This window comes from Pollicipes pollicipes, unplaced genomic scaffold (assembly GCF_011947565.3).
Source record: "Pollicipes pollicipes isolate AB1234 unplaced genomic scaffold, Ppol_2.1 Scaffold_3087;HRSCAF=3621_pilon_pilon_pilon, whole genome shotgun sequence".
Lineage (NCBI taxonomy): Eukaryota > Metazoa > Arthropoda > Thecostraca > Pollicipedomorpha > Pollicipedidae > Pollicipes > Pollicipes pollicipes.
In genome coordinates, this window is record NW_023596225.1 from 37,737,362 (window position 1) to 37,801,750 (window position 64,389).

Genomic DNA, 64,389 nt, shown 5'->3' on the forward strand with positions numbered 1-64,389 from the left:
TGGCGGATGACTGTCGGAGCGAATGACGGACTGCCGTGGGGGAGGGGAGCATGGGGGGTGGGGGGTTAACAGGCCGGATCACCGGACTCAGAGGTCACAGTGGCCGGGAAGACAGGCCACATTCGTCGATCTGAGGAGTGGAAGATCGCACCGGCCCGGCTCAGGGCTGGCATGAATCGTTCTCGGCTGGCACAGCGGCCCGCCCCCTAGGTCACATTAGCCCGAATGGACGTCGGATAGATGAGCCAGCCGCGGGGGCGGCCCGGTCTGCTTCCGGCGGCTGGCGTCACACGAGTCGCACTGTCGCAAGCCGCATCAGCCCGCCGCGGACGTCCGCTTCAGCGGAAAGTCCTTGTTCGTGGGCCGACGTCCGGAGGCCATCCGTCGGCGGGCAGCGCCTTCCGGGCGCGGCCGTTCTGGCGCGCCGGCAGCCTTGTGGCCGGCCGTCGGTCCGGCCGCACCGCGTCAAGGTCGCCGGGCGCGCCACACGGCAGCGGCGGCGGCTGGGCGCGCGCCGCCACAATGGGCGGCCAGCACGTGACGGACAGGGAAGGCCGACGGGTCCGGGTCAACCCGCCCCTGATGACAGAGACACTCCTGCGAGGCGGCGCCGGGAAGAGGCGAGTTATGATGGCCTTCCGGGGACGGACGAGCGTAGGGAATGCGCCGGCGACCGTGCTGACGACAGCCAATACGAGTGCGGTGCTTTTTGCTGATCCAGCAGTCACACGTCATCTTCCCGGTAAAGGTTACGTGGGGGTCGCGCGAAATCGTCACCGATGTGCCAAACACGGCCATCAATTCTGACGACCCTCCACACCGGCTGCACGGCTGATACAAGCCCGTGCAGGCAGCTGCAGACGAGGTGGGCGCGGCCGGCCAGCTGCGTGGTGCCGACTCCTGGACTGAATCGAAGGCCCCACAATCCAGACCGGCCGCCGCCCACACTGCACATGGCGGGGGAGGGCGACGCGGCACCGCGGCCGGGCGCGAGCCAGTGCGGCGGGGCGGCGACGGCCGGACGCGACGCTCGGCGCCGGCTCCTCGCCGCATCCGGACTAACCAGCAGCGACGACGGCGGCTTCCACTGAAGTCCGCGGCGACACACGCGCGGCTCGGCTCTCGCGCTGGCAGGGCCTGCCGAGACGCCCGCGGGCGAACCGACTGTTCTTCACCGAGGTATCACCGGCCGAAAGCACTCTGCACACGCGCTCTCCAGACGCCAGCCGTCCCGGCCCGGCTCCGGCGGCACACCTGCTCGGACTGGCCGTCGCGTCACGCGGCCCTGGACGCGACGGTGAGTCAGTCGGCTGCGGACGGCACGTGCCCGAGCGCGGCGCCGGCCGCCTGGCGACTGGCGCGTGCAGCCGGCCGGCGGGCCGCGAGCCGGCGGACGGGCGGCGGGCGACGGCTGAAGCGGCGTCCCGCAGCTCCGCGGACAGCACGCAACTACACAGCACGAACCGGACGAGGGGAACAGCGAGAGACCCACCGATCGTCGAGGTCCTATCCTATCCCAGAGGGGAAATGATCCACCTTCATCCAATTACAGATCCACTTCTTCACGAGAGAGGCCGCGTCAGTTTTCCACATAGTGTAATCACATCGCGTCAATCTTTGTATCTGGCGTGAGACTTATACCTATCGCACTTTCATAGGCGTCGTCTACCCGGCAGGCGGCAGCCCGCCGACAATGACAGCCTCTGATTTCATCTGTGGGATGGTAAAGGGGCATAACGACGCACTCAGCAGCTATGATTGGATTTTGGCACATGCTCGTCGACTACGCGCCCAGACCAGTGACACACATCGCAGACATCGGACAGACCATGCGCTTTCACCATCAGCTCCTCAACAGTCCTGAGACAATGGAACAACGAGGTTTTGCGCTCATCCGGCGCAGTATTGACAGCCCGCCGGCCAATGAGACGGTCCCATGCTCGCGCACACGCTGCCGCCCGTGTTTGAACACAAATATACATTACGCATACCCACGCACGGACGGGACGAAGACCGCTGGTGTGCGGCTGAAGTCTAAACAACGGGCACGCACGCCCCGACAGACCGCCGACGCGCAGGCCCCAGTCTAAACAGAGACATGTGCAGCGCTGTCCGGCGCTGTTCGGCACTATTTGGCGCTGTTCGGCGCTGTCCGGCGCTGTTCGGCGCTGTGCGGGGCTGTTCGGCGCTGTTCGGCGCTGTCCGGCGCTGTTCGGCGCGGCTCCACGGCCGCACGACCAAACATGCACGTGCTGACCAGGACTCGGCCGCGGTCGCGGTGAGTCAGCCCCTGACTGCGCCCTCGGAGAAAGGAATGCCAAGAGCGCTGAAGGGTGAAGGCCCGACTGGACGTGCCTGGGATGGTCGGTCGTGTACGGATGTGCCCGGGATGGTCAGTCGTGCACGGACGTGCCCGGGATGGTACGGCCGCGCACGGATGTGCTCGGGATGGTACGGCCGTGCACGGATGTGCCTGGGATGGTCGGTCGTGTACGGATGTGCCCGGGATGGTCAGTCGTGCACGGACGTGCCCGGGATGGTACGGCCGTGCACGGGACCAGTCCCAGGTCCCAGAGCGTGTCCCCGGCCCCGCTGTCCCACGCCTTCCAGCGTAGACAGACGTCGAAATGGTGCGATGTACGGCAGAGTGCTGACAATGTCCAACAAGCACACCTTATTTGCTATTGTTATATCGGTTTGAGCTCCAACCACATGCCGAAGCAGCCAGGACAACAAACACACATCAAAGTGCATCGTTCAATTTCCTTTGTTGATGACCTGCAAGCATCATGGTACCCGTGGCTCTCGAAGAGCAAGAGCTAGACGCAGACGTTGCGGCTATGGAGTGTCTTCCGTGCTTCGGCAGGGTCTGGTCCGGCCGCTCCCGGGGTAGTATGCCGGCGCCAACGGACCTGGCTCAAACACTGGAAAGGCTCACGGCCGAAAGGCCCTAACCCTGGGCTCTTCCCATTGTCACCCCAATACGGCCCGCGTGCTATCCCGCCCACCAAAGACCCACAGGGACGCCGTTGCAGCACCAAGACAGCGGGCTCTCCGAGATTTCGACCCGTCGCTTGGTATTTAACGCAACGGTAAATGGACCAAGCACCCACAATAAAAAAACGGTTTTTACTACGGCCGTGGAAATGCCCCTGCCCTGGTAAACTTGGTCATGTCAGCCGGTCAGGCAGCCGGCCAGTGAATCTCCGCCTATGTTGGAGGTTTGCACAACACGCCTGCGTGCCAGTCGTCGACGGGTTGTACATGGTGACCTTGGTCGACAAGCGCACCGACACGTGCTCCAGCGAAGGCTCATGCGATTGTCAAAACACAGAGAGAATGTAAGCCGCAGTTAAGGGCTTCTAATTAACTTTCAAGAGTACCCTAAGGATTAACGCTGACGCTCCGAGGAATATACGAATCCACTGATGCACGATTAATTCGGTCTCAACACCCAAGACTACGCTTCAAATCGGTGCAAATAGCCGCCTGTCAATCAGCCGGGTACGCAATATTTTGACCGTTCGCTTCTTGGCTTGCCCACAGCCTTCGAAGCAGCTGAATGTACTTGAATGTCGACACCGCGCTAGCGCCCAATCGACTGTGATCACAAGAGCCACCACTTGCTCGAAACCAAGGCCCCAACTCGACAACGGTAAGTCACTTTCGCTTGCTGTCTGTGGTCTCCACCGATCTGTCCCACCGGTCAGCTGCTCGTTCAACCCGAACTCGACATCGCCGCCGCAGCGTCGGCCGCGGTCCGAGGACTTGTCCGGCGCAGCGCTGGCGCTCATCGCTACAAAACAAAGAGCGCCGACGCCCAGCAAGCGAGGAGACCTACGCCGTCATGGATCTGCAGGAGTGCCTCCAATCTCCCACAGTCGCCGGCACCGGTGCACGGCTGACCACAGAGCCTCGTGCGCCCGACAAAAACCTGTGAAGGTCGCTGCCGGAGCGCCGGGGCCACCACAGGCAACCGCCGCCCCAAATGCCACACCTCACGGCGGCCGGCCGGCGGGCCGGGCTGGGCCGGACCGGGCCGGGCCGGGCCGGCCGGGGGCGGCCGCCCCTACAGACCGCCGCCCCGACACCAGCAGACGGCGACGCAGCGCTCCCACAGCCCGCCTCGCCCGATCGGAACTGGAGCGTCACACTTCCCAGGGGGTCCGCCGCGTCGTGAGAGGCTGTTCAGCCTGTCGTCGCGCCGACACAAGGCGCCCTGCGAAACGGTGCCAAGTCCGGCCCGATCGCGGCGGGGGTCGGTCGCGGAGAGCGGCGCAGCCCGCGCGGAGCGAGGTCTGCAGTTGTCGTCAGCCCGGCGGGTCATTCGGCTCACATGCATCGCTGCTATGTGAGATCCAGGCTTCAGTTTTCATCGCTGAGCCGGAGATTACCCTGAGCGCGCCCAGTGTCCAGATTATTCGGGCAGTTATCCGGAAGTACTCGCATTCCCACCACCGGCGATTTTCGGCGCGGCTATTCGCGCAGGCAGACATCTGACAGCTGACGGGGCGAAAGGCGCACGGAGTCCACTCTTCCGGATCACGACCACTGGTGATGAGATGGCCAGGAGCATAGCCTGCCTCAGACCACCCGCGAGGTGCATCCGGTCATGCCCCTCACAGCTGAGAGAGCCTATACGACACGAGGGGTGGGATTTTCGCTGCGCTGACCGGCCGCCGGTCCCGCTCTCTCCAGGGGCAAGTCTCGCCGGCGATGGACGCGGCAGCGACTCTCCCGTGTCCACCGCCGGCGGACGGTGCCTCCCGTCGGCGATACGCGAGCCGCCGGTCCATGGACAGGGGTCGACCGGGTCGCCGGCGAGCCCGACGAGCCAGACCGCCCCAGAACGGCCGCGCCGCCAAACACAGGGCTGCCGGTCCGACAGGCTTGGCGACAAGAGGCGGACAAAGACGAATGGGCTGCGACGCCGGGCTTGGAAATGACCGGCATGAAAACGCGAGCGTGGGATCGCATTCAAGTATGAGACGGAGACACGTGACATTTGGACGGTGTCGTAAGTCCAGGAACACTTGATCGTGTGGGCTGAGATCATTATAGGAGGAAACGCCGCAGATGACTGCTGTTATGGCCCGTATCGGCGCAACTCGTTAGCACAAGCTCCGTGACGAAGTTGTGTGAAAGAAAGAGAAAATTTCCTTTCGTAGATTTGTTTCGCAAGTTGTAAGTCAACAGTGTTTTTTTAATATACAGGCACGGCACATAATAAATATAAAGGAATAGTAATAATGGAATAGTAAGTAATCGCGTTTCACTCACGACGAAGCACAAACTGTGATCGTCATTTTGAATCTGGCAAAAAGTGTCAGCATTTCGCGATATACATTTGGCACATTGGATGAAAACGGAGTAACTTCGGCAGAAAAAAAAATGTATTTGGGTTCCTATTATTACCTACGTTCAATCAGATAAAACCCTTTTTATCGGAAGAACATTTTTTTTCTCGACCAAGTGGCAAACAACCAGAATTGCCACCGTTGCCTCAGCATCCCACATTGAAACCCCCTGACACCGGCAGGCAGAAGACCATATACACCGTGTTGACAGCAGAATTCCAGAAGAGTCTCGACATGAGTCTCGCTTGCCATCGACGCAACCACTGAGCAAAGATGCTACTGAATTGAGATGAATGATGAATGTTGGTAATGATATGAATTTACAAAGTTCCTTTAGATCTTTGCGTAATATGCGTAACTTCACACAAGCTAATGCAACTCTGATCTTGCGTTTTTTGTTGTCCCCATTCCTTACACCCGTCATCTCCGTTTATCCCTAGAGAGATGCGCGGAGACGCAAAGCCCAAGCGCAGCGCTCCCTAAAGAAGCCGTTTTATATGGCGGTGAGTTATCCGCCCGCTTGTTTCTGCAACCGCATCTCCCAGGGTGGTCAGCGCTCCATCTAGCTCCTAGCTCTGTCTCTGCATTCGCGCTCCTCCAGCGCGACCAGCGCTCCACCTAACCCCGTCTCTGCCCACCCCCCCCCCCCCCCCCCACCTCGCATGACGACCAGCGCTTTTTTCTAACCCCTTGCTCTTTTACGTGGTTGCCGGCCGGGCCAGCGGCGCTGGGGTTGGCAGCTGGCCGGGCTCAATTACGGCCCCGCCGGCTGCAGGCCGACTGACCAGCGGAAGGCAGGCGTCAGCTGAGCCTGCACCGGAACACTGACGCGGGCCGTGGCGCGTGGGCGCCGCCTCAGCGGCCGGCAGCCGGCACCGCTCACTGCGCCGCGATGTGCCGTGGAGCCGCGCCGAGCGACCGCAAGGCTGGCCAGGGCCGAAGGCGTGAGGAAACTGGCCTGGCGATTCTTATCTGGCAGTGCCCAACGCAGTTACGCCGCGATGTGACGCGGAGATCCCGTCACACATCGGGCATTTGCCTCCTCGGTCTCGGACGCCTTACCGAAAGCAGCGCCCGAAACCGTCAATCATCTAAAGGTTTAACACCTGTGCTTCGAACCACTGCTTAAGCCAAGCTCCAAACCCCCTCGTTACGTAAAGCAAACTTCTCCCCACGCTTTCAAGCGAAGTCGCGCTTTACCGCTGCAGAGCGTAGGTGATCACGCGAGTCGCGACTGGAAAGGAAAACAAGAGCGCCGGCCGCAAACTGAGCGTGCCCGGCCGGCACGCGCGCGCACGACCACGCGGGCGGTGCCGCGCCAAGTCACGCCGGTCCGGCGTCGGTCGGGCGGCCGTGCAGCACGCGGGGGCGGGGCGCTGCACACAGCGGCAGGCGGCGCAGGGCCGAGTAAGGGCAGGGTGGGCGGGACGGAGCAGGACGGCTGGAGCCTGGAGGTCTCAACGCCACCGCTTGTGGCGACTGGGTGGAGGCAGAAGGGCTGAGGAGGCGGTGCATGTATCACGACACCGCCAGCGCCGCCACACACGCCGCGTCCGGCCACCGGCACGACAGACGGCGCATGTTCCTGCCATTCTGTCGTCGACTTAACGAGGTGCGTTAGCGACAGCAGGGGGCCGGGTGTAGCCAAGCGGTCCAGGGGCCGGCCGAGACCGAGCAGGACCCACCTCGATGTCGTCGTCGGGCGAGGCGTCGTCGGGGTGCTCGATGATGCGGGGCGGCGCGTCCCAGGCGGCACCGAGCAGCGACCTCAGCACGCGCCGCCAGCCGCTGTCGCCACCGCCCGGGCCGCCGCCGCCGCGGCCGCCACCGCCCGAGTAGCGCGCGTACAGCCGGCAGCAGACGAGCGTGCCGACGCCGAGCAGGAGCAGCACGCCCGACGTCCGCACTGCAAGCGGGCGGGAGTGGGCGGGTCAGTGACCGACGCACACCTGGACGGCGGGCGTAACCCGCAGCCGCACACGCACACACGCACACACACCCACACCTACAACCGCTCGTACCAGGACACCCCCACATCCCCACACGCTGTGTGCACACCCACCCACACTCAATCATGGCCACACCCACACCCACAACCGCCCACACTCACTCATGCCCAAACCCCACACCCACACCCATACGTCCACTGGTCGGTGCTAATGGACAACGGTAGAAAAGGCAGAGAGAAAACACAAGGAAAGGAGCGGAGAAACGTTGACGGACAGTGAAAAGCACCAATGAACAATCAGTGGTGGAACAATAGTTTCGAGCACTAGACATAGATCGATGTTTGGGAAAGTTGCAACACGCAATGGACAACAACGAACCACCCACGGCGCTGCAACCATCGCGTTGATTTCCCCGGCTCTGAATGGGAGTGTTTGCTTGGCTATAGCCGGTGCACCGGAGCGTGTATAAGCATTTGTGCCGTTCTAATCGGTTTTGTTATTAGCTGACATCATCTGCAGCCGCCAGCTGACGTCTCCCGGCATCTGCATCGTGGCGCGGGGCTGCCGCGGCACGCCCAAGTCGCGACGGACAGCGGCGATCCCAGGGCGCCACCTCGGGACGGACCCTCCGACACATCAGCGGCTCGGGTGATTTGTGCAGGGTGGGCCGCAGACCGCGCTGCTCGCGTGCGAAGGCCGTGTTCGCCGCAACGTGAGAGCGGACAACGCGGCGGCAGCCCAGCAGCTGATGGCGGTGAACAGCTGGTGGGGAATGAGCCCGACGCCGGAAACAGCATGCGAGGCTCAGGGCGAGTGCGGTCGGGACGCCGTGGCTCTGCACGTCCGCCGCGGACGAGTTCGTGCCACGCGCGGTCGGGGCAGACGACTCACGCGGCTCTCACCGGCCGGGCAGTCCTTCAGCTGTCGTTCTCACAAGCTTTCGCGGCCGATGATTACCGGACCGGTGGCTTTCCTCGCAAACGCTTCATGAGAACGTGTCTGTTTTGACACAAACCGCCTCCTGATTTCTCCGCACGGGTCACACGCCTCCATCATACTCGGCCGGCGCGTGGCAGCCATTCTCGGCGAGCAGCCGGTCCCAGCTCGGTCCGTGACCTGGGGACGCTGGTGACCCGGCCTCGCCGCCGGGTCCGGCGGCGGCCGGCCGGCGACGGCTGCGGACGGCGACGCCGCCACCCACCGTCCGGACCGGTTTCATAATCAGCAGGCGGGCACCAGCGGCCCGCCCCCGTCAGCCGAACGAGCGAGCGGTTCGACACGGATCGGGCCGTGCGGCTGGGCGCGGCACCGGCTGACGCCAGGTACGTCGCTGTCAGTTCTGCGCATACCGTGGTGCGGCCGGAGGGGAGGCACGACGCGCGATTAGAAATGCTGTGAGTAACTTCTCGGAGCCCCAGGCCCGCTGGCTATACTCAGAACAGTCCCAGACGAACGCCTGGATCGACTCCAGCTTACCATAGATTGCAGGCTAATGGCTTAGGCTGGACTGCGTCAGAGGCGCGGAGCGCCGGGCATGGACTGGTTAGGCGCAGACGTGCACGGAACGGTCGCCAGGCATGGACTGGTTAGGCGCAGACGTGCACGGAACAGTCGCCAGGCATGGACTGGTTAGGCGCAGACGTGCACAGAACGGTCGCCGGGCATGGACTGGTTAGGCACAGACGTGTACGGAACGGTCGCCGGTTATGGGCTGGTTAGGCGTAGACGTGCACGGAACGGTCGCCGGGTATGGACTGGTTAGGCGCAGACGTGCACGGAACGGTCGCCAGGCATGGACTGGTTAGGCACAGACGTGCACGGAACGGTCGCCGGGTATGGACTGGTTAGGCACAGACGTGCACGGAACGGTCGCCGGGTATGGGCTAGTTAGGCGCAGACGAGCACGGAACAGACGCCAGGCATGGACTGGTTAGGCGCAGACGTGCACGGAACGGTCACCAGGCATGGGCTGGTTGCATGGGCCTCTCTGTGCGCAGACGCGCACAGAACGGTCACCAGGCATGAACTAGTTAGGCGCAGACGTGCACGGCGCGGTCGTCAGGCACAACATCCATGGGTTTCTGTGCGGGAGTCCAGTTGATTTAGCGCCCTGTCTTCGGTATGTGTTGAAGTCGGCACGCAGTGAACCGCAGTGAAACAAGCCCACGCTCCAACGCCGATGCTACTGCCATCTGGATTTCAGCAGAAGACCTTCATGCTTGGAAGTCATCCGTGAACAGCTCTGCGCATGAATGCTGTTTGGCATGCTTTGAAATATCGAATGCTAATGGAATATTCATGCAGCTGTCTCCATGTATGCCGAGAAAGGCTCGGCGCCGGAGCCGTTCCATCATCAACCATTTTCCTCGCTCGTCCGGTGGCGAGAGCTCTCGAATTGGGAATAGAAGAAGGCATAGCTTGCGTTCGTTTGTCAGCCTGGACTGTCAGGAAGTTATGGGCTTCCCCAATACCTCATACCGTCACGGGACAGCCAGCTCATGAACATCTGCAACGCTAAAAACTGTCCAACGCCTCTCCTATGACCTCATGTCCGCATTCTATGGGTGCCACCGCATCCAAGCGTCCGCTGGTCAAATCAGCTACGACACAGTCGTGTATTCTCATACAAAACCCTAATATTTGCCTAATATCGCCGTTTAACCAGTACCTCCTGGTACATCAAATGTCGGAGATCTTTAATGCCAGAACTGAACTTGGCGAAAACCCAACGGCCCAGGGTCTTCCTCGCTCATACCGAGTGTTCGCGAGCAAACGGGCCGTCGCTGCCGGCGCGGCGGCGGCGGCGTCTCCGCGATGGTGTGAGCGGCCCCTCTGCCGATTGGTCCCCACCATCTGGAGCCCATAAACACACGTGGGTTTATGGGGACACGCGGGCGGGGACGCACGGTCCCTGCCTAGCAGTCCACGTTCAGGCTCCGACGGCGCGGCTCGACTCGAGCCGCACCGGCGTTTACGACGACGACGACGACGACTTCGGAGTGTGCGACGGCGCCCTTCCATCCCCTCTCTCACTTTTGCCTTGAAACTCTTTGGCTAATAGAGACTCTTCCCTTTCAACGTCTGTTTTCGAATCAAGTCGATGGTCCTCCGGAAAACTAACGAACTCTTTCGCACGAACACCGAGGGTAATTATAAGGCCAGACTCGCGGGAGGTGATCTCCACATTCGGCGGGGCAGCTCCTGAACGCGCCACCACAGGGTCCACCAGATGGCAGCAGTCCGCAGCGAACCCCACGCAGCGCGCACCGGAGCGGAGGTCTGAGCGCCAGTCGAGACAACAGATGGCAGCACCGGCGTAACGTAGGCCAGATAAGTGGCGTACCGCACGCAGACGAACAGCGATCATACGGCATCAGACAACAGCAAAAGCAATCAGGTTGACCGCATCCCGCATAGGACAACCAGCCAGTGTGACAACTGCGTAAATGACGTTGCAGCCAGTAGCGCACAGTCACGCGCCGGACAAAAGCGGTGCAAAACACAACAGCAGCGCACGTGTGCCTGGGACATGCACCACCTGTTCAGGGCGGGTGCAAGGTGCCCCGTGAGCTGCCGAAAATCAACAGTCGGTGCAGAGATTAGACGAGCATGGACCAAAGAAAAGGACAACTACGATACACTTTAACGCAGAGACGTGAAAATCTATCCCACAAGGCGTTGCATGACTGTCCTTTAATCACATGCTTCTGTCAGTTAACTCGCAGCTAACTCCGTCAATCCAATTCTCGGCCACCAAAACAGACACCAGTAAACCAACACATCAACGTAAGCGCAGCACTTGCAGCTACTTCCGTGCCGAAGCATATCACAAACCCCACGATAAATGACACTAGCCCGGCCGTCCTGTCTCCGTCCCCGACCCGAGCTCTCTGCGGCCTGATCCCCCCGCTGTCGGTCCACCGGGCTGTGCGGTGCCGGCGCGTGCGCGGCAGAGACCAACGCCTCTCCTCGGCAGCCCCGAGCTGCACGGTCCGGCGGACACAGTCGACGCAAGGTCGCGCCACGACCAACAATGGCTTGATGGCCGAGCCCAGCTGACTGGGCTGAGTGACGTCACGCGGAGCCATTGTCGCGGCCGTACTGACCGGGCTCGAGGGTCGTCCAGAGGGAGGCCGTGGAAACAGCAGGGCTCATGGAGAGCGACACTGAGTGCGGGTGAACAGGCTCGAGAGTCGCCGAGAGGGAGGCCGTGGAAACAGCAGGGCTCGTGGAGAGCGAGACTGAGTGCGGGTGACCGGGCTCGAGGGTCGTCCAGAGGGAGGCCGTGGAAACAGCAGGGCTCATGGAGAGCGACACTGAGTGCGGGTGAACAGGCTCGAGAGTCGCCGAGAGGGAGGCCGTGGAAACAGCAGGGCTCGTGGAGAGCGACACTGAGTGCGGGTGACCGGGCTCGAGAGTCGCCGAGAGGGAGGCCGTGGAAACAGCAGGGCTCGTGGAGAGCGACACTGAGTGCGGGTGACCGGGCTCGAGGGTCGCCGAGAGGGAGGCCGTGGAAACAGCAGGGCTCATGGAGAGCAAGGAAAGCAAGACTAGAGTGCGGGTGACCGGGCTCGAGGGTCGCCGAGAGGGAGGCCGTGGAAACAGCAGGGCTCATGGAGAGCGAGACTGAGTGCGGGTGAACGGGCTCGAGAGTCGCCGAGAGGGAGGCCGTGGAAACAGCAGGGCTCGTGGAGAGCGACACTGAGTGCGGGTGACCGGGCTCGAGGGTCGCCGAGAGGGAGGCCGTGGAAACAGCAGGGCTCATGGAGAGCAAGGAAAGCAAGACTAGAGTGCGGGTGACCGGGCTCGAGGGTCGCCGAGAGGGAGGCCGTGGAAACAGCAGGGCTCATGGAGAGCGAGACTGAGTGCGGGTGACCGGGCTCCAGGGTCGCCCAGAGGGAGGCCGTGGAAACAGCAGGGCTCATGGAGAGCAAGGAAAGCAAGACTAGAGTGCGGGTGACCGGGCTGGAGGGTTGCCGGGCAAGACGCTGGGACAAAAGCGAGTGACCGGCTTAGAGGTCTCCGAGAGAGGCTGGGGGAAGAGCAGGGCTCATGGAGAGCGACACTGGAGTATGGGTGACAGGCCCAGAAAGTTTGACGGGAGAAAAGCTAGGAGAAGAGCAGGGCTCATGGAGAGCGAGACTAAAGTGAGGATGACCGGGCTGCCGGGCAGCAAGGCGACAAAGGGAGAACACGAGGACGGAGGACGAACGAAGCTCGTCAAGGCGCTGAGGGATGAACAATCGGGGGAGAGACGGCTGGCTAAACATCAGACGAATGCTGGAGAGCGGAACAATACGATCGACAATCCAGGACGAGACAGAGCTGCGATGGGCACCGGTCGAAAGTCCACTGACCAAACAATGCCCGCTGCGGGCGCGCCGTGCCAAGCGGGAGCTATCGGCAGAATGAACGAAGCTGCAGCGGTTCAGCCAGACCAACTGCACGGCAACCACTCTGTTGAACGACGGCCGGTCGGTAAACAAGCCCCAGCGCTGTGCCCATCCGAGTCTCGTCACTGGCCGGCCGGGCCAATGCCAGCCAACCGCAGGTCGAGGGCGGAGCGGAAGCGGTGTGTGAATCCTGAAAACATGGCCCCAGCCCAGGGAAGCCGACTGAACAGAACCAGTGTCACGCACCACACGGCTGAGGCTAGAACCGTCCGCACTCGCGCTCAAGTCAGGTCAGATCTTGTCGTAATATCCGATCTGGCAAGGTCTCCAGGTCGTCGGATTCTTAACTGTGTGTGCCATTGGGGCTTTACGACGCACTCAACTGCTGAGGCTATATGGCGTCGCCTGCCTCTTACCCTGCCAGGAACGGCGGGCAACGCGGGGAATCGAACGCCGGATCTGTGGTTTCCCAGACGCGTAGCGGTTGACGCAGGCGCGTTAACCACTACACTTCCCGCAACCCCTCAGATTCTTAACTAACGCCAGGCCAGGTCAGGTATCAGGGTCGGGCCGAACATAGCGGGATCCCCAGGCCGCTGGCGAGAAACACCTCAGACAAGTCAGGTCGGGTCTCGTGCTCGGGTCAGGCCTGATCGGGATCGGCGCTCGCTGGCGGATATTCGCGATTCAGTTGATCCCCGCCTCGAACCGCAGCACCACCGCGGGAGTCGATCAGCTGACCGCAGCCGCACGACCGGCGACCGCAGCGGTAACTCGCACGGCAGCACGACCACGTCACCCCGCCGCAGATCAGCCCGTCCGGCCACGCCCATCCAGTGGTGTATGCGCGCCAGAATGGCGTGGAATCGCAAGCAACAATGCACACGCTCACACCTCCACAGCCCTCCCCCACACGCACGCACGCACGCACGCACGCACAGGGGCAGAGGAAAACAAACTGCCCTCCCCGGGCAGCTGACAGCAGCTGCACCCCGAGAGAATGCAGAGAGAATGCAAACAAACAGCCGCAAACGCCACAGCCGCCAAGCTCAGTGTGCGCGTCCTGGGCGGCGGTGTGGGACGGTGCTCGTTGCGGCACGCTGCCGACGCGGGGATCGGTCTCACCTGGCTCGGGCGGCGGCTGGCGCCAAAGGCGGCCGGCGGCCAGCACGGCGCGGCGCACCGAGCTCATGGTCCAGTCGGCCCAGCCGCGCTCCATCGCCGCCGGCCGACTGCACGCCCGCCCGCCTGGCACATGCCGAGTCGAGCCGAGCCCGGCGGCCACAGGTGCGCGCGGGCCCGGCCACCGCCGCCAGGCCGCGGCGGCGGCGACAGGTGAGGTGACAAAAACAGGTCCGGCGGCCCCGACCCACTGACGGGGTCAGCGCGGCTCGCCCGACCCCGCCGGCACAGCCCCCCACCGCGCCGCGGGACGGTTGCCGTCGAGCCGCGCCGGTCGGCTCTGCTGAAGGCACACAGCGGCCGCCGAGAGTTCTCGGCACGCCCGCGGCCCGGGCAGCGCGCGCCGCGGCACTGCACTGCGGGACGCGGCGCACAGCTGAGCCGGCCAGCTGTGGGCGCCGCAGCTGCGCCGCCGTCGGCGTCCGTTCAACTCGCGCGCGGGTCCCACGGCCGCGTCGCGCGCCGGCCGGCGGCCCCGCCGCTTCCGCCCGCTAATCGGCGCACAAACCGCTGTGACGCGCCGGCCGGCCGGCGTCTGAGCACGCCGCGCCGCGACGGAACGGCGCGCGCCGTCGGCCGGCTGGTGCTGGGAGCGGCTGTCGGCCCGTCCGCCCGCCGTCAGCGGACGGGCCGGCAACACCATCGCGACAGCGTCCTCCGGTCTGGAGAGTGGATCAGTTGAGGCATCCTAATGCACTGCAGCTCAGCAGTGCGTCCGAGATTAAAGACAGACGACATTACTACACATAGTTGTTTTTTTACCAACTGAGGTTTCGAGGACTAATTGAGGGAGTGAGCAGAACTTGCTTTCTTCCTCGTTTATGTAGGATTATGAGCAGCCCGGCAGCAATCAGTTAAGCTAGGCCGAGGACACGACATAAATAACAAACAAACCCACGAGCTATGACCGTGGAGCGCTTCCGGCCAGGAGCAGTCATCCGCAGACGCCGGCGCCGCGCCGGAAGGTGGCCATCCATCGCCATCCGGACATGTTGACGGCCCAAACGGCCTCATAGGTGCGCAAGATCAGGATTTATTCATCCTGCGCTGTCCACAGCAAAAAAAGTCATCCCATCTCAAGCCCGTTCACTTTCTCGTACAGTCGAAGAGGCTACGATCACCGCCGACTATTTCTCTGACCACCACGTCATCACTCGAGTCGTTGGCCGCAACGCGAGGCCCGTCAAGACTGCGGACACTCCATCGATCTGCGGGGCCTCACATCTGCAGATGGAGCGGCTAATGGGATGACAGTGGCACAAACTTCGAATCAAGACTGCCAGCTGGATCCAGCAGGCGTTCGGAGACGGCCCGGGCTCAAGGCAATTGACAGTGAACGGGTTTCACTTCAGGACCACCCGATACCGTCAGGCTGCGAGTACCAGGGGCGCGGAAACTATGCTCAACTTGGAGGGACTCCAAAACGTCAAAATGGCCCCTTTAGATTGCATAGGGTGCCCCCCTACAAGCCGAAATGGGCCCTTTACGGAAAAATAGGGCCTCCACAGGTCAGAATGGCCGCGCAGGGGATAGGCTTACGTACGTTTCAAAAAGGGTGGGGGGGGGGGGGCAGGCTCAGTGAATCTTTTTTGGGGAACTTTTATTGGAAAGCAAGTCCGCTGGCCAAAAGAGGGGGGGGGGGGGAGGGGGGAGATGGAGAACGTCGTCCGTCTTAATTTACATAACACGTTTTGGAATAATTTAATGCCACGGCTGCTATGCTAGATGTACATTTACAGCTGTTTCGCAATGGCGCGCGATCTTGCCTATTTGGCTCATCTTTGTCATTTGGCAAAAAAACCTTCCAGCTTTCTAAGATGATTTGTCCATTTGAACATTATTTTCCACGGAGAGGTGAAACTCTATGAGCGGGTAGGCATTTAAGGTCACTGAGGAGGCATCTGCCTCCACAGGGTAGATTCCAAAGTACGACCTGGATACAGGCTTGTGAGAATGTTGAATGTGAATCAATGGCTCATAGTGCGCCAGACTTTGTATGCGCCCAGGTTTCGCCGGCTGCTTTTCAAAAGATAAGATTCGTTGCAGCATTTGGGCGGACACAAATTTGGATGTTTCAAATATCAACTATCAATATTGTCCTGGCTTCTCTCGCACGTGAAGTGGGGGATTGAGTTACCCTCAAATGCAGCAATGAGACGGGCAGATGATCCAACGCCCTTACGTCAACCATGTTATCGACACGCCACATACCTACAGTATGTGGTATGTCCAGTATGGTATGCACAGTATGTGGTATAGTATGGTATGTACAGTATGTGGTATAGTGTGGTATGTACAGTATGTTGTATAGTACAATCGCCCCCACCTCATATCTACAGCATGAGGTGGGGGCGATCGCATGGTTACTGAGTACCAGTGACCCCAAGCACTGAGCGCCTAGGACCTCACCACAAGTTTGCACAGCTCATGCTGAAAACGCAGCGCGCGGAAACGCGGCGCCTCCAGCGCGCGGCACACGGCGCCCAGTCGGCAGCCGGTGGGGACCACGCCCTATCTCGCGCTGGACAGACGATGACGCCAGCCAGGTGGGGCCGCGACACTTGGTGCCGGGCCGTGACGTGCAGGGGCGTGCACGGGTCAGTCGGGGCCGGGGCTGCAGCGGCCGGGGCCGTGCGGCGGGGGGCAGCCGGTGACTCACGACACAGCCGGTCGTGGAGGGGGAGCACGCGGCGGTGACTGGCAGGGGCGCGACAATCGATACACAGCTGTCTCGAGGACATAGCGTGCCGCTTAGTGCGTCATTGTACGCACGGCGCGATATTAGGAGATTGGGAAGGAAAGGCTCAGATTCCCCACACTCTTGGTCTAGTTGTCGCGCTATTGCGACTCAACGGGCTCTCGACGGTCTCACTGGCTTGTCCCAGATTTTGATCTCAATGTCGCTGGCACGGTGCTACGGACGACTTAAGTTAGAAGGTCACAAACATGGATTATTTCAAACTTCTCACATTAAAATAAGACGACATTCTTAATCCTTCTTGAAGTTAGTATCGGTAACTTGATCAGAATATCCATGCTGCTGAATTTTTCACACCGACGCATTCGCGTTCGTCAGGCCCCCGGCGACTGTCGGAGGCCCACAATGCTTAACAGGGTCATGTGCCAGCTAACAGCTAGTCGGTCACGGGTTTTGTTTGAGGAGGTCCGAAGAGGGGGCGAAGGGTTCCTCAGGACCAAAGACCAGGGGCCCGATTTGACTCGGGACCGACCCCCACCCGTAGTGCCGTGACTTGAAATATCAGTCAGAGAGCTCCTCTCAGGGCCCTCTTATAAGGGTTCTCTATCCCTTTTGTATGAAGTCTCCACACGGAGTAAAACAGCTGGATCCAAGTCCGTCTGAGCCCTTGAAGCCTAATTCCGAAGCAGGAACTACGCAGGTACCACGCTTGGCTTCGCTCGGAGTCCCTGCCGCGATGAGAGGCCCTTATGTCGGTCCGAGGTTACAGTGGCTAACAGGGGTCCCGTGGCGACAAGTAACCCCTGGTCGACCAGGTGACGCATTTGAAGGGGCCCGAAGAGGGTCAATGGGCCCCTCGAGACAAAGATTAAGGGACCGTTTGGAAGACTCATGGGCCTAAAGGGCTCTCTGTTTGTCATATTGAGGACCCCCGCCCATAGGGCCGTGATCTCAAATGTCAGTTGGAGGGCCTCTTGCACTGATTAGGGACCCTGAGACAGGGCGTCCCGCTAGTTTGGCCAGGTCACCACAATCGAACAGTTGGCCCTGTGTCGGTCTGACCTTTAGGAGCCATTTCCCAAGCAGGGACATGGCCGGACCCACAATTTACATCGGTCGGGACCCATGCAGCAATGCGGGGCTTCTGTATCGTCCAGGGACCTAGTGTCCAACGGGGTATAGAACCCCTGTGTCAACAGGGTGCCGAGAGTCGGTCAGGCTAGGATTGACTCAACAGAGGGGGACGGGATCTTCAATAACTTACGACAGAGTAACGAAGTGTCTATTGCGTTGATCGGGCCCCTTTGACAATGAAAGGAAACATGAAAAGTTATGCTGAGTGTTCACACTGAGACAATGGAAGGGTCCTGTGACATTAAGGGCCCAGAGCACCGAATGGTGGGCCCTCCAACCCGATTTCAGCATGGGCCCGTTAAGTCGAGCTGGAATCCACATGCCAATTATGGACCACCTGGGGCGATCAGGGATTTTGTTACGTCAATATGGGTTCTTCCGTTGGGGCTTCTGAGGGTTTCTGGGATTGACTGCGCGGGTCAGAAGGCCTCCCGGGCCAGCGGGGGTCAACGTAAAGGTCCTAACCGGCCAGGAGATCTCGCCCCGTATCGTCGCAATGGCAGCCAGAAGACACCCCGCCGAAGACACCCCGAAGACACGCAGCCGAAGACACCGTGGGACGGAATGGCTCTTTAGCCCATGACCGGGAACAGTAATGTGACCCCTAGTGTTCTACTCAAAGGGTTCCTTCTCCGGAACGAACTACGGGGTCTCATTAGTGTTAAATAGGGCGAGTAGAAACGAGTTCAAAAATGAACAAGGCCATCCCATGCTTGACTAAAAACGTTTTTTCTTCTTTTGCAGAGACGACTTGTGAAAAAAATTACATCAAAACGTTTGAGTCTGCGCGCCGGCAGTCTTGGGAGCAAGGACAGCGATAACCTGGGTTGCAGTTTTCGTCAAACCGAACGGCGTTGGCCGCTGCAAGTAACATAGGGCGGCGACGCCGTGCGCGCGACAACGACCGTCGTGGAATATTGGTTCTGAATATCTTGCAAAATGTATTCGTGCCGTCCAAGGGCGTCTTTTCTCAACTTTGAGGGTGTCTTCTGGACAGATTAACAGTTAAAGGAACGCGAAAACGAGATTTCACCTTTACTCTTCCAGGTCCACCAACAGACAGTACCACTTCGGGGTGCTGTAAAGCCCAATCCGATGCATCATCAAGCCACAAATTGCACAGCTTTTTTTGTACGCCCGGACTACCTTCCAAATGTACAATTTGATTCCCTGAAGCGTCCAAAGGTACTTCATTCAGATGTGCTCTCATTTCCATCCACCCGTTGGCCATAGCTTAGCGTCAGCCGAGGAGCCAAAACTGCACGGCATATGGAGACTAAAACGCCTGGCGTCGTAGTTTTTGTTGCCAATATTTGTGAACGTGCATGCTCAAAACCACATTGCATGATTCGGATCACAAATCCGTCCTCACCAAATGTCGAGCATTTCCGACCAAACATGGCTTGGCCATGTTCATGCAAACAGTTGAAACGTTGCCAACTACAACTTGCATTCGCGGTATCTAACGTGTCTGTACAACCCAGATAACAATTTCGACAAAGCTTATGAGCTCTTTTGGTTTACAGAGTCCACCGGACCACTGTAAAATTAAGAGCGCAGGTGATTGATTCCATGCATTCGCTTAACGCATGACTTCCTCAGTTTCTTGGCCATAAAATTCAGGCATAATTGATTTCGCGGTAGCTTCTGGCTTCTATTCAAGTTCTAGAAGGTTCACATAAAAATCAAGGAAAACATTTCCTCATTAGCAAATGGGCAATGTCCGGCGATTTTTCGGGGTGACCACTTTACTATCGAGGTCCATGTCTTGTCAACCAAATTTCCTACCACTTGCCAAAGCCCTGGTTGCTCGACTAACCATAAGTACAATGACATAAAACTATACATGTAAAAAGGCATGGCTGGAATTTCCCGGTAGCATTTTAACCACCGCCCGTTAATTCTGCCATCGCTTATCAAACAGGGAAACAGGGTGCATTTTTCGGGCAGCACCGACAACGGCATTCCCTGGTAACAGGTTGGGAGCATGGGCCCGCGGTATAACGCGAAGAAAACGCATCATACAATGCCGTGCTGCAGTCACACTTGTGTTCGACTCGAGCTGAATTGCAAGTGGGCTCACGAGTCATTCGTTTTGGGGGTGAGTTGCGAGCTGAGTCAATTCGCCAGGAGAAATGCCGCTTTGAGCAATGAGTTGAATCACATTCTTTGTCAATTTCATGAGCTGAATGATGAGTCGATCTTTTCAAACAAGGTCGCCTCAGTGAGTCAAATTGCTCAAATTAAAATGGTAACATGAGGAAACATAGCGTGCCCAGAAAAACGAGAAAACCATTTCAGTGCTAAAATGAACAACATGCAGCATTAATAAGACGTTCTCTGCGAAATCGGCCAAAAGTTTGTTATGGTCAGTTCTAAGCAGCAAGCACAATATTGTTGATTCTGATCTAGTTTGCCAAATCTCAGCCAAGAACCAGAGAACATCACATGATACACACATCCTGCATTTCTATATCCTATGCTGAAATCGTGTGAATCGGATCCAATCGGATCCCAAAATCTGTGAGCCGGTCCTGAGCCGGGTAAAGAAAACTGAAGTCGAACACAGGTCTGGCTGCAGTGGCAATCTCTTTTACAGAGCGGCTGCCAGCCCCCGTCCGGTTGCTTCTTAATCACGCTTACTGTACCGATCCACGCTGGTACAGGGGCGCTTCATTTAAATGCTGCGAGCTTTCTAGCAGATCTGTCACCAGTAGTGGCACGCGCGGAGCAGGGAACTATTTCGGGCATCCCTTCCAATGTCACAGCATTACACAGAAGCTCGAGGCCTGTCGCTGGACACTGGGCTTCAAAAGTCGATAGTTGGCTGCCGTCACCAGCCGGGTTAAGACACTCTGGCGCGGCACAACATGCCAGCGCTGGCTGCCAACCACCAGGGGTCTCTGAACTTATCACCACAACAATCAGAATGGACCGTTCCCTAGTATTCGGACCGAACGAGCAGCTTGAATGTGAGCGAGTGGGCTTCGCCGACCGACGGGCTGGGCTTCGCTACACGCAGTGGCCTCGGAGGAAGCACGGGAAGTGAAGGCGTCACGCGCTCTTCCGGAAATGATTTGTTGTCACGGTGATTCGTCCCACGCCGAGACCGCGACAAATGGGCGCACCGCTAGAGCAGAAAGCTCCTGTCGTCATTCCGCGACCGAACTAACTGTGCGAGTCTTTACCGCCGCTAAATCACGCACCTAATGCCTATCACCGGCGTCGGACCGGAAACAAGCGGCCTCAGTGGCTCGGGGGGACACAGTACGGCGGGCTGACGGTGGGGGTTTGAAACCCTCTGTACTTCCCAGATCAAGGACGCAGGCCTCGTTATAACAATCAGCGCCTTACGATTTCACGGCCGATTAAAAACTCGCATAGACGCGCAAAGCAGGTACATAACAGGACAGGTGCACGTGCGGGAAAGTGTGATTTCCGGCTTTGTTCCTCCAAATTGCAACACACAGTATCAGAACACCGATAATGCTTTGGCTACGTCAAAGTACACCCTGTTATCCTTCCATTACATAACTCACGTTTTGCTTCCCGTACCATTGCAACCGTGTTATTTTTCCACGACAGGCTGAGAATAGCAGATGTCGCAGGCGTCGCAAGTCAGCGTACTTGTGACGCCATCAAACGCGCCAAGGCCCGCTTAACAGGGCTCTTACAAACGTCATCCATCCGTCTGTGAACAACCGCCATTTTCCTCCGTTACGTAATCGGTACTTGCTTCCCCTTGGAAAACGCTTTCCTTCCTATGGAAACTGGGCCTCTGGTCCTGGTTATGTCTCGCAAACACCGCTCTCACAATAAGTGTGCAGACCGTCGACAGTCCGTCCTCCGGCTGACGCACAATTGCAGCGCGCCTGTCTTCCGCGGCTCTGGGCGTCCTCCCCGGCCGTCCCCCTCCCCCAGCGTTACGGCGCCAGGCCGGGCGGCAGCGGGCCCGCGCCCCCCTCCTCTCCCGGGCGGGAGGCGGGTGGCGACGCCAACCCACCTGTCTGCAGCAGGACGCCGTAGCAGTTCGCGATGCCGGCCAGCTGGCTACCGAGCGAGCCGGCCAGCGTGTCCAAGTCCGAGTTGAGCGGGCCGTAGAAGGCGCACGCCACCACTGGCTCGGGGAGCGACAGCAGACCGCCGCCGGCGCCGCCGCGGCCTTCGTGGCGCGCGTACAGCGCCAGCAGCAGGGCGGCCGGGCGCGGCCGCACGCTGAAGAGCATAGCGGGTGCGGACGCCGAGCGCCGGGCCGCATCGTCCGTCGCCGGCTCCACTCGCGTCCGTCGGGGCCGCCGGCTCGCGCCTCCGCCGGCGGTCGATCAATGGAGGCTGCGGCCCGGCCCGGCCCGGTGGATGGCGGAGCGGGGCGCCGTCGCACGAGGTTACGTTGCCCAGCGATTAATCTAATAATACGGGCGCCATGGCCGGACGGCCGGTCTTGGAGTTCAGTCACTGGCTGCCAACGACAACACAGGCGCGAGCGATGCCAGGCCCGCGGATCTCGGCCTATCAGACCCCGAACGCTCGCCTGCGCGCTCGGTCCGTGGAGCGGCGATCGATCGCAAAACACGCGCCGCACGGGCGTCCACCGCGGCGCGGGAGGACACCGACTCACTGCTGCCCGCGGTTCAGCGTCGTCGCCGCGGCGCGGGAGGCCACTGACTCACTTCTGGCCGTGGTTCAGTGCCGCCACCGCGGCGCCGGCCGTGCCCGCCGCGCCCCGCCGCCGGTGCCGGTGCCGGCGGGCGCCGCCGCACACCGCTTAGTGGCGCCGCTCCAAGCCGTGCCGGCTGGTGCCGCGGCCGCAGAGCTAGCCGCCGGCGACTCGATTCGGCCGTCGACTGAGCGCCGCCTGACCTCGGCGCCGCGAGGCAGCGGCGCGCGGGATGCGCCGGTCGATGGCGTATCGACGCGCGGGGGCGGCAGCGGTCAGCACGCACCGGCACGCCCCGCCCCCCGCAGCGCCACGACAGGCGCCGGTCGACACGAGCACACCGCCACCCGCGCACGCCAGCGGCCGGGCGACGTGACCCGCGGCACGCGACGCTGGCCTCTGACGGCGGGGTGGACCAGCGGCGACGGTAACCCGGCCTGGGAGCGCCGCGGAGCTAGCGTCCGCGGGACGGGCACGTGCCAGCTCTATAGGATGCGAGAGGCGCGCGCCAATGCCGATGCCAAACTCGGGGCAGTCCATGACGGAATGCCGCCCCCTGGCCGTGGTTGCAGCTAAGCATCGACGCGCCGACACCCGGACGTGCAGCAACGCAGGAGCTAAGAGCTGGGCTAGAACCGTGTCCACGAAATCCTCAGACGTCGGTTGCAGTATAGGTTGCAATCGCGACGAATGCGACGAACGTCTGTGCCCTTAGGCCGGCGGCAGGTGCGGTCCATGAAGGGACCAGCGGGCGGAGGTCGACCGCCCGTTCGGCCAGGTACGGATGACGCCACGCGGGCGAATGGGCTGGATGGACGCTGGTCGTGGCACCAGCCTGTCCGGATAACAAGCGGCGGCCACGCTGAACGGAGCTGATCCTTCCACTGAGCGAGCCATGCTCCCGTCACCTCCGCACGCGTCGCATTTGATCATCCATTCTTCCGTGAATTAATGATAGGCAAGGGCCGGCAGAGGCCGAGGCGGCGGGATGTGTGGTCACTGGGAGGCTGACTGCTGGCAGGCGGGTGTCGATCGTGGAAGCACGCCACCCTCACGGCCCACGCACAGGCTGACTGCGCACTGACCTGTAGGGCAGAGGGGCGCCGGCTGGAGGGATGCTTCCCAGGCGGCCTCCAGGCAGGTGCCGGGCAGCAGGTGGAAAGTGAACACCCACTGGCCGTCCTGCAGGAACAGCTCAGCCGTAGACATGGGCGTGCGCTCCGCATCGAGCCGGCGAAGCCGCACACGCCTCCGCTGAAATACGAGAAGCCACTTGAACCAGGGCCAGTGCAGCATGTGCCTGATCTGAAATGGTGTGCAGAACATTACCCAACACAGGCACAGCACAGGTGCTGAACACTAACAGATGGGACACATGTGGTTTTAATGACAATGATAGGGAACTAATATTTGTCACTTGAAGGAATTTAGTCATGTGTTGTTATGCCATGGTGGCTAAGTTGGTTAGAATGCCCAACTTCTGATCCACCCACCCATGGTGCAATGGCTGCCTGTGGTGGGATGGGTTTGGGTTGCTTTAGGTGCTTGCTAATTGGCCTTGACAGGTATGGCCTGCAGCCAGTGGCAGCAGTCATCTGCACATCAGTATGAAGCCCTCTAAGTTACTGAAATAATGTACATTTAAAGGGCTCTGATAGAGGTTTTCATGATTGTGGAAGGGATACATAAGGTAGATCTACAAGAAGCACTGGAAATTAGGCATATACTTAAAGCAAATCAGTTCCAATTAGCAAAAGGCAGGTGCAGAACTAAGAAGAGGCAGATGTCATTTAGTCAAACAGGACTGAATCATTAGAATGGGCTGCTAAATAAAGTTGCAGGACGTCCCTCTCTGATGGCATTTGAAACTGTTTGGACAAGTTCTGTAGGTCTAAGGATCTTTGTCATTGCTAAATTGAGGCATGTCAGGCAGTAAGACTGATTTAAGGATATGTGAGAAATACACCATGTAAGCCAGTGTGTGCTTATTTCACTCCTATCAGCAAATCTATGCTGCTAAAAGTAGTGGAATTATTTCCTGTCAACAGCAGCATTCTATAACTTTGTGCAGTGCAAACATACTTTTTACCAATCACACTCCCATGATATTGCTCAAGTGATGCAGGAGTACTGGAGTTTGCTGAATAGTGGGGTTCAGAGGAATTCTGATTTGCTCCCATCCATCCACCAGTTATGTTAAGTGAGTGCTTTATTTTTCTAAATATTGAAGGAATTAACCAGCCAAGATATTCAAAATACTATAGCTGCTCTGTCCTCTATGGCCAGACCAGGCAGGCATCTCTATGCATGTAAAATAAAGATTAACACTACCCTCCATATCCAAGACCACATATCAATCACTCTCATGCATCATGTAATACTTGGAAAACCAGCATTAAATGCTAGAAACCATCCACCTTCACTCCATGCACATGGCCTAGGACCATGCACATGGCCTAAAAACAATGTCAAAGCATGACATCTTCTTTCTATCATGCACCACAGTCTCTTTGAACCTGGCCTCCCAGTCAGATCCTCCAGCACAGTGTTTGATTGATTTTAAATACACTCTTTGAGACAAACTGTGTTATCCTGTCTGTTCATAAGTATCATCATTGTCTGCTATCAAAATGCAAATTCTGTCACCCATCCTCTTGCAGGCAACTACATATGAAAAGTTTTACAACCAGACACAAAAAAAATTATCAGCTTGCCACATAAGCAAGTTCTTTCACAATTACATCAGCTGATTTTCTTCTACAGCTTTCAAGACAATTCTCTCAAAAGATTGTCCGAAGTGTTTGACATGGAGACTGCAGCTGCTGGTTCTAGTGGTTAGGTTGGAACAGAAGCAGGGACACGGCCAGGATTTTTCTGAGGGTGAAGACCAAGAATTAAGCGTGAACTCATCACCCTGATTTTCAACTTTTGAAGAGCCATCCAGGGGCATCACCTCTAAATCATAGTTGGCTCAGCCTAAAGCTTAACCTAACCTAACCCACACTTGACTTCCCCTGGACTTTGGCTACTTGAATTTGCCCTGCTGCTGTAAAAATGAAAACTTCAAACAATTCATAACCTCAAAACGTTTTTTTGTGCAGCGGAACGGTACTCTCCAAATAGACATCACTTACCTTGCAGGCTTTCCAGTGCCCGTTCGATCTGTCGTCTATTGTTGTTTATTGGTGTTTTGGGGGGCGTCCACTGCAATGGTCACTTTGCGCCCAGATCTGTCGTCAGTACGATTGTCAGCAGGAAGGCGTGACGTCATGTGTGCTGACGGTGCGTTCGCTCCCGACAGATCCAGCACGATGATCAGCTGGAGGGCGTGACGTCATGCATGGTGACGGAGCGTTCGATAGGTGGGCGGACGAGAAAGCTTTTTTCTTTACTTTCCCTTTTTAATTTACCTTTTAGTTTAGACCACACACACACACACACACACACACACACACACACACACACACACACACACACACACACACACACACACACACACACACACACACACACACACACACACACACACACACACACACACCACGGCCCATGTTCGACCTGTCGTTAGCACGTTTGTCGGCGCCAATCATGGTCCAGTATTTACCTACGTGACATGACCAGAAAGTCATGCCGCCTGTTACGTCACGCCCGGCTGACAACGCCGGGTTTTTGTCAGCCCGTCAACATGGAGAGAAAGCGCTACCAGATTTTGTGTTAAAAAATCACAGCGGGGAGAGTTTGACTTCGGACTCTTGCGTTGGCGAGTATGCTATGTAAGGTGGCACCCTTGTGTCTTAATTTGGGGGTCATGCAACATAAGAAAGAGGGGAAGGGAATTAAAATGCCAAGAGTACCCATGAAAAGGTGAGTGACAGTCATTGGTGTGGTGTATAGTTGCGTTACACAGTAAATTAGTAGTGTTACAAGAAAACATTCAAAATGAGAGGGCCAAAATTGAAATCAACTGGAAATGGGGAGAAGCACTCAACATGCGGATGGAATAAATGATGGCGACATCGGAACAGGGGCCACACTTCCAAACACCACTTTGTACGTAGTGTGTCGGCGGTAAGCCAGAGTTAGTGTGTGGTATGAAGTAAGGGGTAAGGAAAGAAGGGAAAGGATAGTTGAGAAACTTTCCAGTAAGCCCACACATCGAACGCACCGTCGGCATGCATGACGTCATGCAGTCCACCTGACAATCGTGCTGAGAACAAATCGAACAGAGCCCAAAAATCCTGGCATTAGAGCTAGCCAAGTGTAACGTCATGAGTCATATGTCTCGGTGATCACAGGATTTGACGTAGGTGAATACTGGACCGTGATTGGTGCTGACAAACGCGCTGACGACAGATCGAACACGACCTTGGTAAGAATTTGTACTAAATGTTCTCGAGGATGTGGTGTCGTGCCTCACGCCGAGTGCTTATCTGGATATACTGAGGGACGTCCCTGAAAAGCTTGCTTCGTGGGTATTTTATTACTACCTCTGTTCTTGAAGTACCTTGAAAATTATGTGCAACTGCGTACTTATCATTAGATGCACGAAACACGTTGTAATACATGCGATCGCTCATGTCTGTTACCACGCGTGCGGCCGTACCGGCGTTAAAAATGAACCTGGGGTGACGTCCTGAGGGTATCTTCGCTCAGAAGTACATGGTGGGGACAGAATCACTATCAGCTGGATTAGAATGCCTTGAATCTAGCCTTGAATGGTAACGTTTTGCAGTAGTTTTAGTGGTTGGCTATGAAAAGTGGCTGTCTGCCTGGAAGAATTTTGGATTTAAAAAAAAAGAATGGTGCATTGACCTGACACAGAATTCCTGAATCAGTGGTGAATCCAGTGCTGAAGATTTCATAGCAATTAGTGCCAGGTTCGGAGATCTGAGTTGTTTGATTTGGATGTGAAATTGACTTTCACAAGCAAATAATCCATATTTAAACTAAAACTTAATGAGAAGCTGTTATATCCCATGTTTAGAATCCATGTGATGACTACAAAGAAACATAACTAAGACACTAGCTGCCATCTACCTTCCTCTGCATCTCAAAAGATTAGCTCTTGAGGATGACCACAACTTGTAAGATGGATTGCTGTGAAGATTATTGTTGCTGAGAACTGAGGCCATTTTACCAGTATCTCCTGATGTGTTGAACTTTTAGGCACAGCATGATAACTTTGAACTCATAATACCGAAAACTAGGAGCTGAAGGTCATTTTTCATGATAAGGTAAAGTTATGATCATGGCCACAGAATTATGTGGACAAAGTCTAAAGAAATGTACCTTGGAAGAAGGATGGGTAAGGATTGTGGGCTTTAGCCCCTGCCCCCCAAATGAAAAATCCAAAGTTCCACCCCTGCTCTGAAAAGCATTGTCAGCTGCAAGGTAGAAATCACAGGTGGTACCATGATGAAATGTGATATTGAAGCCTCATGCATTGTGGTCATAGCTTCTGTGGTCATAGCTTCTTGTTCACACCAGCAGTTTAGTTGGGGGGCAGCTATAAGAAGCTACATGAATGAAAATAACCTTTTTTCTCTCATTTGGCACTTAATTATTTTCCCAAACTCTGGGGATTTTAAAGCTCATGTTAGATTTTTAATTTCCAACCTATAAAACACTTTTTTATTCCATTACTTCTGTTAATTGTCTGAGTTGTCAGTCATTATGCATCATCTGGGTGTTCCAGTGGGCAGAGGTAAAGTGCACCATCCAACATATTAAACTCCTCTCATTCTCTTTTAGATATGACTGCAGAAACAGACTCGTGGATTGTCCCTTTGTGCACTATGGTGCTTGGCATGTGTGAAATGATAGAGCCACTTGGGCTTAAAATAATGCTGTTGAGGTTGTGTAAGTTAGGTTTATACCTTATATAGTTGAACTTGTTTCTATAGCCTGTAGATGAATAAATAGTAATCCAGACTCTTAGCTGTTTCAGCAGCATTTCATCCAATAATCAGCAGCTGCTATCTCCATTCAGAGCAGAATATTGACTGGATATCGATTTGTCCATAGATATTGGCTGCTATGGTGTCCTGTTGTTTAGCCCTCAACTCTTCTTATGCCAAAACTAGGTTAATCAGTTATATTTTTGCCCCTTACTCAGATACCTCCAGAATGTTTGGGAGCATGGCATGTTCAAGATGGGCATTTGGTCCTTACTCCTTTACTAAATTTATACATGCATTGATGTGCATGCAAATAAATGTCCACAGCCATAAGATAGAGCAAGTCATGTAAAATTAAAAAGATTAAAACCCTGGAAGGTCAGTTATACCAGTCAAGAAGTTTTTCCTTCATGGTATGTGTCAAAATGTTTTGTTTTAGCACAACACATTGTTTTGAACTAAATGTGTTAGCTCTGCCTATTTCAAAATCCTGCAGATGCACCCATTTTGGATTATCATAAGGAGGTCTATCACCTGGAGCTGTGCTTTCAGATGTGAGGGCCTAATGGTGATCTATTCCCAACAAACCATAACTGGAATATGTATGTTGCCAGGACAGGTCAGGTAATATGAGGTGCAACTTTCCAATACAACTTAATGAAGCTGCTTACCTGAAGTTTAAAACCAGACATCTATAACATCCTAACCCAACTCTATATTTGCTCCTGCCTGTCATGGACTGCATACAAAGCAAGTCCATGTCTGAGCCCTCAGGCCACTGAGCACAAGTCTTTCCATGCCAGCGTGATCCCATTGGTGTCGTGACAGTGTCTCAGATCTCAGACTTACCCCCTTTGGTGAGTCTGGAATCATAGAACCATCTGTGAGATGCAAATGTACATAGCTGCCACACACAAAAGTCAGTTGCTATGTCATATGTTGGCCCTGCTGGTATACCTATGTGCCATATGTTCAGTTTTCAGGTCAGCAGGAAGCAATGGAGAAAATAAATTTGGACGCCCCAAGATGGGACCAGAGCACGTATCTTGGTCGTGCTAAACACTTCTTAATTATCACCAATCCTCTCAACGTGTTTGCAAGTTCTGCTGAGCTTGATGCTGCCAAAGACATTGTGACTAAATATAGGTGAGTTACCAGGTAACTTTGGTTACTTGTAACTTTGTTCAAATTTATGAAGATCATATGGGCACTTTGATGGTGGCTACCTCCACATAAGATCCCACAGATAATATTTTATGTCACAGCATTGGATTCTTCTTTTTTATTGTCTTCAAGCATTTATTTGTCTTAGCTTGTTGCCACATCACTTACCATCAGTCAGCTGTTTGATATTGCATGGCAATTTGGACCATTCTGTTGAGGAATGTTAAGTACATTCAAAGCCCCAACCTTCCCTGTACAAGAATTGCAGGCACAGACACAACAACTCTGGTTGGCTGCTCATATATGCAAATGCAGAGGCGAGTAGTGTCACATTCATCCAGCTCCTGTTTAGATAGGTGACCTATGTTGTGCTGATCACTTCCCAAACATTAATGGCTGGAGTCATCTGTTAAGTTTTTGTCGCAAGACTAATAGGCATCGAGTTGTTGTTGATGAGTCATTGACAGTGGCATGTTGATGTATGTTGCTCCAGTGAGTGTTCAGTGACCATTTGCTTGCTCTGCTGGGGTGGTTTGTGTGCTGCGTCGCGATGCGCGGTGTGGGCTGTAACGCCGGGCGTCTGCTCTCTGGACCAGGGCTGGTGAGCAACTGAAGCTATCCACCGACGACCTATGGCGGGCCAAGACGCTGTACGACTCGGCCTTCCACCCGGACACGGGCGAGAAGATGCTGCTGGTGGGCCGCATGTCGGCGCAGGTGCCCTGCAACATGTCCATCACCGGCTGCATGATGACGTTCTACAGGCGAGTGTTGTACCCATATGGGTAACTGCACAGCAGTCGATGCATCGGGTGAAGCTGCCCGATGTCCACAGGCTTTTGCCTTGCACTGCCTATTACGGGCTAGGCTTTTGCCTGCTTGGTAATAAGCTTTGTCCTACTCGGCTTGTTACCCGTGCTGTTTGTTTCAGCTGATATCGGTTTCTTGGGGACAAAATGTTGAGTTTGTTTTATTTTAGTGTCTCCATCTCACTAAATTTTTAGGAATATATATACATATATATATATATATATATATATATATATATATATATATATATATATATATATATATATATGATGTGTGCATAGAGCAAGGGATGGTACGGATACATCAGCTGCCCCACAGTTTGAAGCGCTGGTCCCAATGTCTAACATATGATAAACCATGCAAGCTGGATGTGTTGTTCAGTGTTGTTTCAGTGAGATGTTTTGTTCTCGGACTGCTTGAAGTGTCCCAAACATTTGCTTGTCTTTACAGGACTACCCCGGCCGTTGTATTCTGGCAGTGGGTCAACCAGTCTTTCAACGCTCTGGTCAACTACACAAACCGCAGCGGCGATTCGCCCATCTCTGCCAAGTCAGTTGCGGTTATTCTGCGTGGGCTTTTGACACGTGTTTCTGTTTTGTTGGCTGAAAACGACTGTTTGCCATTGAAAAGGAACTGTACTAAGTTTGCTGTTGCAGAGTGAATATCAATGTAACTAGTCCAAGCTGCCCATCACTAACCAGACTGAGTCGTCATCGAAAACAGGAGCTGCGGTGCAGTAAGATGTGTGCTGTTGCCTTCGCGTCGGTCACTGTTTGCTCTCGGCACCGCGTAAGGGGCCCATTGGAGGCATTTACTAATCATTTATGCCGCCGGACTATTGGTTTACTTGCAGTGGTGCCAGGCATAACAGTAAGCCATCGGCCTTTTTGGTACATCGTCGCTCACTAGCGTGTAAAACGTTTCACTTGCGTTTGTAAGCTGACATCAGCGTTTTGTGCCGCTCGCAGGCAGCTGGGCACGTCATACGTGTTGGCGACCGGTGGAGCTCTAACCACCGCGCTGGGACTCAACAGCCTTGTGAAGGTGTGTGTTAAAGACGGACAAGACCGCTGGTGTTGCGTTACTCTCGTTCCATTGCATCGTTATTTAGCACTGGGTCCGACGCGAGCATTACGGCGTTGCGTTGGGTGCCACCAATTAAAACATGGTTCGTCACCTGTGTTAAGGAATTTTCTCATAAATATGAATATACTTCGCTACGAAATGTTATATGGCTACTGTAACATTGAAGCTCTAGTAAAACAATTGCTCCAACCCCAGGACATTTTCATGAGCTAAACGGAGTATCATGCCTTTTTGTGATTCTCACGTATTGCTACATCATATGCATACAAATTGATAAGTAATACCAGTTTTCGCGAAATCTCTGAACGGCTCAGGATTTTTATTAGAATTTGCTGACCCAGTAGGAAAAATCTCATTTGACCACCTTGTCACCACTATGAAAGTCGTACATTTCATTTGCCATCCTTTTTCCGATGTGTGTGTGCTTAAATATGTTCACCACACCAATTTGTCAAGGGGTTTGTTTGATAACTGCTTTGAAAGCTTGAAACACGGTTTAGACAAAAAGATGTGTGAACATGAAGTTTTTATGCTGCGAATTCAACGAAACGTCACCCTATGGCTTTGGTCTCCCCTATCGCGTTTACCATAGTGGCTCTTCGAGACGCGCTTTGGCTTTGGGAATGGCAGCATCACACCTTCATGTGACTCACTGGTTCAAACTTCAGCCATTGCGCTTCTCGGTAACGGGTCCTCGTCCGTTGGGCCAATGGCAATCGTTCTTTTATCCACACCACTAGAGGTGCGCACGGTCGTTATGACGGTGATGGTCGTGACTGCAGAGAAGAGAAGTGCTAGAAAACGGTTAAATATCATATCTTTATTATGGCTTGATGGTGCTGCAGCAACGTTAGCCAGCGCTGTTATTAGATGCGACTAATCTTGAGGTTTCACTGGACTGTATTTCTCAAATATGTCCCAAACGTGGGACACGCCCTTTGAGAAAGAAGTTTCGCAATAATGGAGCAAGTTTGCAGTGATCCAGATTTTTCCAGCGCGTGATGTACAATCTCCAGCCGTGTTACCAGATGTCTGACTTGTTGCCAGACGGCGCCTCCACTGGTGGGAAAGCTGGTACCGTTTGCCGCGGTCGCAGCAGCCAACTGTGTGAACATACCCATGATGAGGTCTAAGTAAGTATCGCTTGCATGGAAAATACAGATGGATGGTGTTGATTACCGGTTAGCTCTTTTTGCTCTTTATTTGATATCTTCATTAGTTTGTGTGCGTGCGTGTAGATGTGTGTGTGTGCGTGTTTAATTGTGTTCTGTTCTGTACATAACTGTTACGTGGGCAATCAGGAAGAGCTGGTGAGCCAAAGCTAGCAAACCAACCTCACTCATTCTTTGATGACTATTAGCATGCATAACCTAATGAGGGACAGTCCCCGACTACTTGGGTCAACCCAGGCAGTGCCACACAGCATCCCCAGGTACCTGACTCATTGATTGTCACCAAGCAGTGACCTGGTAAGCGCCCTCGGGTTTTTGACCCTGCAGGTGTCCGCAGGTAGCTGATCCGATGGGCGTGACAGTGTGGTTGGCTCATTGAGCATCCCCAGACAGCCTACCCAGTGGGCGTACTCAGACAACCCACCCAGTGAGCATTCTCAGACAACTCACCCAGTGAGTGTCCCCAGACAGCTTACCCAGTGAGCATTCCCAGACAGCTCACCCAGTGAGTGTCCCCAGACAGCTTATCCAGTGAGCATTCCCAGACAGCTCACCCAGTGAGTGTCCCCAGGCAGCTTATCCGGTGAGCATTCCCAGACAGCTCACCCAGTGAGCATCCCCAGACAGCTTACCCAGTGAGCATTCCCAGACAGCTCACCCAGTGAGCATCCCCAGACAGCTTACCCAGTGAGCATTCCCAGACAGCTCACCCAGTGAGCATCCCCAGGCAGCTTATCCAGTGAGCATTCCCAGACAGCTCACCCAGTGAGCATCCCCAGGCAGCTTACCCAGTGAGCATTCCCAGACAGCTCACCCAGTGAGTGTCCCCAGACAGCTTACCCAGTGAGCATTCCCAGACAGCTCACCCAGTGAGCATCCCCAGACAGCTCACCCAGTGAGCGTCTCCAGGCGGCTTACCCAGTGAGCCTCTTCAGACAGCTCACCCAGTGAGCGTCCCCAGGCGGCTGACCCGTTGAGCGTGCCCCTGTCGGCTGCCCCAGCTCCGGCCGGCGGTGCCTGACCCGCCAGCGTTGGCAGGGAGCTGACCGACGGCATCACGCTGGTGGACGCCGACGGCGCCCGGGTGGGCCAGTCGCGGGCGGCGGCGCGCGAGGCCATCACCATGGTGACCGTCAGCCGCATCCTGATGGCGGCGCCGGGCATGGGTGAGTCCGCCGGCGTCCCCGCCCCGACCCCGGTCCACTGACGCCGTCCGTCGCCTGTCCTGCAGAGAGATAGCGGACGGCATTCAGCTGTTTGACGCCGACGGCAATAGCGTGGGCCGCTCGCCGCGCACCGGCCGCTGGGCCATCGCCATGGTCATCGTGTCGCGTATAGGCATGGCCGTGCCGTCCATGGGTACGCGCCGCCCGGCCGGCCGGACGGCCAGGCCCGCCACCGGCGATGCGTGGCCTGGCCGCATGCGTAGCGTAGCTGTCTGCGTGTCTGGTAGTTGGGCCCGCCGCGACCCGCACCACGAGTTGCTTGTCTGATACTTATGGTTCGGCGTTGCTGTTGATCCGTGTTGCCTGAAGCATCACCACCCCCTGCCGCCCCGCCACCTCACTTAGGTAGTCGGACCAATGTGGTTGGTGTGAGCGGAAAGCACTATAATATTGTGTTTGCTTGCATGTCAATTCCACGACGTAGTTGTGCACAAGAAGTCTGCATGAATGTTCTGTCTGCAAGTGTGCTAGAAATGCATGCATGTGCTATCATTAATTGTTCATAAAGGTGCCGCTGATTTCCGAAAATTTTACAACCCACGCACCCAGAGATTCAGAGTTTACTTTTTCGCTCGCCGTGCGCTATAAACGTTCCCTCACGTTCGTAGTTTTGTCTCGTCTCAAAATGTTGACCCGATGAGCGTATGGGACGTTTAGCATTTTAGGGTGCAAAAGGTCCTTAAAATGTGTTGAATGTTCAATGTTTAGTGCTCAAAATATCCGGAGTGATACCGGTTTCCTTAAGATTAAAACGCGCAACACTGAATTTCTGGAAAATCATCTAAGCAAACACCATACTTTCATATGCGTTGCATATATCCTGTCTATATAATTTGGCGGTTTCTAACTGAACTTATTACGTGCCAGCTCCCTGCCTCCTTGTCTCTTTTCTGATACCCGCGTTTTTTCAACCACTACTGAGGAATTTGCAGGAATAGTGGTTTGTGGATAGGTATTTGAAAGAACGCGGGGCGTAGTTTACCTGTTCAGTGTGTCTACGTAGTCTGTTTTGTTTAAACCCAAACGCCTCGTAATATCGTCAAGAACGTATTAATTGAAATCGTGACGTAGAAAGTGGTTTGGTCTGTTCACAATCCGCCGGGAACGAAAATGTTCGTGCTTCGGCCAGAGAAGAATCATTACGTATGAAGCATGCCTTGCCTGTAGTGACGCGTCTTAATCAGTCACGGTCCGTGTGCCGCGTGTGTGAAGATGGCTTTGTCACTCAGCGGACATGCACACTGTGTTAGAGCGAAGGCGCCCGGCGCCGTGCCGTGTCGGTGTTGTGGTGCTCGCCGTCTCCCCATCGGCACGCCCGGGGAGCCCGGCCGACCGCTCCGCTTGCTGGGGCGGTCCGGTGCGGCAGGCCCCTGTCGAGATGGTCTGGCCGGAACTTGAAGATAAACGGTAACCGGTGTTGAGATCTGGCTTGCGGCGGCTGTCGGTAATCGTTGGATTGTTCAACTCTGGATGAAGTCCTATGTTTGGTTACCGCTTGCATTGAAGGAATTTACGTTGAATTCAAAATGTCATGTTTTTTAATATCGTCCTTGTTTATACCAAGGTCTCAATATATCGTGTCATTTGCGATATCTGCATCTATTTAGGTTGGCGCGGCGCGGGGCAAGGTGTTCGGCTTCTGTATCATGCTTGTCAGACAAACACTGGCCTCCTTACAGTTGGTAGCCCGATCATCATGAATCACCTGGAGAAGCGCGGCTTCATCAAGCGATATCCGTACTTGAACGCGCCTCTGCAGGTAAGGACACCGCCCATATTCCCCTCCACTCACTGCGGCACGATAGGAAACGGGCGGTGAAATTGCGAATGTAGGAGTGCGTCACCACGAGACAGCACGTGCCAACTGTGGGGCTGGTTTCATTATCGTGTTGTTTGATATCTGTAGGGGCGCACGGGAATGTCAATGGCAGTTAACGGAGCGGCGAATGATTGCGCCTCGAAGGTGCAGCGGCCATTATTAGGTGGCTCTCGTGCGTATCGATCCGAGGGGCTGCACGCTGACCGCGCGCACACCCGGAACGACGCTGCGGCGTACGGCGTACGCCCCGGACCGGACCCCCGGGCGTGCGGCCCGCGGCCCGTTGCGAAAGCCTCTGGCGGTATTCATCCGGCAAGGGCATGCCATGCGTGATGGTCTGCCCTCCCTTCCCCTGTTTAGGTTCACGCCTGGTGTTTTATATTGCGAATACTGGGTGGTGTGATCGATGGCAAGTTTTTGCCGGTGCACGGGCAAACGGGGTTGTAGTTTGCAAGCTAATGTGCACTTCCGATATTTTGTCACCAGCCTTTTTGCATTTGGTGTTCGACGTGTCACGTGTATGTCTCTAAGATGTAGGTAGGGGCGTGCGGAAGCGCGTGCTGAATCAATAGTGCTACGGATAACAGCGTTCACCCCACTCACCCTTTGATGTGGTTGGTGAATTCTGCTGAGATCAGACACCAAGCTACCCGATAGTCATCCTGTCGTGATCCGCCTTTGCATGTAGCGCTCCCCTGATCCCTGCAGGAGTTTCGATGATTTCCGTGTTAATCAAGCATCATTCCCCGTATGTGTGCCGACATCATACTGGTGCGAACTTGGGTCATATTTGGTCATTTATAAACTGGTGTGTGCCTGCTGGAGTAATTTAACAGAAGCGTGCTTGTTGGACTTGTTAGCTGTGCCATATAGGAATGTGGTTTGGAATCTGGCTTGGAATGCTTCTGATTTTCCAAACCACTGTGGACTTGAAAGACGGGGTCAAACCGGAAACCTGGCTGGGTATAAAGAGGACAAGTTTCCGTGTGGTCTAAGCTTTGGCGGTATCAGGTATCTTTTTTAAAGTCCAACCGGAGTGAGGCGTTCTATTAGATTCAAATTATATTTTATATTATATTTTATACCATCGGATGCGAATTAAGACGAGTATTTTATGAGGACCAGGCCGTAGTCTGGCCTGGTCTGAGTCGTGCCTGGTTATCAGACTGGAACGGGCCCTTGTCAGACTGGGACGGGCCCCTGTCAGGCTGGAACGGGCCCTTGTCAGACTGGAACGGGCCCTTATCAGACTGGGGCGGGCCCCTGTCAGGCTGGAACGGGCCCTTGTCAGACTGGAACGGGCCCTTATCAGACTGGGGCGGGTCCTTGTCAGACTGCAACGGGCCCTTGTCAGACTGGAACGGAACGGGCTCTTGTCAGACTGGAACGGAACGGGCTCTTGTCAGACTGGAACGGGCCCTTGTCAGACTGGAACGGGCCCTTGTCAGACTGGAACGGGCCCTTGTCAGACTGGAACGGGCCCTTCTCAGACTGGAACGGGCCCTTCTCAGACTGGAACGGGCCCTTGTCAGACTGGAACGGGCCCTTGTCAGACGGGAACGGGCCCTTGTCAGACTGAAACGGGCTCTTGTCAGACTGACCTCGATGGCGAAATATGGAGTTGATGAATCGGAGAATTCAGGTGAACCAACATTTGAATAGGGCGTTAGCGTCATGTCTTAATGCCAAAAATATATTCTCGAAATCATCACCAATGAGCACGAGCAACGCGTGAGTGTTGAAATACACAGTGCTCTTGTAAGGTATGTGTGTATCAAAGTCTTGAGATATTGTTATCCACCCGATAACTGCTGTTATTTGGTTATCCTATATCCGGCAGGATATCAGAATTTACTGTCCGGTGTATAACCAATGCTTTTGATCATATGCATTTAGGTACCTGATTGTCATCTTTGTTTTTGTTTTTAGGCTTGTAAATGTCTGGGCCAGGGCTTGCTTCAAGGAGTTGGTTGCTGTGTTTATCGCGGTTGAGTTGTGGCTTTACGTGGAGGCGCGGCTTACTGGTGGACTCGACAGCAATGCTCAGTGGCGGAGTAAGGTTGTGCACAAATTGAATATGGGTTTACAAGGTGCATGAAAATGCGCATCGGCGTTTATAACTCGGACCAGCGAACTGTCATCCAGATGGATGTGTGCAGCCCTTCTTCAGCAAAGGAATCGAAAGGGGCGCGGTACTTTCCATAGGTAGTTGATAATCGATGCTCCGGTTGTCATGGATACCTATCGTCGTCGTCGTCCCCCCGTGCACCGCGTTTGAGCGGCCCCATCACCTGCTGTCCGCCAGGTGCTGCTGTGCGGCTTCTTCCTGACGTTCGCCACGCCGTTGTGCTGCGCGCTGTTCCCGCAGCGTTCGTCGGTGGCCGTGTCCCGGCTTGAGCCCGAGGTCCAGGTGGGTGCCTGCCGAGCGCTCCAGCGCTGCCAGCACCGCCGATAGGCCGGCCCGGCCAACGGCGGCACGTGCTGCTCTGTGGCGCCGCCGCGGCTGAGCGCTGAATGCTCTGAGGAGGCGACTGGGTCGTGTGATGCCGAGACCGCGTCTTGGAAATGGGTGCCCGTAGTTGGCGGGCTCGTTTGATGGAGCTCACGACCCCGTACCACGGAAGCCTGCCATCGGATGACCGCCACTGTTTGAAGTTATCTTGTTGTGTCGATTCGATTGTAAGCAGAAAATTGTGCCAAAATTGTACCGTTTTTTCAGTGTTGCAGCGCAGTGTTTTTTGCTCGTGACGTCCATTTTCTAGTGGACTTGCTTGTCATGGCTTGACTTGTTCTTGTCACGTCCACACCTGTCTTTTGAGTTTTGGTAACTGCCGAACGGCCTGCGTGCGTTGCAGGAGGCGATCAATAAGCTGCCGAACCCGCCTACAGTCGTGTACTACAACAAAGGCTTGTAGACGGCCGAGCCGCTGCTGCCGGGGCCGTCAGCGGGCCAGGAGCGGAGCCGCTGACCGCTGGCCGCTGGCTGCTGGTCGCTGGCTGCTGGCCGCTGGCTGCTCTGGTCGGTCACCGTTCGCGAGCGCCGCTGGTGCCGGCGACATCAGGCTGGACGGACGGCTGACGAGCTTAGATCGGTTTTGTGGGACGGAATTATGTACGTGTGGGACGTAGTGGTACGTGCGGCGGTAGGTCGCCATCGGGCTGTACATGTTCGCGTTCGTTAGTGCTGGTCAGAAGCATCCAGATTAGACTAGCTTACGTCTTAAACATGCTAGAACTGCTAACAGAGCCACATCAGATGTGTTGTGTTCAGTGCAAATTCTGTTGGCTGGTCGCGCTGCTGAGTCTATCGCATTGAACTTGGGAGCTGGCTCAGATTTGAGAAAATTGGATCTCGTGAAATCGCCGTAATGCCACCCGAGGCCGCCAGTGACGTAATTGCTCGCGCCCTGGCAACTTCGTTGTAATCTGTGAGATGAGGCACCTCGCGAACGGTGCAACTGGCGTATTCACTCTGGCTGTTGCGTCAGAGCGGTGGTCCGGAAGGCGGCGCGATTGGTGCCCACGCAACGTACGTGCTCAGGGGCGGTGCAATATCTTGTTCTCGTCGACCATTCAACTGCCGGTGTGCCCGCGCGGCCGGCCGCGCGTGCACCCAAACACCACTGGAAGGTTAAGGGGGTGTGAGCCATCGCGAGCTGTGCAGTGGAGAAATCTCTGTAGAGGCGTGGGTGTGTCAGATGGTAACCGCTCGTGGTATCTTGCATTGTTAAGGTACCGAATGCTGGGAGGAAAGACGCCCAGTATGGCATTGCGTTCGAATGGGAGAGGCCTTCCTGAAGGCTCATAACAGCGTTTGTGTTAGTTCTGTGTTTCAACGCAGCCGCTCGTTAGGTCATGTAAAATCGCTAGTCAAAATGAGTTTGTTCCGAGCGAGTTGTGCGCCGACGAAGTCTTCCGAGCTCATCCGTACCTCAGTGAGATGCGGGCGCTCATTAGTGCGATCGGTCGTGGCGTAGTGTTCTGTAGCGCCAGTGCTCCTTTGACTGCAGCATCGGATGTGTGCCGCGCGTCGCTCGGGAGACGTTTCGCGAGTTGTTGCGCTTCGGAGGGGGAGGAGGGGAGACGGAGAGGAGAGATGGTAGTTGAAGAAGGCTTTGCAGGCCCGTACACACAGATCCATGGCAGCAATAACCACAGAAAGCTGGTCGGTTAGGCGCCCCTTGCAGAGACGTTCACTTAAATTTGTTGTAAATCGCGTGGTGGCGTCTCTGAAATGTGCATGGGTGCCCCTACCGTTACCAGCGGGGCCGAAATATGTCGCGGTTTCGTACATCAGCTCGTAAATACGGCTGCGTCTCGTCGAACTCGGGCGATAGAGTCCCAAGCAACAGAGCCAGTGTCGCCCGTCATATATTTGTACTCGTGTCCTGACATAACCCCATGAAAAGGTCTGCATTTATGTTGGAGGTTTTGTTAGTATGGTGGCGTTTAGTTGGCATGATCATATCCTGATAACTACAGTGCGGGTTCCGGCATTTTCGGTTGTTAGTGGGTGGTACGGACAGCATGTGTGGTGCAATACATACAAACGCACATGATGCCAAAGTGGTCTTGATGTGTTGAGAGGCGGCAGCGGAATGGGGCGTGGAGACTGGTGTTATCGGCGAAGGCTCTTGGGCCACTCACGAGAAAATCCTGCTTTATGTGAAGTAGGCTTACCATACAGTGAATGTGCTGTCCTTAATGGTGGCATTGCGTAGAAATGCGTGTGCGTGACAACCGCAAACACCTGTTTGAAACATGCTGCTTTGGCGGGGGAAGTGTCTCACGTATAGGAAGACACGTTTGAACAACCGGCAACCAACAGATCAAACGTGTGGGCGAGAGCAGGTAACGAAGCGCTGCGTAAATTTACGCATGCCCAAGCGACGAAGATAAAAAGTCAAAGTAAAAAAGCGCTTGTGGGCTTAGAGGGACGGCGTAAAACTTATTTGTAGCCCCTTCTTAATATTTCGTCAATCGTAGAATGCATCCTAGCATCCTGCTAGTCCTGCCAGCTTGCACCTGTTCGAATTTGAAAGGCTACTTGTGCAGTTATTGTCTGTGATTGCGTTTTTTTCCAATCATCGCAGGATGTCTTGTTTCGGGTGTGCTGGCACTTTCCGCGTAAGATGTCAAGGGTGAGGGTGGCCTGCTTGGGTGACCCTGCCGTGGCGCGGCGCCTGGAACCGAGAGGTCTGAGAATTGCACGGGTTGGGCGGGTTTCGGCACAGTCTGCCAACGAGCTTGCAGATATGCTACTTGGAGGATCCTGGAAATGTGCACCATCCGCGCATGTTGTGAGGAACGAAGCAAGGAGTACAGACAGGTCAAAGTGGTGGGGATTTGACTTGGGAATTGATCGGTGTTTGCAGTACCACGACTGAGTTTTTTTGTTATATTTTACTGCGTGTTTTTGTGACGCTCTTGAAAAAGAGATACGCCTTTGAAACAGATACGGAACAGAACAGAAGCAGAGTACACTGTAGCAATCTTCTGGATGTTATTGTTTGCGCTTATTGGAAACGCAGCAAAGTTTCAGATGGAGCACCGCGCCTTTCATGCCATGCGGCGTCGATTAATTACATTATACGTGCACAAACCTGGTCGGATTAGTCACGCAGTAGGCATTGAAAACTTGGCCGTGACCGGTTGGACCGGATAGATGCGCCATGTGCGGTACCAGTGAGATTATCATCCACAGTTTGATGTGTGGTGCAGGCCATTCAGCACAAGTTACAAGAATTTGAGTTGTTCGGGCTTGAGGAGGCGGTCGGCGATTCCGTCCAGCTTTGAATTTCCGTTGCATTGAATGTGTACCCCGAGAAGATAAAAGTAAGTAAAACACAGCTGTTATGTGCTTTATGACTAAAAACACAATATTATCCAATCATTTCTAATTTTGTAGGATATTTGCGTCACGCCGCGGAGATCGCCAGCCATTGATACGTCTTTTCGACGACCCTCGTACGACGGTCAAACGCAGCCTAAAATCAGCTGATCGTGGTGGGGGCTCCGGCGCGTCGCAGTAGAATCGTGCTTGTTTAGCGAGGAATAGCGCAAGTTATCTCAGTATTTGTGGTTTAACTACTACATAAGGTAAGTGTCTTGCTTTGGTTTTGATAATAGGTGGTGTAGAGGCTGGTGATGTGAAGATAGAGTGCATTTTCTTTCGGCATCGATCCGCCATCTGCGCCATACTTGTTTTTCCGTGGCACGCTGGTCGCCGCCCTTTTGTCAGCGAAGGATACGAAGGTCGCTCGAAAGACGCGTCCCCATGTGTGGTGGCGGGCCACCCGTGATGCACTGAGGATTGCGGATTGAAACTTGGGGATCGCATGCTGCGGCTTAACAATCGCGCGTAACCCAGAAAAAGCGTGAGCGTGTCAGCCCAGTGTCCTATAAAAAATTGGGGTAATATGTGTCGTCACCGTATTCCCGAATGTATCGCCTTGACAAACACATGCACCTGAACACAGCTAGTGGCGAGAACATCGCTTCAGAGGCCTTTTGTATGCCAGCGGTGTCCCCATGATTTCGGATTTGTTTACGTCTGGCTGATGGTGATGCATGAAAATAATGGAATTATACGGCTCGAAATTTGTTGGAGCCTCCAGGCAGTATTTGGGAGCCTTGGTTCGCGCAGTGCCAGTGTATATATAATAATTGGGGACCTCGATGAATTGCGGCATACATTGTTAGCAATTTCCCCAGTGGTTAAGACGGGCAAATTCCCTCCCCATAGTTACGCCGCAAGTTCAATAGCGTATTCAGGTTGTGGCCCGGCCACGCGCTCCCCGCGGTCTTATCAAATTTATTTCACGTATTGAGATAGCGTGGATATATGTTGGCGATGGCATATCCGGGAAAGACACGTAAACCTTACCAAACATAGAGCATACAACGCCGTTTACGTCATGGAAGAAATTTTGCGCCCCCGTCGCCCTATATTGGGATTTCAGTTCAATCAACTTTTCGGGTTACGCCGGATTCTGCCGTGAATTCCTGCATGGATCTGTGGCCAAGATTAATGCCCGAAATAGGTACCGGCTGTTTGGCCTAGTGAGCTAAGGCTGCGAAAAAATACGGGCGTGCTGTTTGTACTGAGGATAAGCCAGCGGTATCAACAGCTTTAGTTCGTTTGTTTTTTAATTTACATGAGCCGCAGTCACTCATGAGCGTAGCGTTAGCCCCTCTTAATCTGGCACGATGTATGGACGTCCCCTTAGATGTAAGACTTTTTTAAATGTGCGTAGACCGTGCCACGATTTTCTGTGTGATGAAATGTGACAAGCGAGGTGCAAGGGGCGTATTTTCCTGTTGAGTTTAGGGGGCTGCAGAATTTGTATGTGCCGTGTCTGTGTGCCAGGGGTTGGCATAGTTTCTATTCAATTTTGGGAGGGTTAGGGTTTGGGGGCTTCAGAATTTATGTGCACCGTGCCATTCTGCTTGCCAAGGGTAGGTATAGTTCCTTTTTCAGTTGGGGGGGGGGAGGGGGGCTCCCTTCAACTTGCGCTCCAGCCCCCCCCCCCCCCAACCTTTGAGATATAAGTGGGCCAAATCCGTGTGAAAACCGGTGTGTAGGTGTATTTTGGGGATGTGTTTGTGATTTGGCACGCCCCCCCCCCCCCCCCCCACACACACACCTCATTTAAGGCACTACGCCCCTGCTAGGCGCAAGGCATTTCTAAGGGACTTCTGGATGCAAACTTGGAAACCAGCGCTTCCAAAAGGGAAGTGAAGATTTGGGCCAGCCGCGATAAGTCCGCTCGCAGAGTAGATAACCTGATGCTCGCTGCATAACAGCGCACGACGGGTCTTTTCTGTAAGTTCCTTCTTTGCATTGCCGCAGATCTTTGTGAAATGTTCTGGTTTTAAATGGTATGTTGCTCCTCATTACTGCCGTCATAAGTTGCACTCTCCGTGATTTCCGAATGGGTCTTGCCTCCCCCTCCCCCCCCCCCCCCCCCCCCCCACCGCTCCCGCCCCCACCCCCGCCTCCACCCCGGGTCTTTTGTCGCCTGTCTTAAGGGTTGTTTTTCCATCTTTTTTAGATAAAATCGCTGTGAAGTAGCGTGGTGTTATCTGAAGCACCGCTGCCAGGCACGTGCGCATGGTGCCAGTGATCTTGCTGTTACGTACACATGCATCATGTTTGCATGTTTGCGTCATGTTTGCATCATGTTTGCATCATGCGCTGGTGTGACTCGGCCGTGCCGTGCCAGCTTCCTCTCTGGTCAGCCGCCAGAGGGGCGATGAGCGCACGGTTGGGCCAAACGGACCGCCCCCCGTACGACTTAACCCTAGGACCAGCGGACAACCTGTTTTCTGTTTCATCCCAGTGATCACAGGGTTAGCGTCGTTCGTTTACGTTTGCACTTTTGTCACGTCTTGATTATACGTAATATGTTTTATCACTTCTAGATTAAGTAGGTTTCTCCATCGGCAGCGCGGCTCCGCATCAGTGCCTGCCTGACTTATGTGAGCTGGTCAGTGGATGGCGCTGATGGCAGCGGCCGCGTGGCCGCGCTGCTCCGGCCGCTGACGAGGTGTCTGTTAGCAACATTGCCGTAGCATTGCTGGAGCTTGTTATGTGTCCGACTCAGAGGCCTGAGGGGCCGAGTCGGCTCTGAGAGGCCGAGTCTGTTCTGAGAATCTGGGACCGACCCTGGCGGATTGCCTACGGCGATCTTCATGGTAAAGACGAGGGGTGCTGTGCGTGCTCTGCCAGCATTCAGGTGCTGCGCGCGTGCGGTGAAAACGATATATGGATGTGTTCTGCTGCGCAATGTGCAAAAACGTAGCATGTCCTTGTGCACAAGCCGCACCACTTCTGTAACGTGAGCGGCGTGTTTGTGGCGCGGAACATGCCATTGCCAAAAATGCCCTTCTGCCTGTCATCTCGCGGTCGCCTGGTCTTTATTCAAAATTTCTCTCGTGTGTCCATTTCTTTGGTGCCGCTCAATCTGAGGGCTTCGTAGCCTAATTTCCATCAAACGTGTGCTTCTCAACAGACGTTCCCCACTTTGTTTCGAACGCGAACAATTGTTAGGTTTCTTCTTTGTGTAATGCATCAGTTATATCAAGTAACCGTATAGGTGCATCAATAATGCATCAAATAGCAGTACGTGTATCACTGATTTTTAGTAGAAGTTGAGTATTTCTTCATGTTTAATCTGGCGGCTAGGGCATATTCTAACCGAAAACTATACCAAGGGCTGGCTTGCAAATGGTCATGGAGTAGCCGTCCTTTATTGAGCAACGTAGTAGTCATGGTCACAGGTATTATTTGATGTTCTTTATAGGCCCCTCATCCGAATAACCCTGGCGTAATTTTCTATTTCCTTCCCTTTTGAAATATCCCAGCAAAACAAAAGTGTGGGAAAGCCAACATTGGGGGACTGGGGGGCAATTAACGCTGGGTGAGGGGATGGCAACCATCTCAAAAGAATACAGACCAATGCCCCTGGGCTCTTGCCTTTCTTCACAATACTACAAATGTTGCTTTGCGATGTCAACCCTGTGCCATATCTCTTACAGTATCCGAGCGTAAAAGGCGGGTTGCCATGACAAATTTGGGGCTTCACACTGATTTAGAGATTGTGCTAATCCTGCGGACCATGTGCCCACACCCGCTTACAGCTACCTGTCTAATGAGGCATGAATATCTGTTGGTTAGAGCCCTTGATTGGCCTTGATACGATGCCGCTTTTTCCGTGCGAATTGAATTACGCCAGTCACGAATGGGCGGCTGTGGCCACCAGCTGGCCAGGACGGCACGCGACAAAAGACGGCTCGACGCTCCTCATCGATTCGACGCGTAGTCAAGTGTCCCAGGGATAATACGTAGCGTTGGCAGCGACCCAAAACTGAAATTTGGAAGACACGATGAAAGTGTATTTTCCATGTTAGATTCATTTAGGTTCGACCAGCCGCGTTGTTTGGATGTCAGAGTCGTTTAGCGGCGATGCCTGGTGGTAATGGTGGGTGGTGGTCCGTGATCCTCCGGACACAGGATCACGGAAAGTTTTAGGTCGGGCTTGAACAGGAATATTATATATATATATATATATATATATATATATATATATATATATATATATAATAAAATCGCCTTGCAATATGCATGTGTATCCTGCGTATCAGGCACAACAACGAAAAACACGTGATCACAGTTTACAAGACTGTTCCACCACCCATTTCTACGATCTTGTCCTGGTCTCGGGTGTCTTGGCAAGTCGTGTTTTTTCCTCCAAAAATGAGTATTCTTATCCGCATTGGCGTTGTTTGGACTTTGGGGTGGTGGTTTTGGTCGTTTATTGCACCATACTGTTGGGCCATTTTATATTCTTATTTTCCCGAAGCCTGTCTGAATATGTGTGTTCTCTGGCAGCGTTTTGGACGAGGACTATTGGTTGCTCTCACAGGCTGTTGTGGCTTCGCTGTTTTTGCTGTTATTACACAGGGCTGTCCTCTTCGTTGTGGTACGGCGGCCCGTATGCCCTCCCTGGGGATGTACCTCCGTATTATTATTATTATTATTATTATTATTATTATTATTATTATTATTATTATTATTATTATTATATTATTATTATTATTATTATTATTATTATTATTATTATAGTAATAAGTATTATCATCATTATCCTTATTATTATTACTATTATTTTGAACAGCTCCGGCGACGGTGACGGGTCTGTCTCACTGCTGCAAGTGGTCGGAGCCACCTCCTCCCATTATCACGCGGCGGGATGACGCGGAGCTTCCTTTTACCAGGGATCTCTACCCCTATGTTTGTCCCACTTTCGTTCAAGTCACAAAAATACCTCAAAACGATCGTAAAAGACAACAAGTTGCAGAAATGGATGTGCTTTAAAATGAATTTTCGTTGCCGTCACTTTTAAGCCCGCCCCAGCCGCTGGCGTTGAACTTTCATGCAGTGTTTGCGCGCACTCCACGTTGTAAAAGTCACCGTGGTCGGCATGGCTGGTGGCCTCGGTGCTGTGTATGTGGCTGTCAGTTTAGAAAGACGAAAATAATGCACTGTTCATCAGACTATGCACTCTTGAGCTGGAAAGAATTTCTTGCCATCGGTGCTCTACCGTCTACCGTCCTGCTTTTTACAGCAAGTCATGACAACAAATTATTCAGTGGTATCCCATGCAGTTTCATTACATTTGCAACTGTTGTCTGCGTTGGTTCTTATTCGCAACTGGCTTTCAAAGCTTTACAACTTACAGCGTCTCAGCGATGAGTTGTAGCTTTGTTGAGCTTAGGAAACCGACAAGCTTTTTCTACAAACGCACCTTAACCGATGAGCAAGTCTTGTTAAACGACGTATTAACAGCACAAATCTCTGGACATTCGTATTCCATCCCGCGATGCTGGACCAAAGAACCGTGTGTTTGGGTCTTTTGTGACGCCTAGATGCTTCCTTATGCTTTCAAGCTACTTCAACGTGGTAGATTCCAGCAATGTTGAATGTTGCCTGCCCTAAAACTAGCAAGGCACTCGTTGTTGCGAAGAGCGAGCGAGGCGATGAAACATCTGTTTGTTATCACTGCGTAGATGCCAAAACATGGTGAATGCGGCCGGCATCTTTGGGAACCCATGCGGGAAGCCCTTTTCCCTTGAAAGAAATTTCCTCTTCATGAGTTTATCATGTTAAGGTGTGGAGACGTTTGGCGTTGGCAGCTCGCGCACGCATTTAGAAATGACGTTTGAATGTTGACAGGCAATGACAATGTTGTTGAATGTTGGGTGCGCCCAAGGCCCTAGAACTACAGCCGGCCAAGCGAGGGCAATATTAATCGGCGAAATCGATGAATTTTAAAGGTAGGTGCCCCAGTGACTTTGACAAAAGTATTTGTAGAAACGTGAATGTTTTGGATGAACATACGTCGTGGTGAACTGATCCACACGCCTGTGTCTGTTGCGCGGTCTTTTTTCCCGCTTCGATCGCGGGACATTGCTTTCGAGACCGGTTCCGGAAAAAGTAACATTGGTCCCTTCCAGGCCTGCTTTGTAGGAGACCTATCGGTCGGAGGGTGTTAAGATGCTTACCGAACTGTAGACGGCTGATTCACCTTCACCGTGCGGATGGTTTCACATCTGTGCATGCCCTAGTTCGCATTTACATTTACAGTTATTTTATTGAAGACACATCCACATGGTGGTCGCTCTGCGCCTGGCTGTACAAGAAAAAGAATACACGCGGTACACGGAGAAGCATACATACGCACAGGTGAAAGCAGTTTCAGTCATTGCGTCAGCGATTTAAAAGTCCAGAACGCCCGGCGCGAGGGGACGCGGACGGCCGCCGCAGGCAGCCGGTACCGCTCCGCGGCGGCGCAATACGGAAAATGACCGGGTAGCGGTCAGTCGGACGCGCGGCAGATGTAGCGAGCCGACACCGCTCAAAACAGCCCGAGATTGACGATGGGAATTGGAATAAAGCAAAGGTTGCCGGGGTTTCAGACGGATACTTGAAAAAAACAAAGAAGTGCCGGTAGTGTGGTGGCTAACGCGTCTGCGTTAACACTGCGCGTCTCGGAAATCAGAGGTGCGGGGTTCGATTCCCCGTGGCACCCGCCCTTCCTGCCAGGGTGAGAGGCTGGCGACGCCATATAACCTCAGCAGCTGAGTGCTTCGTAAAGCCCCACTGACATGACATGACATGGCTTGAGGACAATCTCGCCATGCAGCGGACACATATCAAGTCATGCTTTGTCCGTACTATTGCCAGTTTTGTCATCAGTTAGGCGTGTTTTTTGCATGTCGCCGCGACGCCTGGCCGTGGAAATCTGGTCGGATTTAGACCCTTTTTCTCCAAATTTTTGCAGTCCACAAAACGTTTAGTATTCTGATCGAATGGTTGGTGTGGTACTGCTATGTTGCGGGAAAACGCCGTCCGATGGCAGCTTACATGGCTGCTTGAACACGAATTCCTGTCGCGCAATACAATGAGTCGCTGATTTTTCGTTGTTGGTGGCGTAGCATGTCGTAGTCATGAATGCTGTATTTAACACGCGCCCGGGTGGCCAGCTAGATACCCTTCGTTCGGGTGTGTGTGGGGAGTCAATTTGACCCCCATGAGATCTGGGGAACGAAGAAAAGAAAGCTAGAGACACCAACTTTACAGGGTGTGTTGGCCTGTACTTGAACTCACTTAGGTCAAAGTATGAGCATCTTAGGTCATGCCCTTCAGGTCAAATATGGTCAAGTAAGGTCAAATTCCAGGTTGGTCTCCAAAGTGCCCCCAGAACCTAGGCAACTGTTTCTAAGCAAAAGGCTACAAGCCCATTTGGGGTCAATAACCTTGTTTGACCTTTTCAAGGTCATGGTGATTAAAATCATGCAAGACTGCTCTGAGTTTTGCATTTGAATAAGCGACAAAGATTACGCTAGGCGGTATGTTCCGAAAACGAAATGTCGACCCGGGCCACCTTAGGTCAGTGACCTGTTCCGACCTCTACGAAATCAATGGAAGATGTATAATGCGGTTCTTGCATCAATAAATTCGAAATGACCACCAGAAACTGGCCCATACAGTAAGCCCTAGAGTAATAAATCAGGTTGGTTTTGACCTTGGTCTGGCCTTCGTACCCGACCTTAGGTCAACTTAATTTGCTCACTCAATATTTGTGGTGCCTAATAAAGCATCTCAGAGATGTATGGCTTCGTCAAACACTCCGTTGTTGCATCAGATTGAACGATTCCCCTAGAAATTGCCTTCGCTGAAACCATGGTCGAACTTTGACCTGCCGTAGGCCAGCAACCTTACAAGGTACATCTGATTTTTTATATCAAACGATCCGCTATTCTACAGCTATGCAAAATTTGGCGCGGCTACGCTGTGCCGTCGCAAACCATTCTGGAAAGACCTTCGGGGTGGGGATCAACTTGACCCCTCACCCGAGCGCATGTTAACACTCACCACTCACTTGTGAGGTGAGTTGGTTACCACAACAGGTATTGGCTACTACAGCAGACCGCCGCAATTTGCCCCCGAAACGCGTGAAACGACTAAGATAAGAGGTCAAGTAACACTTCCCAGGGGCCGTAATTGAGTTTTTGGCTTTGACATGGAGATAGAGGTCGCAGATGGGTTGGAACTAACCTCCACCCTTATCTGCCCCCCTTTCCTCATCCCCACCACGGGGACCGGTGTGGCCCAGAGCCGGATCATCTCACCCCTTAAGCATACAGCTAATGGAGAAACATTGTCGTGCCGTGAGACCATGCATGCTTACGACCAGGCCAAGGGAATGTCGTGCTCTGCCATCTCTGACAAATTACGAAAATCTTTATTTGCGGTCTGTCGACCAGGGTTTCTAAGGTCTCGGCAATTTCTGATATGGTTAACCTCTTAAATGTCCTTGAAACCAAATTCAGCGATCACGAAGCACGTCGTGTGGAAGGCTGTGACGCCGACTTAAGATACGCTTCTCGCTTGATGCTGACAGGCACTTCCCCGGAGTCATCAAACAATTCTCTTATCTCGTGCGTGCGGCACAACTTAACGGCCCGGCCCGTATCCTCTAAACTATGCATCGGGATCATCACTAGAATATTGCGCTAAATGTATTCTGTGGACCGAAATGTTGTGCTGTCCTGATCTCTGTTGATGACCTCGCCCCTCCGTTTCAGGTCCGAATTTGCGCTGTCCGCTGCAGATGTGAGATGGCGACCTCCCCGGCGGCCGACGTCGTGGTGACGGGCACCCCCAGCAGCGTGCCGGCCGACGGCGACGACTTCCTGGCGCTAGATGCGCCTGACGAGGACAAGGACTTTAGTCTGCTGATCGAGTCGAGCAAGACAGGGGACCTGAGCAGCGCCCTGCGCTGTGATACCGGCGCGCCGACCAAACGCAAGAAGACGCGCCGCGGTAAGAAGAAACAGCGCCACGGTCCAACAGATGGCGGCACGAGTGCCGGCGCGTCGGGAAAAGATGGCGCCACCATTGCGCGGCCAGGCGACGAGGCCGTTGCTGCGCCGGCTGGCGACGAGCAGGCCACGCCGGCTGTTCCCCATAAGAAGCCGCGCCTGAACCGGCGCCAGCGGCGGCGGCGCTCGGGCCGGCAGCCGGCGCCAATCCTTCGGCCGCTGGAGGTGCCGCGCGCGCCGCTCAATTCCACATCGTTCATCATCGACGACCACGAGAACTCGGCATTCTACATCGATTTCGACGCGGTGGCACGGCGCACGCCCAACGGCCCGTCGGACGGCGGCTCGCAGCTGGAGTCGTCGACGGCAGACGACGAGGACGAGGAGGAGGCCGCCTACCAGTTCTCAATGAAGGACTTTGAAAACGTGTACCGCCACGCGCGTGAGGAGGAGCTCAGTCAGCTGGAGCGACCCGAACTGGTCGAGTGCGTGCGCTCGTTGGAGACACGCGTGCGCGAGCTTGAGGCGCAGCTCACCCTGTACGACCCCGAGGTGTGGGTGACGAACCTGCAGAACCAGCTGTTGCACCTGCAGGAGGAGAACCGCCTGCTGAACAAGACGCGGGAGGCGTTACAGAAGAAGTACGGCAACGAAACATGATCGCGCGCACCGTCAGTCACCACGTCGACTGCGAAGGAGTCTCGGGCTGTGTCTCATGTACATACCATTATTCGTGTAGCGTTAGAGCTTGGTAGACATTCTGCAGAGGGAGATTAATGTTTATGCCCCCATATCCCATATTGTTAGCAGTGTGTGAGAGCGGCTGTGCGAGGTTGCGGACGTATAGCTCAGCTTATGAGTGGGAAGCGTTCCAAGGTATTACCTGTCTTGCCTTCTGTTCACCCCTGTGACAGTGTCTGAAGGACTCGAACACGTCAGTCATGGGCGTGCGTGAGATGTGTGGTTCCGTTTTTAACTCGCATCAGCAAACACTGTCTCGCATCACCGGTGGGTGTGTGGCGTGCGACGGCGGCCGGACTCGCGCGCAGCCGGTGCCGCGGTGCTCGTGCGGTGTCTTCAGTCGACCTCGGTCGGCTGGAGGTGGACGCTCGACCTCTGACCGCCCTCCGCGGCGCCCGGCGGCACCAACAACGGGCCCGACACGACCCGTGTCTCGTCCCGGTCCTCGTACAGACCGGCCTTAGCGACGGAACGCAACACGACGGCCGAACGATTGCCACGCTGCGGGCGCCCGTCGCTCTTGCTTTGTGCTTGTTTTGCTGCCCTGGTCCGCGTGTTTTTTGGGGGACTGTCTGCGACCGACAGCTCCCTGTCATTTCTCCCACCGTGCGTCTGGTGCTGTCCGGGGTTCGTTTGAAAACGTCTGGTTTCCGTCGAGTGCTTTGTGTTTATTTAATCGATCGTTTTGTATGCAACATGGCCAAATGACCTCTTTAAAGTTTGCGGGCATCGATTTCCCACCAAATTGTGTACACCGGATTTCTCGTCTTTTTCTTTCACAATCGGGGCTGATGACATGTTGCACTGAACGCGTTTACTCTTAAGACGGTATGTACATATTTGCGCACCTGGTGCAGCGGTGTTACGTGCTAGAGTGACCATGCGTGTGTTTTAGCTGGGTTGGAATACACAAGAGGAACGTACTTGTGAACGTACTTGCTAATCGTGCTCTTGTGCATGCCATCGGAAGGCCACATGAACTATGCCTTTAGCCGGGGGTGAAAAACGTGTCGACTTGGTGATAGGGCCGGCGACAGAAAGGTCCACTTTCCCGCGACGTTTGGTGCCAACAATACTTTTGACCGGAAGTTTTGGTGACGGCGACGACAAACATTGCAGCGGGCGTTGAACAACCTGTCAAATGAGCTCCATTGGTAGTGCATTTGGTCCCATAACATCAGCAAGTCATGCCGAAAAGACCCTGTATCGTACCTTACGACACCGGGTATCTTTCGTACGCTCCATTCTAACCCGGTAACAAAAATATTCCCTGATTTTCAATCAGTCGTTCGATCCGGCCACGGGTCGGCGACAATTCAGCATTTGCTATGGCCCGGCCGGTCGGCCCATTCGCTGTTTTTTCCAGCGAGCCCTCAGTGATCCTAACTAGATAGAAAATTTGTTTGGCGCGACTGCACGGCATGCTGGACGTGTATCCTCAGACACCTTAGGGGGGCGCGCTGGCTCCCCTTATCGGGGCGAGGCCTAGCATGTTCAGGAAGAACAGGTAGGCTGACGAGAAGCTAATAACAAACTTAAATTTAATTTCCCTGTTTGTGGCAGCTGCTGCGTGACAACCTTTTGGATAAGCAACATGAAGACTTGTTGAAATGGTAGCTGGCGGGGGTAAGCTGAGGCGATTGCAGTGGGTCCTTTTGATCACCTTAGTACTCTTCTGGCTCTTAGGGGATTCGTCGCCGGAGCGATTAAGTCATCTTCAAAAACCTCTAGACACTTTGAGCTTCCCTTGCATCGCCTGAGACCCTTCTGGCTGATCGCTGGATTCCATCACCGGTCGGAGGCACACTGAACACTCAGGAGTTCAGCAAATGTCCAAGGCTGCCTGCCAGCTCGGTGCCCGTCTTACTGCTCACGGACCTTGCTCTTAAAGGGCCTGTCTAGCCATTCAGGGATCGTTTTTGCAGGCCCCAAGCAATTCTCCAGCCCCTGACATGTCTTTCTGGCTCCTCAAGGTCTCCACTGAACGAGTCATTCAAGCCATCCCACGACTCACGCCATGGCTAGAGATCTTGTGGGGCGTGGGGATGGGGGTCCATTTTTCCCCGACTCCGTAAGACGCACAGCTTGGGGTTTTGTTGAGCTGTACACAGGGCAGTTTTTGCCGCGTGCAGCGTGAGGAAAGACGTCCGTATTGAATGAGTGGAGCCCATCCTCTGCCCACTCGCCAGGTCCCATTTGGCCACCCTGAGGCCCCTGTTACGGATAAGTGGGCCACAGCGAGCCACCGTGGGCATCCGGGCCGCTTTAGGGACTTAATAGTTACTTAGGGTCCACCTACGATTCAAAAGTCTCTTCAAGTGAGTTACCGGTGGCATCATACAGCTTCAGAAACACTGAACTAGTGCGTCCGCAACCTTTATACCCGCACGCCCCTCTGGATACTTGCGGTCCTTTTAGCTGCAAAGGCCCATTTCCCCTCTCAAAGGCCATTTGGTTACGATCGAACACCTCAGTTGCTTTCAACCTCCGTGCGTCGTATAGCCCCAACGGCAACATCCGTCCATGGACCGCACTGGCCCCTCGGTATTCTGCATACTCAGGGCCCCCCTGGTCGCTCGCGAGCCGTTTTAGCTGATCAGGACCCTTCTGGCCGCTGAGGGGTCCCTCTGGCTGCTGAGGAGCCTCTTGGGTGCAGTCACCCTCTGACAGGTTGAGGACTTAATTGGCCTCACAAACCCCTTGGTCACGAAGGGGAACTTATGATCGCTTGGGGGCCCTTCCGGCCATCGAAGTGCTCGTTTGGCTGTTGATGGCTCACTGGCCTCTCAGTGATCCATTTGGTCGCCAGAGCATATATCTAGAACTAAACGCGCCTTTTAAACACATTTTTTGAGGACCAAAAAGTGCTTAGGGGTGCACCAGGCAGCTGAGGAACTGCCCTCCGGCAAATGAAAAGTCCTCTGGCTACTGAGATCATCTCTGAGCTCTCAGGGCCCGTGATCCGCTCAGGACCTTATAAGGAGCCCAGCGATCTTTATATCCGCATGCCCCTCTGGATACTCGCGGTCCTTTTAGCTGCAAAGGCCCATTTCCCTCTCAAAGGCCACCTGGTTACGATGGAACACCTCATTTGCTTTCAAAAGTGGGTCAGCCTTATACGTGACCCTTTTTAAGGAGTCCCCGCCTGCGTAACAGTGTGCCGAGAGGTTAGAGTCCTGGATCGGCCAGTGAAATCCGAATGCAGTCAGAGCTCTTGCTATGGGCCATCCTGGAAAGGTGGAGGATTACCATTAACGATCAAATTATATTTTGAATAGCTTGGATTAAATTCTGCTGTTAAAAACGGAGCTGCTGATAATCACGTGTTAAGTACAGCCTTTGGACACCTTCTGCGCGGAAGGCATATTGAAGCGCGGTTCAAAAGGGCAGTGCATACTGATGTTCGGACACGAATTTGTGTTCGGCTACATTTGCATAAAATTGAAAACCATCTTCAGGCTGTGGTTGAAATAGGGACACGCGCATGATTTCAACAAAACCAACAATTTCACGCTTTCGGTGCGTCCAAATCAACGGCGAGCTGTTGAGTTTCTGTATGGAAAGGACAATAGAGACGGCTAGAATCGGTCGTAGTTGGTTTGTGTCATGCAGGTGGAAACATGCTATTTCGTTATTCAAACGGCAGAAAATCACGTAAGTTGTCCAGTACATTAGCAAGGAACATTATTCACATAGATAAGACAGTAGTATTAGCCTCATTCCTCAGATAAAAACCAGGAGAATGAAGATAGAGTTGGGCTGATATTTTGGTAACATGCCTTTATCGAAATAATAGCAGAAATGAATTCAAAATTGCCTGCCGGTGATTCTACTCGATTTTTCAGTTGTTTTTTTTTAAAGGCAAGTCACAGTTTTTACTGGAGACCAACATTGAGCGGGTTGAACAAAGAGCGATTGCCGGCCATTACCGCGATGCAGTGCCTATCTAGGAATTAGAATACACGAACATACGTATTCTGATACACGCAAACGAATTCAAGCAAGTGGGCATCACGCATCACGCTTCACTCAGTCATGCAAGCGAGTTGAAGTAAACAAGCACCACACATCGCGCTCCAATTATACATGCAAACGATTTCAATTGAACAGACATCGCGGGTCACGTACGCATCAGGTATCACTAACACGTGTAAACGATTTTAAGCTAGCACGCATCACACATAGAGACACATATCACGTTCGCATAATCGGCCATGATGAGCCCTGTGTGTTAAGATTTGGTCGCCGACTTTTTATAAGAATAGATTCACTTATTTTCCTGTCTGGGTGGTCCTGTGCTCTGTAAACCAACCAGACAGGAAAATAAGTGAATTTGTTTTTGCCTCAGGTGCGATGGTGGAAGCTTTGGTGTGGTATAGCGGCCTTCTCTGGCATGTGTTCTGTTCACAGTAATGTGGTGAACTATGTACGGTCAGCTCAGAGATGCAACTTGTGTGTGGTCGTTTAAGTGTACTTTATTGCCGGCACGGGCTATGTGGCATTCCATGTAAACCATTGGATTACTGTTAAATGCTGTGGCGCTTGGCGCATTGCGATCTGGAGTGCATCTACGTTGTGTCTGTGAAAGAAGGTGGTATCGGAAGTTACACAATTAGAACAGATGTGGAGTTTTCGGAAAATTTTGGAGAACAAAGCGAAGCTTGGGGCCGTGTGGAACTGTGAATAAGGCGGGAAAATTTGAGAAATAGTCGAGGAGAAGAAGAGGAGAGTTGGAAAATAAAGTGGTGTAGGGGAAAAACTTTGTAAGAAGAAGATGCGGACACAGAGCGCGATACAGGCTCCCGATGAAAAACCTCAAAAATGTATCGGATTTGACCTTGATTCCGAGAGGTCCCAGCTTTCTTCACCTTTTTATCCAGTTACCCAGTCGGCTATGGGGAGGGGGGGGGGGGGGAAGGCGTGGATAGCGCACTGAGAAGGTAGACATACGGATGCATGGTAAACTATACTGCACTTGTAGATGGCAACACGCCAGGGGAGAGACCATGTCTCTCCCGGTCAGTGGCTCAAGAACCTTTCTATCCCAGCCCAAGGTACTCATCAGCTGACACCTCGTTACACGGGGACTTGGCCCCCCTTATCCATCCGGAGGTCCTCAGAACATAGGCGTAGGAACGTTTCAAAAAGTGTGGTGGGGATAAGCTCAGGGCGCACTTCAGGAACTTTTTCTGGAAAGCAAGCCTGATGACCGGGGAAGGGGGTTAGAAATGGAGGTTGCTATCGCTCTTGATTTAAATGCTACGGCTGCTATGCTAGATATGCATCTAGAGCTGTTTCTCCCTGGTGCACAATCTTGCCTATTCAACTCATGTATCTCATATGGCAAATAAGGTTATCCAGCTTCCCAAGGTTATTCGTCCATTTCACATTGTTTCAGAGTTCACAACAGAAACTTGAAGCTGCCGTGAAATTAATTCAGTTCGAGTTTTGAAGTAAATAAACTGCAGAAATCAAGCGATGAACGGCCGCATAGAATAAATCACCGGCGCACTTAATTTACAATGGTTTAGTGGACCATCTCTAAATCGATAGAAGTCAGAAGCCTCATCAGAATGCTATATCTGCACTCTGCAGACATTAAGGACGACGTGAAGGTAGATTGTAGATCGATATGTTTCATCGAAATCTGAAGATGAAAATTTGATTGTGAATCGAGTGGTTAACAATGTGTATGGACATGGCCAAGCCATGTTTGTCTAAAAATGTTCAACATTTAGTCATAATCGCTCAGCGATACAATTTATGTAACATGGTTTTTTAACATACGCGTTTTCAAATCTTTGCAACAAAAATGTCGATACCAGGCGTCACACTCTCCGCAGTCCGCGGACCCGTTAGCCCAGTGGTTAACTTTTTGCCGTGGCCCACCAGTGGAACGAAAATGATGGTGCTTCTGAAGTTATTGCATCTAAACACTTGAATCAGTTAGTAAAATAAGTTATGTGACGTAATTTTGAGCACGGGCACTCGCAAATATTCGTAGCAAAAACCGAGTGCGGCCGCACCCGCAAAAACCTCGGCGCCAGGCGTTGCAGTCTCCGTAGGTCGCGCAGCGTCTGCCTAGTAGACGCTGCACGGCCTGGGCAGGCGCTGGGTAGATACTGAACCGTCGCCCACGGGCGGACGAGAATGATGACGTTTCCGAAATAAGTGCTTTTGAAAGTTCGAGGACATCAAATCTTACATAAGACGGCAGTCTGGCCACATATTTCACGTGTGGAATTTTTGACTGATGATAAGCACGGATCGGTCCTTTAAGCACCTGGAAGTGGTGCTGAAATCTGGCGGTGTAGTTGCAGGAGCAAGCATAGAATCTCTGTTTTTGTATTTCTGTGACTACTAATCTGTCCGCAACACGGCGCCCGCCGTCTGGTGGCGCTTGCAGTAGACGGCGCCGTTCGGTTCTACGGAAGCTGCAACCCAGTCCATCACTGTCCTTGCTCTTGAGATTACGGGCGGGCATGTGCAAACCTTTGATGCAAGTTGTTTCACTAATCCATCTTTTACAAAGCGTTCTCAGGTAAACATGGATTGGCCTTGTGTGCTTTTTTTAACCCATTTCGAACCACTGTATTCAACAATGAGACTCCCACTCTACTCAACAATTTTTAGACCCCTATTTTCTTCCAGGCAAGGGGCCCCTTGAGTAGAACACCAGAGGTACATTACCGTTTCCGGTCAAGGGTTGAAGGGTCATTCCATAACATCGCTAAGTGTCTTCTAGCTGTCATTCCGGCGACACGGGGCGAGATCTCCTGGTCGATCCGGAACCCATTAGAGGGACATATTATCACATTGTTCCCCTCCCTGACACGGGAGGCCTTCCAACCCGCACAGTTGGTCCCGGATCGGCACAGAAACCCTCATTGACGCAACAATATTCCTGATCGCTGCAAATGGTTCAATAATTGTCACATGGACTCCATTCATTTTCCTGTGTTCTTCAAAGATATGAGGGCTCCCTAAACCCAGATTGTAGATGAAATGAAGTGTCAACTTGGTATTAACATGGCTAATCCATGTTCGTCTAAAAATGTTCAAGATTAAGTCAGAATTGATTACGGATAAAAAACATGTAGCATTGTTTTGAACCTGCGCGCTCGCAAGTCATGGGAATAGCAGTACCGATGCCTGGTGTTGCAGTCTCCATAGGCCGCTCGACGTTGGCCCTACGGCTGTGGCATTAGCGACGACCAATGAGCGAACGAAACAGATGACGCATCTTGAGGAAGATGGCTGGCGGACTAGGTAAATCGGCATGCTGTTTAATGTAGTGCGAAAGTAAGCTGAAAACAAGCTTGATCTGAAAGCGGAGACCAGTTAACACTGCTGGCACCCCACCTTGAAAAGTGTGGGAGGGGGCATGGCCCCCTGGCCCCTGTCCCCCCCGCCCATGCCTCAGAGGAAGGTATCGTACACTGGTTCCCTCCCCGACACAGGCGGTCTTCTGAGCTAAGCGGCTGGCGCCGGATCGACGCAGCGGCTCTCAATGTCGCAAAAAGATCACTTACGGGCAGAGCTGGTCCAATAATTCGCACAAGAGCCCCAGTTCCACTCAGCGAGTCATTGGTGGAAACGGGGTAGAAGGTTACCGTTCGGTACTAAGGCCTCCTGTGAGGAAGGGGCCCTTTAGCTGTCTTTTTGACTCATCATGCACCCTTCACTGCTATCGATCTCCTGTCGTTCTCGGAGGGCCCGAACCAGTGGAGAGGGCTTGGGAAATGCGCAAAGGGATAAGTCCGACAAAGGGCCGAATGCTGGTGTTTTCTGCCCGAAGTAAGGGGGTTCATTATCGCAGGGGCAGCGATCGCCGCCAGAGGCTCTCTGATTGACATCCAGAGGCTCCGGTCCGGCAAACTGGAGACCCTTAATGCAACCTTCGGCCAGCCTTGCAGTCATTCGAGCCCTCCAATCGAGCCGTTGGTCGTCGACCCAGAGGGGCCCTCTGGATCCCGAGGGACCCAAAGGGATCACGTGCCTCTTGTGTCCGCCCCCCCCCCCCCCTCCCCGTCGCTGCCTGCGCCCGTATGAGAGATGCATCATTTCGAAAATGGCGGAAAATGAGCACCACTCAAAGTTGCTGATCAGCATAAACAGGGTTCGCTACTCTAAATTAGCTGTCATTGTCATTCATTTATAGCCATTACAGTTCCCATTGATCCTGATTTGTGACTACGCTGTGACTGAGTCCTGGCCCGACACAAAGCTGGGCTTGAATCATGAATCATATCAGTAACGTAAACATAGGCATAAAGATGTCTCTGAAAGTGTGTAGTGGGACAGGGGCGTGCCCAAATTTGGTTCCCACTGGTGCCTTACCGCTCGCCCTGATAGGGAGGGGGGGGGGGGGTAGGGTCGATGCGACGATGCAACCCCTAAGATTTCTTTAAGATACCTCTCCGGGATGTCGTACAATCGCGCCCAGATTTTCATTACGCTGTGGTGCATCTATTGTGCCTATTTTGACACCAAAAACGCGTCCCTAGCTTTTTGGTTTCGGAGCAGGAGTGGTTTTGGTGAACACTGCACGGCAATCTACGACTGGCTGGCTGGCTGGTGGAGGGGGGAGGGCAGGCGACCGGCGATGCCGCGGAACCTCGCGCGACGGTGCGACATCGTCTTATCAACGAAGCCATACATCATAAACACATGGTCAAAACACCTAAAATTATGCGCCATTGTTCTCATAATTGAATAACGAACACGCTGACTTGTGTTTTCATGTTGCTACAAGGCATGGCCTCGAAGGTATGATGTAGATCTGAAAAGGTGCGACTTCAAACACATCCGTGATTTCACTCGATGCAGACAGCTTGCGGACGTTGGTTACGGGTGCATGCGCTGTGCTCACCTTAAAACGACCAGTACCTCGAACGGCGTGGTACGTAAACGTCGTTAAGCCGAGTGAATACGTACAAGAGGCGAGTTTCATGCATGCAGTTCGCGTTAGGAGTGGAGGAGGCATCTTTTGAAGTAGTCCTGCAGGTAAATCTTGTTTTATTTTGACAAACTCCCTTGGCACTGCCACATTCCGTGCTGTGTTGTGCTGTGCTGACATGCTGTCCTCCGCTCTTTTGTTGCCGTCTTGATCTGTTTTGCCATACCAAAAACCTGCCATGTGTACCTAAAGTCTCTCTGCACCCTGTCTCTGCTCCCCTGCATTGTGCCATTATCTTCTGCTCTCTCTCATTCCGTCGTCTCCTGTCCTGCGCTATATCTACGCTGTGGCATTTCCACCCTGCCCCCCCCTGCTGATCTGTCCTGGCCTATTCTGTCCGGTCCTGTTGCCCCCCTGCTCCTCCCGTCCTGTCTCCTGCTCTGTCATGCCATGCCCGGTTGTGGTGGACCCTCTAGGGAAGGCCATTGTAGCTTGCCTCTTTCGTGAGTGCACTACCGCCATGCTAAACCTTAACCGGATTCGGCAGGGGGTGACTGCGCCCTGCCCTCCCACCCCGCACCCAGTGCCAACGCCAATGCCATTGCCATTACCATTGCCATTGCCATTATCAGCGCCAGTGTCAGTGCCAGTGTCAGTGCCAGTGTCAGTCCCAGGCCCAGGCCCAGGCCCAGTCACATTCTCAGGCTCAGGCCCAGCCGCAAGTCCCCAGTCCCAGGCCCCAACTGCAGTTCCAGGCCCAGGCCAGGCCCAGGCCATGCCCAACTGCAGTCCCTGCCCAGGCCCAACCGCAGATGCAGCTGTAGCCCCAGTCCAGCCCTGTGATGCACCACATAGCGCCACGCTGAACACGTTACGCATGCAGCCGACGGCGATGTAGCCAAGCGGGGATTTGGTTGCAGAATCGCCGGAACTATGTTCAAGTTGGGGGAGGGGAGGGGGAGGGACTCCAACATGCCAAAGTGGACCCCTGTAAGATTAGACAGGGGGCCGCTTCAGAGGCCGTTGACAGCCCAAGTGGACCTTTGCAAGCACCCATCCCCACAGCTTTCAAGCTCGGGAATGGGCTGCTCTCCAACCGGCCCCCCCCCCCCCCCCCCCCCCGGTTACCGCGTCCCTGTTTGGGTGCCACCCCCTCCTCTGGATGTAGCGCATGCCCCGGGAGCCGAAGGTGTTGTTCAAAATCAGCTTGTGTTGTTTATTCTATGAAACCCTGACTCACTCTCTGGTCCCCTTTCCGCTTTCCTCATATGCCTTCAAGCCCCAGGTGTGCCACCCACGTCACTTCCGTGCTCGACATGCGTATGTACCTTGTGTACGAATCTTGTATGCATAGCAAAAGGTTCTGGGAGCGCAGGGTAAAACACTTTTGCATCCATGTAGCTTCGCAGCACAATTTTGCCTGCAATGGAATTTTCATGTGCTGGAATAAATACGCTTTTGCCTCCCCCCCCCCCCCCCCCTGATATGCGGCAAGGTCTAAAGAACCGGCTTATGAAGCAGGCACGCTCGTTCTCAGAAACGGCTCGTTTGATCGCCTTGAAACCTTCACTAATAGATTCCCTGTGTTGAGACGAGTCATGGAGAGGTAACATCGAGACCTGACCTGTGGTCAAGCGCCTTGAAAACACGAAGGAAAAATTTTACATTTGAATGCAGACGGCTCAGATCTCCGATCTTACTGCATCAATCGCTGCGAGCAGTTCGGTTCGGTAGGTTCTGAGCCGTGAGTTGTCGTAAGAAAAAATTTTGGAAATGAAGTTGTTAATTTGACGACTTTTGATCCAACCTGGGGTCAATGCATTTCAATTGTAAAAGGGTATCATGCATGGCGCATCCAATGGTGAGGGCTTCGCAGCGACCAATCCGGTAGGTTCAGAGCTATGACTTGTCTGCAAACAATAAGTTTGGAGTTCGTAAAATCTGACGAATTTCAACCTGACCTGGGTTCACCGAATGTTAAACTGGAAGAGGAAACCAAGTATGGCGCATCCAATTGTGAAGGTTTCGCAGCGATTGATGCAGTAGGCCCTGAGATCTGAACTGTATTCCTTTGCATGTAATATTTTTTGCGTTTTTGAGGGGTTTGACCTCATTTCACGTCTGGATATTATCTCACCATGATTAACCTCATTACACGAAGTCGATTGGTGAAGGTTTCAAGACGATCCACCGAGCCGTTTTGGAGGACGAGGGTATCTGCTTTATATGCCAGTCTTTTAGACCCTGCCTGATATGTCAGAAATAATTGGAAAGCTGTTCGGCGGCTGGAAATCATGATTGATTGAGTTTTATTCAGAATTGTGTGATGACCTGAAGTTAGACGTTATGAGACGTGTTTACGTTGGGATCGCCTACTGCCATGGACTTCTAGTGCGTCCGCACGCATTTCTACCGTCTTTGCTTTTGTTTTCCGCCGAAGAGTTTAAGGAAGCTTCCTCAGTTGAAGTTTCCTTTTTTGAAGCATTAATGGGACTATGAACCTGGATTCGCCCTCTTTTGCACTGATTCACATCAGTAATCTTGTGGCGAATTTAGCAAAAAAGAATTATAAAGTGTCAACTCAAGAAATTGCTCAGGTAAGTTATTGGACAAACGCACAAGCTGATGAGAAACCAAAGCTTGATAATTTGGTATCTCATTCCAGTGCTTCATTTCAGTGCAGTGTATCTGGTCATGTTATCCTGGGCACCCCTAATGTGTGCAGCCTTATAAGTTGTCATTAAAAATGATGTTGTTTTGTATGATTTGGGTATGCTACATGTTTAAGTTGGTGCAGGGATTTTCTCTCAGAGCACATGTAGTGGCCCGTGGGTCCAAAACATCATCAAAACAAAACAAAACAAAAGGCACCTATCAGACTTAGCAGGCTTTATGCCCAATTTTTGCAATCCTTAGATGATCTGATACTACAGCCCTGCTGCCTCTGCTCTTTCTTGCCCTGCTCATCACTTTTCTATTGTTTGTTTAGACTTTCAAATTCTGCCTTTGCAAGGAGAAATTGAAATATTATGCCCCAGCTGGAACACTGAGGCTGCATTTCTGAGCATATCTGATCCCATCTAATGCATGTGATATTTCTAGCATGAATCATGTCACATCATGGATCTTCTGAAGATTTTAAAATGCGTGAAGGTATTCTTCTAGAACCAAATTGATTTTTTCTTGCCATGTTGTCTGTCTCCTTTTTAACCTTAGCATTATATGAATGCACCCGGTATAATAGCACAACCAGCCCAATACAATATAGCTGGCCATCGTGGACAATATTTGTAGATTTTAGTAAGCACACATTGATTGGTACACTACTAAAATGAGTTGTTTAAGCTCTTGCAAAGTTCAACTTAGGTGAATGCATTCTTAACATTGTCTTAAGCTTTGCAGGCTATTGAGTTCTAGTAATATCCATCATGTTGAGGTCATAGGCATGACATGGCAAGTAAGTGTAATATATTAGCTTTTTTGACTAGAGCAGATCTGTTGGAAAATTTGGGTGTTGCAGCCTGAGCTGAGAAAACTATAAGTTGTCTATTTATGAGGCCATTTACAACCTGTTGGATGCCTGAACAACTTTTGGTAGGGGATAAAAGAAAGTTAGAGACCTTTCATAATATGTTTACAGAACAAAAGTAAATGTATGAAGAATCATTTAAAACAAATGAAAATATATTCAAACAAGAACTATAGCTAAGCAAAGGCAAAGAGTAAGGTGTACAAAACTGGATAAAATGACCACTGCACCTAGTCGAAAATATCATGACCAATCAGGGGAAGGGAAGGTGGTAACCAAGTGTTGGGCGAGGGTTTGGTGCGGAAGCCTCCCAACCTGGCAGAGTGACAGAGTCCCAGTCCCCCTCACATATTGCCTGGTGAAGAGGTTCTCCATGTTCACCTGCAGGGTGGTTTATGCAATCTGATACTGGTCACCATGGGCCATACATTTCAAATTGGGCCTACCCTTTCTATAAAAAGCTCTGCATCCTGTAAGTGGTGATCTAAGGATATTCTAATGTTGCCCTTGCTAAAACACTCATACACATTCAGGTACAGGACAGTTACACCAGCATTGCCCAATTGCATCTAGGATCACTCTCATGTGTTATCACACCAGTTGCTATGTTTTCTCTAACAGGCACCCCTATGACCAGTCTGATACCCTTTACTGGGGTGGGTGGGGTTGGGCTGGGGGAGGGCAGTTTGACTCCCCTGAGATCTCAGGAGCTAAGAAATATGGCCTTCAGGTCAAATAAGGTCAAAGAAGGTCAAACTTCAGGTTGGTCTCCAACAAGTCCCAGAAC

General features: G+C 53.5%; 2 protein-coding genes and 1 long non-coding RNA gene across 5 annotated transcripts; 2 read left to right on the top strand and 1 right to left on the bottom strand.

Annotated features, from left to right (window-relative positions):
• Positions 1 to 7,184: 7,184 nt before the first annotated feature.
• On the bottom strand, positions 7,185 to 25,570 carry LOC119090699 (uncharacterized). Its single transcript, XR_005093291.1, has 3 exons — positions 25,505 to 25,570; positions 23,456 to 23,624; positions 7,185 to 7,263 (listed from the first exon to the last, which is right to left on the bottom strand). It is a non-coding gene; the product is annotated as an uncharacterized LOC119090699 (long non-coding RNA).
• A 1,192-nt stretch (positions 25,571 to 26,762) lies between these two features.
• On the top strand, positions 26,763 to 38,522 carry LOC119089616 (sideroflexin-1). Of its 3 annotated transcripts, none has more exons than XM_037212394.1 (10): positions 26,763 to 26,838; positions 29,251 to 29,413; positions 30,028 to 30,195; positions 30,692 to 30,790; positions 31,210 to 31,285; positions 32,375 to 32,460; positions 33,538 to 33,665; positions 35,405 to 35,484; positions 37,850 to 37,954; positions 38,400 to 38,522. In XM_037212394.1, exons 2-10 carry the CDS (start codon positions 29,265 to 29,267, stop codon positions 38,457 to 38,459), a joined length of 951 nt encoding a protein of 316 aa, XP_037068289.1. In that variant the 5' UTR covers positions 26,763 to 26,838; positions 29,251 to 29,264; the 3' UTR covers positions 38,460 to 38,522. The 3 variants fall into 3 exon arrangements, with proteins under 3 accessions (XP_037068289.1, XP_037068288.1, XP_037068290.1); XM_037212393.1 differs by having other exon boundaries at positions 26,764 to 26,838; positions 29,244 to 29,413; XM_037212395.1 differs by lacking the exon at positions 33,538 to 33,665 and adding an exon at positions 33,731 to 33,858 and having other exon boundaries at positions 26,764 to 26,838; positions 29,244 to 29,413.
• A 3,009-nt stretch (positions 38,523 to 41,531) lies between these two features.
• Positions 41,532 to 52,084, top strand: LOC119089625 (protein HEXIM2). The gene is made up of 2 exons (XM_037212407.1): positions 41,532 to 41,643; positions 50,197 to 52,084. Exon 2 carries the CDS (start codon positions 50,230 to 50,232, stop codon positions 51,091 to 51,093), a length of 864 nt encoding a protein of 287 aa, XP_037068302.1. The 5' UTR covers positions 41,532 to 41,643; positions 50,197 to 50,229; the 3' UTR covers positions 51,094 to 52,084.
• The last annotated feature ends 12,305 nt before the right edge of the window (positions 52,085 to 64,389 follow it).

What these genes read in the sequence shown, in the direction of transcription:
- LOC119089625 (XM_037212407.1), top strand. Translation starts at nt 50,230, where the DNA reads ATGGCGACCTCCCCGGCGGCCGACGTCGTGGTGACGGGCACCCCCAGC.
- LOC119089616 (XM_037212394.1), top strand. Translation starts at nt 29,265, where the DNA reads ATGGAGAAAATAAATTTGGACGCCCCAAGATGGGACCAGAGCACGTAT. An exon ending in GACATTGTGACTAAATATAG is followed by an intron (nt 29,414 to 30,027) that starts GTGAGTTACCAG and finishes TCTCTGGACCAG; the next exon opens with GGCTGGTGAGCAACTGAAGC. An exon ending in GGCTTGAGCCCGAGGTCCAG is followed by an intron (nt 37,955 to 38,399) that starts GTGGGTGCCTGC and finishes CGTGCGTTGCAG; the next exon opens with GAGGCGATCAATAAGCTGCC.